General features: G+C 41.5%; 5 protein-coding genes across 7 annotated transcripts; 2 read left to right on the top strand and 3 right to left on the bottom strand.

Moving 5' to 3' along the window:
• Positions 1–2,487: 2,487 nt before the first annotated feature.
• Positions 2,488–9,368, bottom strand: LOC138629444 (protein RIC-3). 2 transcript variants are annotated; one of them, XM_069713134.1, is made up of 7 exons: positions 9,313–9,368; positions 9,017–9,229; positions 6,099–6,316; positions 5,919–5,988; positions 5,708–5,798; positions 4,818–4,927; positions 2,488–3,827 (listed from the first exon to the last, which is right to left on the bottom strand). In XM_069713134.1, exons 2-7 carry the CDS (start codon positions 9,156–9,158, stop codon positions 3,442–3,444), a joined length of 1,017 nt encoding a protein of 338 aa, XP_069569235.1. In that variant the 5' UTR covers positions 9,159–9,229; positions 9,313–9,368; the 3' UTR covers positions 2,488–3,441. The 2 variants fall into 2 exon arrangements, with proteins under 2 accessions (XP_069569235.1, XP_069569236.1); XM_069713135.1 differs by lacking the exon at positions 5,708–5,798 and having other exon boundaries at positions 5,867–5,988.
• A 13,046-nt stretch (positions 9,369–22,414) lies between these two features.
• Positions 22,415–41,606, top strand: cmah (cytidine monophospho-N-acetylneuraminic acid hydroxylase). Of its 2 annotated transcripts, none has more exons than XM_069713202.1 (15): positions 22,415–22,676; positions 26,823–27,033; positions 27,125–27,216; positions 31,809–31,918; positions 32,377–32,567; positions 33,034–33,114; positions 33,230–33,296; positions 33,397–33,478; positions 33,572–33,709; positions 34,831–34,966; positions 35,691–35,834; positions 38,142–38,316; positions 39,984–40,100; positions 41,190–41,305; positions 41,424–41,606. In XM_069713202.1, the coding sequence occupies exons 2-15, from the start codon at positions 26,828–26,830 to the stop codon at positions 41,557–41,559; spliced, it is 1,791 nt and encodes a 596-aa protein (XP_069569303.1). In that variant the 5' UTR covers positions 22,415–22,676; positions 26,823–26,827; the 3' UTR covers positions 41,560–41,606. The 2 variants fall into 2 exon arrangements, with proteins under 2 accessions (XP_069569303.1, XP_069569302.1); XM_069713201.1 differs by having other exon boundaries at positions 35,691–35,855.
• Positions 41,607–48,855: 7,249 nt separating this feature from the next.
• glipr1a (GLI pathogenesis-related 1a) lies at positions 48,856–52,655 on the top strand. Its single transcript, XM_069713186.1, has 6 exons — positions 48,856–49,026; positions 50,332–50,574; positions 50,678–50,790; positions 51,474–51,559; positions 51,789–51,815; positions 51,992–52,655. Exons 1-6 carry the CDS (start codon positions 48,856–48,858, stop codon positions 52,141–52,143), a joined length of 792 nt encoding a protein of 263 aa, XP_069569287.1. The 3' UTR covers positions 52,144–52,655.
• A 669-nt stretch (positions 52,656–53,324) lies between these two features.
• krr1 (KRR1 small subunit processome component homolog) lies at positions 53,325–60,581 on the bottom strand. The gene is made up of 10 exons (XM_069713185.1): positions 60,488–60,581; positions 59,571–59,746; positions 58,320–58,454; positions 58,022–58,147; positions 57,064–57,147; positions 56,309–56,365; positions 54,609–54,779; positions 54,368–54,445; positions 53,982–54,078; positions 53,325–53,880 (listed from the first exon to the last, which is right to left on the bottom strand). Exons 1-10 carry the CDS (start codon positions 60,561–60,563, stop codon positions 53,723–53,725), a joined length of 1,158 nt encoding a protein of 385 aa, XP_069569286.1. The 5' UTR covers positions 60,564–60,581; the 3' UTR covers positions 53,325–53,722.
• A 582-nt stretch (positions 60,582–61,163) lies between these two features.
• LOC138629479 (pancreatic secretory granule membrane major glycoprotein GP2-like) lies at positions 61,164–64,225 on the bottom strand. The gene is made up of 4 exons (XM_069713207.1): positions 63,994–64,225; positions 62,814–62,967; positions 61,562–61,691; positions 61,164–61,288 (listed from the first exon to the last, which is right to left on the bottom strand). The coding sequence occupies exons 1-4, from the start codon at positions 64,194–64,196 to the stop codon at positions 61,164–61,166; spliced, it is 612 nt and encodes a 203-aa protein (XP_069569308.1). The 5' UTR covers positions 64,197–64,225.
• Positions 64,226–70,818: the final 6,593 nt, after the last annotated feature.

Raw genomic sequence — 70,818 nt, 5'->3', positions numbered from 1 at the left:
TTCCTAATGTTGTAAAACCTCACATATAGTCATTTCATTTTGTTGGAAAAAAAACCACATGTCTGCTGAGATCAAAGTGTGCAGACGAATGTGTTATAAGCAAATCTCTATTGTTTACCCTAATAAACACTACAGATGCATCTGATTACGCGTTGATGTAGCTGTTTTGGGGGAAAGGGCCCATTCAGACGTCACCCTTCCCAACGTGTCCGGAGTGACTACAGAACAATAACAGTAACTCTCCCATTGTTTTTGAAGGTTGTTTTTTCTGTGCCTTATATTTCTACAAATGAGCTATAAAATTAAATGAATGTTGTTGAGCAGTCTGTAGTTTATGCTCACTAACAACCAGCCACCTGAAAGACTTAACCACCGAGCCTTCTGTATAGACAGCCAAGCTCACATTAGTATGGACAGCGATTAGTTTGTAATCACAACCAGACATCACATTCATTTGTTTTTTTTAACTCACTCCTGTGAAAAAAGACGTATACGAATGCAAGAAATTAAGCTTACCTGAAAGAAAAGGATGAGGTTGGCACAATATAAACACGTGGAAAACAAGAAGGGCTCATCAACTAAATAGTATCATCGACATAGAAAAGTTTAAAAAAAAAAAAACTCCCTCCAATCCTCAGGGACACAAGGCAACTTCACAACAGTGATGGATTGTGGGTAGTGAAGTTCCACGTTTTACCTTCAGGTCTTGAAAGAGGAGCGGGCGGTGCTCACCTGGGTGAAAGCCAAACCTCGGTCACTCACTCTGGTAGTCTGAGTTCATAACCACGTAGATAACCTTGAAATGACTCAAGGCTCGATCTGTCATGTTGTTCATTTTGACAGTTTTACCTCGTTATCTAATAATACAATTTAGGAGGAAATAACTGCCAAAAAAAGATCCAAACATATGTCAACCATATTAGCATGAGCCCTGTTGAGGTTGAAGGTGAAAAAAAAAACAGCATCAGTTCAAAAGCCATGCGAGAACGACGGCCTCTCTTTTTTTGTTTTTTTTATTTTTATTTTCTATGAAGGGAAGCTGAGTTTGTTCCCTCAGCAGCCACATGAAACACACAACATTCAACACAGACATGTAACTTTGTGTAAAGGTGGGAAAAATTATCCAAAACATTTACTAACTAAATTAAGGCAAAGATTTGTGGTTTCTTAGTTGTGACCAATTAAATGTGTAGTGAAGGAAAAACAATGAAAATATATATATACACAAAAAAAAAAGAAATATGAGGCTGAACAAAACATCTTATGTCCACACATCAAATCTTTCTTCCCACATAAGGCAATGATTGGTTTAACTACACAGTAATAACAGCTCGTGCTTTGGTTTTATATTACTGCACAATAAAAGCTATTTCATAAGGGCCTCTAAATTTATACGATTCTAATGTGATTTCATTCACATTTTACTACATCAACATTTGGGCTTTTTTCACAGGTTTCACAAGTTAAATGACAGATTTATTCACAACTGTGCCTCGCTGCGAAACAGACCGAAGTTGAGATGTCGAAATGATCATACAAACTGAGATGAATAATTACTGTTACTCTGGTAGACATAATCGCAGTCACACAGGTCCTGTTATCAACTGACATCAGCACAAAACATAAGATCTGTAATTCAGAGGAGCACCCTGATGTGATGTAGGAGGTTACTCAACAACACAACATGGAAGTAACCTGAAAGCCTCGTCAGTGACCCCACCCCCCCACCCCCGATCACAATTAAGACAAATTTAAATATAAGACGAGGAATCTAAAAAAACAGAAGCACAGACGAAAAAACGAAAAACAAAACAAACAATATATAAGACTAGAAATATTGAATGCGAGATCACGTGTTTCTGTCTCATCCTAATGATTGTCATTTTTCTCTTGAATAAATAAATAAGTTCAAACATCATGCGGTCACAGGGTGCACACAAAAACATCCTACGAAGTAAAAAAGGAAAACATGCACAGTAATGTTTGGATGTATAAACATGCCACAAGCACAACTTCAGTCTAACTATTATCCAGCTGCAACACTGGTGTCCGTCTCTTTATGATAAAAAGGATTTATATATATTCAAAATAGAAAAGGAGAGTCACACTCATAAAACTATCAGACGGAGAAGTGTGAACTGACTAGTCAGACCTGGCACTCGTTGGAGATCTTGCTATTCCAAAAGCAACCTGAGGGTGGCAGCACAGGGTGGCGCGGGGTGAAGATGCAAAAGACAAAAGGTCAGTGGTTTAAAAAAAAAGAAGAAAAAAAAGAAAACGTGGTATCCTGGAGTATCTACGATGGTGGAATAACCAGATCAACAGCAGACATTTCGACGTGGCGTAACAGGATGAGCAAAAGGTGGAAGCCAACGTACGAACGACGGTTTTAACGGCCTGAGTGGAAAGCAGCCGTCCTTAGTGGGATTAGATGCACCTGGGATTGACACGTTATTCACTGAGAGGGAAAAGACGTTAGAACGACGCTTTAAATGTTTGGCTTTAGTATTCAAAATAAAAATGGAATCTAATGATAAAATCAGTTTTAGAAAGATGTCGATTAGTGTTAAAAAAAAATGACTGACGACACAATAGTGACGGACATCGTTGGCTCCATGTTCATACCAGCAGAGACTAAAGTGAGTGGTGCTGCAGCATGTTGGGATTTCACCAACCCTGAATATCCGTTTACTTTGTCCACCCGAAAGCTAAAGATCTGTTGTTTTTTTCCTATGGCTTTCCGACTGGTGTGCAAACTATTTCCTACACTTAAACTGTTACTTATAAAACAGAAAAGGTTGTGAGAGTGAGAAGCACACTTCTTCACCACATACCCATGTTTTTGTATGAATAAAGATTTTACCTCAACACAGAAACAACACATGTTATTTAGGTTGTTACACTTAATATATGTTTTGTCCTGGTGGATTATTTGGTGATCGGGACCAGTGAGGGACTATTGACAGAAACGTGCATCCAACACAACAGGAGCAACGCCTCCGTAAGCTCGGTCATTTCAAAAAGAAATATATATATGAAATAGTTTGAGGGTTGTGCTCAGTATCTTATCTGTTCCAGTTCATGATGCACGACCCCAAATACTCCAACGACAACTACGAGCTCTTCCGGGAACTCGAGGTGGAACATCTGAGTTTAAACTTTATGTTGTCTTCTTCTTTTATCCGTCACCTCTCTGTGTATTAACCTCAAACATAACGAACGGCCGATTTGAATGAACATACGTGACGCACTGGACGCCCTCGCTGACCTCCAGGAGCAGTTTGTGACCGGAACATCAAAATAGAGCCCTCTGTGTTTGTCCTAATGAATGCATTATGTTTTTATAGAATATGGAGGCCACCTTTTGGAATGAAAGCCTTTAGATAATAAATATTCATAATATCTGTCACCCTTCTGCACAGAGCAGAGATCCTGCTGAGTTCATTCAGGCCTGTTGCGTCGCCTGAGGCCGGACGCCGGCTGCTCCCCTCCGACCTCCTCAATGTTTGTCTCGCACGAGTCTTCGAGAGAAGGCACGAGCTCAGAGCGCTCCGATCCTTCCTCCTCCTCCTCCTCCTCCTCCTCCTCCTCTGCCTCCACATCCTCTTCTTCTTCTGCTGCTTCTTCCCCGTCACATTCCTCCGGTCTGAGATCCTTCATCTCTTCCCCTTCTGTCGCCGCGTCATCTTTAACTTCCGAATGCTTTTCGTAACATTTTTCAGAAGACTCTGTTGCTCCTGCAGAAGGCTTCTCGTCCACCGTCGCCGAAGTGTCGTTGGCCCCGAGGGACTCGATGAGGTCGTCCAGATTACGCTCGCATGATGCCTCTGAAAATCAGGAAATGACACATTCTATTAATAAGCTATTCTGAATGCTCCTGTTCAGGATAAAGCGGGTATAGATAATGGATGGATAATTCCATCACCACAAAAAGTTCAACCATATCACACTCTGCTGCTTTCTCTCTTTTTTTTTTTTTTTTATCAGAAAATAGCTTAACAGGGAAACAAAAAAACATGGGATGAAGTATTTCTGTTAGAAGAGACTGGAAGGAGCCGAGCAGTGAGCATGACATCTGCACACCGTACAGATGGAACTGGTGCTGCGAAACATTCAGGGCAGAGTGGAGCTGACATTAAAATGAATCAATAATCAATTAATTAAAACAGACGGAGATGAGTCCCTCAGTAGCCTAACGGTCAAGACACACACCACATCTGTCTGGATCTTTTGTTGCATGTCATTGTTTTCTTTTGAGCAAATATGTTTTGGAAGTATCAAGAGTCATCCCTGTCTTTATTCGATTTGTATCAATATCACCCCAAACCGAACGTACGAAGTTAAAGGACAGTGAATGGGAATTTGAATGATGAACACGTTATGCAAATGTTTTATCGCTCTTTCAGAGATGTCAGGTTTTCTGTCTCATGTAGCGTCACGTTTCATCCCGCTGACGGACGTGACTTTTCAGAGTTTCTCTGCACCAACCAAACTGATTTAAATACAAAGCCGCCGGTCACCAAACCACAGGCTTCAATGGAAATCAGACGCTGCTCAAACCTTCTGATCTTTTGCATATCTGACCTGAACCTCATTCACAAACATCAAATCAGAAGCAGAGACGTGTCTCAGCGTGGCCGTTGTGGTTCATCACAACAAGACAAACAGGCGGTTTGCAGAGATTTGACTGCAGCGTGAAGCCTGACTGCATTATCGATATCTTCTCATGGACGCTGCAGTTTGAAATGCATCACTAGTTACCATACTGTTCAAATACTTTACTACAGTGTGAACACAAAGACCGTGTAGTGTCCCACCGTTGAGGTTCAGGGGTGGACAGTCCATTCCTCTCTTCTTCATCAGGAACCGGATGGTCTGGAGCTGAGACATGATCTCGTTCTTCTGTTCTTGGGCCACCGACTTCACACTGCAGAGATGTGACGACAAAACAATGACATGAGGGTGATGACGGGCTGATCTGAGAGGAGCGACTCTGTTTGGTAAGAACGTCGGCCTTTAACCGGAAGGAAAAGATATATCACATTATCAAAAACTGGGCCAATAGATGAAACTAAAACTTTCATACTGAAATCACTGAGTTTCATTGAGCTCTCACCACTCTCTAAAAAAATGTTTTTTTAAAGTTGCAGCAGTGATCATACACTAGCTGCAGCAGCTGAAGGTTGACGCCCATGATTAGTGCCACAAATTCAATATTGGATTAAATACCGTCATAACTGTATGACACACGTTGGCAGCTTATCCAGCAACAAACATGGCTGAACGCCGCTGTATTCGACAGGTTTTCAGCTCAGCTGACTTTAAGTGATGGGCCGGTAAGTGACGGACCGGGCCGGGCGGTGACGGACCGGGCCGGGCGGTGACGGACCGGGCCGGGCGGCGCCGCCTCCGGAGCTCCACGCATGGAGCGCCGCGCAGCAAGACTCTCAGGGGAACGAGTCGTTACTCGTTGCGACATAAAAGGGCAACAAAATGTGTGAACGTTGCCGCTGAGCGTCATAAAATCAGGCCTGAACATCGTTCAATCTGCCGAGGAAGTAATTAGAAGCTCTGCGGCTGACGGCGGTGGTCGGTTTTTACTGAATATTCGAAGGCACAATATCACATTTATGTTGACAAAAAAAAAAAAAACGAAGCGAGAATCACGTGAAGACGAAGCGTGGCGTACACCTGAAAACCGACTCACCAGTTGGTGAGTGGGTCCAGCTGGGTGAGGATGGAGTTGAGCATCCTTTCTGTCTGCGCCAGCCTTTGTTCCAACTCGTTCAACTGGTTCTCTGCGCAAACACAAACACGCCAGCAGGTAAAAAAAAAAAAAAAAAAAAAAATATTTGAATGTACTCACGGTAAACAAATATGTGTGATGGAAGACGTCCCGCCGCGCGTGACACACGCACCTGCCTCCACGGACTTTTTGGCCCCTTTTGCAAATTTGTCCTTTTGTGCCTTGTCGTCCGCCGACTTGATCTGCGAGACGGAAAATAACGCAAAGCAAGCACATTCCAAACTGAGTGACCGCCTTTCAGATGGGACGCTTTGATCAATGCAGTTTGGCTGTCGCGGGTGCATTTAGTCACCTTTAAAAACTTGTAGGCTGCGAACACTCCGACTCCGATGGCGTAGAGAGGCATCAGCGTGAACACGTAGCCCTTGTTGCTGTTGGATTTGTACTTGTCGCCCTTCAGCTCCTGCTCCATGCGTTTCTTCATCTGCTGCATGCTCTCGGCGGTCTGGTGCGAGCCGGGGGCGTTCATGTTGATGGGCTGACCTCGCACTGCGCCCGGCCCGGGACCTCCTGCCGCAAAATAACAACGTCATTAAAAGAAAGAACAGACACCGAGGGCGCTTCGACATCTGGTAGCCTGTACCGTGCTGAGTGCAATTATCTCCTGTCCTAGGTCGTATGTATACAGTAAAACGTCACGATGGACGAGGTCGGAGGGGGACGATGGGTCACTCCAATAATACCACAATATTTTATAATATATTTATATTGGAATATAACATTCATACCTTTGAACTGACTACGCTGTGGTAGCAGTGGGGATTTCTGTGCAGTTATTTGACTGCAAACCTTCCATTTTCACGTAACTTCTGACTCTTACTACAATATTTAAAATACAATATTTAAAGGCACCGTCTGCCATAAAAATAACAATCCCTAAACATTGGTAATACAACGCTCATAGTGAATCTATAGTGGCTTAGCTGCTGTGAAAAAAACTAAAACAGCTGCAACATGAAGCCTTTCGTGTCAGTGACCGCACATTCATATCAGCAAAGAGCGGTTACTGGAATCGAAACGCACACAAACAAGCTTCATGATATAAAGCTGACAGTCTGACGGGGCGTTGTAGGAGGCCGCGAGTTCAAATGTAGGAGAAAGAAAAACGTCCTCCTAATCTGCGATATTGCGGCGGCCATTAGACAGTTGAAATGGCCGTGGTGAGGTTGTTTTGGTCGCGTCGACAGCACTGGCATAAAGAACGCACTTCAGCAGCAAAGAGCCAGCATTGATCTGCATTTGGAGGTTTGCTGGGCAGTCAGCCCCGCTTCCTCCCACCGATGGTTAAGAAGACGTAAGCTGTGCAACACAAAGCAGCAGGTGAAACTCCCTCAGCATTCCTCCATCACAGTCATACCGATAAACAGCTAATTGCAATAGTTATTGAAATAAATACATGACGTACAGGGCAGCACGTTTCACTGCAGAATTCCTTGATAGTCTTGAGATTTAATTGTGCTCTACTCGGATTCAAGCCATCTTCTGCCAGACGCAGCAAAGCAGCCCAAAGACAGAACCAAGCCTCCTCCATGTTTGTTGTTCTGTTCTTGTAAAGTTTCTTTCTTTTTTTTTTTGTCTATGAGCTGATGTGACTTTCCAAAAAAAACCTCCAGTTTTGTCTCACCCGTTCAAAGGACCTTCTCCCAGAAGCATTGCGACTCATCATTATTTATCTTAGCAAATTACATTTTCTTTCTTTCCGTCTTTCAACAGCGGAGTCCTCCTTGGTCGTCTTTAATAGAGCTGTCGCTCAATCAGACACGGATGATCTTTGACTGTGGCGTGCAGCTTACATCTCTCCGTAAGCTTTCCTTGGATCTTTGTCTACCATCTGCGTCGTCCTTCTCTTCAATCTGGGGTCAGTTTTTCTCCAGCGACCGTGCTCAGGCAGGTTGGTTACAGTTCAATGGACCTGAAACTTCTTAATAATATATCCAACTGTAGTCACAGGAACATGAAGCTGCCTGGAGATGGTCTTATAGCCTTCACCTTTAACACGCAGGTCTCTAATTTTCTATCGGATCCAGCGTAGCTGTGTCCGGTCAGTGTTCAGTGTGGTGCACACAATGATATCAAACAGCACGGTGACAACTTTTCTCCATTAAAATAGGCTGCATGGCTGATTACAAGATTGAGTATGTGTGATATTAATGAAAGACAACTGTTTGTTTGTAATATATAGATGTTTTAGAACAATAAATCTGTCAAGGCCATTTCAAAATATGTTTGGAAAAGAGGCAAGAATATCTCTCTTTTAAAATGTTCTTTCCTCCCATGGCATACCAAAGGAATGCAGGTATGTCATCACTTTTCAGGGATTGTTTTCATTGTCAAAGCCTGTATATTTGTCACATAAAACATGGAAATACAATAAATCGAAATTGACTCTTTCTTTCCATCCATTTATATGACACTGTTACACATTAACGTTCTGCCTTCTGTCTCCCATAGTGTGCTTTAGTCCCGTCAGTGCCTCTTTCTGCATGTGTCTCTGTGGTCTCTCTGCAGGTCTCTATGGTCTCTCTGCAGGTCTCTATGGTCTCTCTGCAGGTCTCTATGGTCTCTGCAGGTCTCTATGGTCTCTGCAGGTCTCTATGGTCTCTCTGCAGGTCTCTATGGTCTCTCTGCAGGTCTCTATGGTCTCTCTGCAGGTCTCTCTCTCAGCAGGTCTCTATGGTCTCTCTGCAGGTCTCTATGGTCTCAGCAGGTCTCTATGGTCTCTGCAGGTCTCTATGGTCTCTCTGCAGGTCTCTATGGTCTCAGCAGGTCTCTATGGTCTCTGCAGTTCTCTATGGTCTCTCTGCAGGTCTCTATGGTCTCAGCAGGTCTCTCTGCAAGTCTCTATGGTCTCTCTGCAGGTCTCTATGGTCTCTCTGCAGGTCTCTATGGTCTCAGCAGGTCTCTATGGTCTCTCTGCAGTTCTCTATGGTCTCTCTGCAGGTCTCTATGGTCTCTCTGCAGTCTCTATGGTCTCTCTGCAGGTCTCTATGGTCTCTCTGCTCTCCGCTCACGCCAACCAGTCGACGCAGATGGTCGCACACCTCTGATCCCTCTTCTGTATATTCCACTCTCGTGACTTGTAATGTGGGAAACCCAAACTAATGCACGCGACAGCTAACTCACAGACGAGGCTAGTGAGCTCGAGGCAAGCGACACACACAAGCGCACATGCATGTAGCGACACAAGGACACAACAGTGACACGTCCTACCTTTTCTATTGTAACGAGAGTCGTATTTGTTTTCCTTCGCCGCAGTCCCGCCGCCAACACCGAACAACCTCGGCAGGACGACAAACGTGAAAAGCACGGCCGTGAAAGCCAGGGCGACTTGTTGTGATGCCGACAGAACCATCCTCTCTCGAACCTCCGGAAGGCACCAAACACCCGCCGCAAACCAGCAACACGAGCCGCTAAAAGACGTCGCTAAACGAGACGAGAGTAGAAACAGAAAAGGAGAAGCTATCGGGCCAATATGCAGTGAAAATAATGTGACATCTGAGACTTACATTCGGGCTGTTCGGCCCAAAACAGCTGCGCTCTGCTGTCTGCTCCGCTGTGACAACAGAACCACGACTTCCGGAATCGAGCGCTTTCGGAATAAAAGCATCAAGTTACAAGCTTACAAAAGTACGACAGGACCTTTTGTCGTAGCAGCTTTTGTTATCCACAAATAATAATTTTCAAAAACAAGTTACAAAATGCTTAACAAAAACATTAAACCAAAAAAAATTGTATAATACAGGCATAATAACAAATGAGACTGAAACACAATTAAAACATTTCAATATAATTAAATTCTTAAAACTCAATAAATATCAGTAAAGTTCAGTGAGAACCCGTAGGCTATTCGGAACACACGGTCACTCTCTATCACAATCCATGGCACCAGTAATCTCCTGGGAAACTACTTTATTTGCACAGACTTACTGTAACACAACAAGCAGTCGTCTATCCTAGTCATGTAGCACCAGATCCGTACTGGGAAAGAAATTAAGCCCTGCCTTATCTGGTGGCTACGTGTAGTATGATGGGTTGGATTGATAGGCACACAGAAAAGGACACAGACAGTGGTTGCTTTTGCAAATTTCCATATTAGAGAGGAGAGGTGTGTTGGCTTCAGCGGAGACCTGAGCTCTACAAGTGCCTTTCTTCTTTTGAAAATTGTACACTACATAATGATAAGAGATAAGAGTATTTATTGTCTTTCCATACACAGTACAGGGGAATCAAATCATGTTACTCATATTAACCTGTGCATTGTGAAATATAATTGAGCTAAATGATATAAAACAATATATAGAACTATTATAACTTAGATAAACAATATAAACAGTATACTTTTTTTAAGTTAAAACTGCAAAATAGCACTTAGCAGTTAGTAAAGTGATAGTACTGCTGGAAAAATTACTCAGAGGCTTGGTTCAAAATCAAATACATCGGACATTTATTCTTGCAAGAAGGAGCAACTACATGCACCCTCAAAGAGAGGTGTGCAGCAGCAGTGTTCCCCCCAGCAGTTCTCTACAGGGCTCTTCATCACTCCTCCATAGGGCAGCTTTTATACAGTTGACAAACAATTGACAGTCACCCCCATTCCCTTTGTATCTGCTTTCGTATGGTAATACTGAGTTGGTTGTTGGTCACAAGGGGAGTCGTCAATTAGATGCGGAAAGTAAATCAAAAGGAATCACTTGCAAATAAGATAGAGAAAATACAAGAGACTTTCCGGAGCAACAATGCAAATAAGAGAGAGAACAAAAGAAACGTTTCGGAGCCTGCTTGACAAAGAGACTTTCCGGAGCCACAATGCAAACAAGAGGAAGAGACAAATCTTTTTTTCCATCATGTACATTTTTGATTGCTATATACAAAGTGTTAGGGAGTGTTATCCGGAACTGACTAGCTTGACAGCTTGAAGGAAGGAACTCATACTTGTCACTCTTGTGCTCCTTGCCCTATTGCTTTGTGGTTTTGGTCCCAATAGGATGGGGAGGAGCTGGTTGATGATGGGAGGGGGATGCACTAGCTTTTCTTGCATCTGTCAGTGTAGATGTCTGTGATGAAGGGCAGACTGGTACTGGTGATCCACTGGGTGCTTTTATCACTGCAGTGAAATCTGTGTCACGATGGTGTTCTAAGTTCTAATTTATCATGCTGTAGAGATGCTGGAAGGCTTTTTTCAGAGGATGTGTTTAGGCTACATTAAACTATCCTAAATGTGTCACCCCAATAATTTAAATCTATTGAACCTCTCCACTTTCATGCCACCAATATGTGGGGAAGTGGAAGCAGGGTGCACCTTCTTCAAATCAATGGTGAAAAAGTGGTAAAGTCCCACTACTGTGTCCTGTGGTGTCATTATTCCATGTCATTTAGCTGATGCTTTTATCCAAAGTGACTTACAACACACTGATTGTACACAATTGGGAGGAATTTTAGGGTTCAGTGTCTTGCTCAAGGACATTCAGGCATGTGGACAGGAGGAGCTGGGATCACACCACCAACCTTCTGATTGGTGTGCAACCCACTCTACCAACTGAGCTACAGCCTCCCCCATCAATGAATCTTATGAGATGATTGCTTGGGCTCCTTGCTGAGTAGTCATGGGTCAGAAGTGTGTACAGTACGGTACTCAGTACACACCCAGTGTAGGTTTGATCCTTGATGGGTTCCATTAATGTCTTCTGATGCTGAAAGTTGTGGTTGAGTGGTTGTGTTCATGCTGGTGTAATATGAGATTAAAAGCTTTCAGTACTCTATGGCACATTAGTAGGCTGTAGGTCTTGGGGAGGCATGCTTACTTCTTCCCTCTCAGGGATTGAACTCTTTGCCACAATGTTGTGGAGAAGTCCATTAACACATCCAGTGAAATCCAAAGTAATGGAAACACTAAGAAGCGGAGGGAAAATACAAGAAAGAGACATATTTGCATGTCAGACTAAGCCTGAAAAAAAAAGAAAGAGAAAAAGCCACAATTTTACTGTTGCAAATAATGTCCTGTTGACTTATATACATTATGGATCAGTTAACACAAATTGTAATTCCAGCTCAAGCTCTTTTCTCTAAAAATGTCACTTGGATTCAATACGGTGGATCAAGAGGACATGCCATATATTATAATATATAATTATAAATGATATAAGCTAATACTATTATTATTAGCTTATATCGTATTTTCTTTCTTTTTTTTTTTTTTTGCAAATACGTGCCTGTACTGTAAATGTGAATGATGATGTACAGCCTTTACAGACATTAGGCCTAAACGTTAAAAATAAATATAACTGTGTAGATAAATGGTCAATTAATCTGAAATCTTGACTGAGATGGTTAAATACATCCAATTTTAACTATTCAATAATTTTTGAGATTTTATTTTGAAGGTTAGGTACATGGACATCCGGGACTGCTGTTTCGTGCTTCTCACAGTCCATGGTTGTAACACAGCAAGGAAAGAGCGACACTGCACCCTGCTGACTAAAAGACGTACTATAGCTACATACAGACAAAGAGAATAGTGATGCACATTGCCATGCTACCTGTTGCTCTCTTCAAGTCATTATGTCAGGAGTGACAGTGGTAGAGAAATGTTGTCTGCGCACGGTTTACAATTTCCAAAAACGGAATTACTAAGAATCATCCCAAATCTGCTGTCTGTCTGTCTGTCTTTTTTTTAAAAAAATTTTTTTTTAAAGTTTATATATGATTCTGTTGGACTCGGGCTCATGCTAGTACAAAGCCAATACGTGTAAGCCCCCAGTCCTGCATGTTCTTTTAATGAGGCAATAGGAGAAGATCTCAGGCTTCAATATATTTATTTAACAGCAGCAGAATAATCAGTTTACAGAGCTCTGGGTCCAGACTAAGTTTCCCTGACCACAACAGAGTATGTGTCAGTTCACGAAGTCTGACTGACTCTCTCCCTGACCCAGTCTTCTTATAGCACAGGAACCAAAAAGTCATGTATGGTGATGTGTCCTTTGTTGATTGGTGGAGGTGGGCCGTCTTGCCTTGTGGGGACGTGTTGCTCAGGTCAGTAACTTATTCCTGTTTTATGACTCGAAAGAAATAAGAAAGACAGGAGGTGAAACTAATGGTCGTGCCATCAACCGTTACAACCTGTGGCCTTGTTATTATGCACAGCAGCATGCTGACCCCAACAGGATCGCGACCTCAGCAGTATCGCTGACTTCAGCAGTATGCTGACCTCTACAGACACAACCTGTTGCATACGCCTGAGGATTAATAGCTGATTAATACGAGATTGTATATAAGGAATATAATATGGCATACATACAGTATATAGTATTATTGTAAGCAAAGACTAGCATAGGATAGCACAATTCCCCCTTTTGGTCTCTCACAGGAGACCAACAACCGTAAGAAAGAAACCCCAGAAGACCCACAGGGACAAAAAACCAAACCCTACACCACATTCTCCCCTTTGGTCTCCGTCACCTGTGTAGAGAAACCCGACACCAAAGCTGTTAGTTGATCATAGTATGGCTTATATTTCATCCAGGAACTTGTTTCGATCGTCACCGGGTTTCCTGCGCCTGGACCCGGAAACTGCTGTCCAGTCCACAGCTCAAAAGCGGTGAACCCTGTGGTAGAATTCACAGAGCTGTGCACTGCCATCAATGCTACTGGCAGAGCCTCCACCCAGGACAGCTTGGTTTGACCACATACTTTACTGATTTTACTTTTCAGTGTCTGATTCATTCTTTCTACCCTCCCCTGTGACTGAGGGTGGTAGACCGGGCCAAATGCGTGTTTTAGGCCCAAATGTTTTTCTCCTTCTTGTAAGTCTTTATTTTTGAAATGGGAGCCGTTATCTGAACGGATGCGACGAGGAAACCCATGCACGGGTATGTAGTGATTTATCAAGAATTGGGTCACTGTTTTTGCATCCTCTTTTTTAGCAGGTATTGCCTCTGGCCAGCCAGTGTATGCATCCACGGCTACCAGGAGGTACCTGTGTCCTCCCACTCTGTCAATCATGTCGGTGTAATCAACGATAATGTCCTGCCCGGGAGCTGTGGCAGGGGAAACTGTCCTTGGTGAGGCTTAATGGTCGCCTTTACCTTGTATACCATACACACACTACATTCTCTCACGTGGTTTTCTATCATAGCCGGTAGAAATAGATGCCACCAATGGGTCAGATGTCTCTGCATCTGTTTCTGTCCACAGTGAGTGAGACCATGTGCTTCCTGTAATGTCCTCTGTACCAGGCCTGGTGGCAGAACTAGTCTACCATCCGGGGCTCTCCACAATCCATCCTGTTCTGTGGCTCCTCTGTCCTGCCATACACTGGTGTCCCATGGAGAGGCCTTTGTCTGCTCCTTTCTTATCATGTCTACATCACACTGTGGCAGCATGTCCTGTACTGTCCTGTCGGTTTGCAACATAACTACTCAGCTCCATATCCTGCCGCTCTCTTGGCTGCCTGGTCAGCTTGATCATTGCTCATTGCAATCCAGGTGTCTGTTTTGTCGTGTCCTTTACACTTCATGATAGCCACAGCTTTTGGCTTCATCAGTGCCTCCACCAGTCTCTTCATGTCTGCTTCATGTCTGATGGGTGTCTTGTCTGCAGTCAGGAATCCAGCCCTGATCCATTGTCTCAGCTCCACTTGGATGGCACCCACTACATATGCTGAGTCTGTGTAGATGTTTACAACTTTCCCTTCTGCTATCTGAGCTGACTCTTTCCCAACTACTGGTTCTGCTACCACTTCCTCAAATCCTTCCTGTGTTCTCCTGACCACCGCTAGGGCTGCTTTCAGTCCGTCCGTTGGGTGTCTGTAACAACACCCATCTGTGAACAGGGTTTCATCAGCATCAGGGAAAGGGATGTTCTGCCAGCTCTCTCTCTCCCTGACATCTTTCTGCACTCTTTCCTCACATACATGTGGCTCCCCTTCTCCCATGTTGTCTGCCATGTTTATGTCTTCATGTGTGTATGTGATGTGTGGTGATGTCAGTGTTTTGTCCAGCCTGGTCTGTCTTAGTGATGACATGGTGTGGAGTTCACATATGCCACGACTGTGTGTGGTGAGTACTATCAGTTGATGTTGCATGACTATGTGTGCCGTTTTCTGCAAAATGTTCACCACTCCTGCTGCATGTCTCGTGCATGGTGGGTGTCTGTTCTCTGTAGCATCCAGTGTCACACTTACGTACATCAGCACCTTCCTGTCACCCCCCTTTTTCTGAAACAGCACACCATTTGCTGTCTGGGCTGTTTCAGAAACATCCAGATAGAATGGATCCGTGTCATCTGGTACCGACAGGTCAGTGGCATTGCTCAGGGCATTTTTGAGTGATATAAACACCATTTCAGCCTGTGTGGTCCAGAATAAGGAGGCAGTAAGGTTCCTCATAGTCTTTTGCTCATTACCTTTTCTTTTATTTATTTTATGTTGTGGTCCTAATGTTCTATTATTATTTATCTACTTATTCTAATCTGCCCTTCTACTTCTGGTGTGACTACCGCTCTCCTATACTTCACTGTCTTTGGGCCTCTTTAAACTTGAACTTTCACGTCTTAAATCTTAGTATTCTCTTATTTTCTTTGATCTATCTTATCCTTAACTTCGATCTCTTAACTTCGTTCTATCTTTTCTATTAACTCATCTCTAACTAATCTCATATTATTTTAAGTTGATTTATTTTACTTTATCTTATCCAATCAATCAACTATTCTTCTGAGACAGGTTCTGTTTCAGAAGTTGAATTGCTGGTTCATCAGACTTCCTATTTGATTGTTTAACTCATTTTTCCACATCACCGCCCCCTTTGATCCTCTGTAGTATTCTGTTGTTAGCGTCTCCTATCAGTGATCACCTGACAGGTATGAAAGGAGTTGGAGTCGGTGGAGTCTGTCGAGGTCAGCCAACTGTTTCTGACACCCAGATTGTCCGTGCCTCCCGTACTTGTAGGAGGACGTTTCCCCACCGGATCCGTCTCGGTGTTTTACTGCCTCTTGTCATGATTTCAGTGTGTCTTTTCTTTTTTGGTTTTTATTTTGATGCCTGTTGCTGGTGGTTGCTCCGAGGAGGACTGTTTGTCTCTGTCCTCACTCTCTCTGTCCACTTCTTGCGGTGCAGACATGGTGCTGGTCTGCTGTATTGCCTCCTTTGCTCTCAGGGTGTCTTGACTGTGTTGTTGCAGAGTTTCATCTTCCTCTGCTCTGGTAGAGTCCTCCTGCTTCCCTCTCTGGTTACCACCCAAACCCTCTCAATCTGTCTGTGATCTTTGCATCTTATAATATCTCTCGTTTTTACTGTGGGTTTGTTTGATTTTCCCACCTTCGGGCTCTCACGGGGCTGTGATGCAGATTTTGATGTCTCTTACCTAATTTTCTCCCTTAATCTCTCCATTGTTTGTGTCCTTTTTACTTATCAGTAGCTTTGCGTCTGGCGTCATCTAATTGGACTTTTAAAAGCTGAGCCTTTAACAGCTCCTCCTCCTGTTGCTTTTTCCTCTTTTATCTCTATGCTATCACTTATCTTAAGTTATTCTTGTTTATTCATGTAGTTTCTTCAATCTTTAACCCATATTTGTCTGTTTCTCTTTTTTTTATTATTATTAATTGGCTTCCTGAACCATATTGCTTCTCTCTATCTTTTTTTATTATTTTATTTTTTAACTATCACTATTATTAATTGTTCCCGTTCTTTTATTTATATATTATTACGTTCTGGATTATTCTAGTCATTTGTCTGTCTCCGTTGTTCTAAGTTTTTGTTTGTTGTAGCGCGATCTTTCAGCGTTAGCTTTACTCTGTTCTGATTTTATTTTTCGCTTACTTCAATTTATTTATTTCTGACTGAGATCCTGCCTCTGTTTATGTTATCCTTCTCTCTCAGTCATTTTCTTCATCTGGTCTTTTCTTCATCTGCTCTTTCCGTTGACTCTCCCACACTTGCTGTGTGGCTCCGCCTGCTAATGTCATATTATGCAATCTTCTTCTCCAATCCTGCATCTCTTCCATTTCCTTTTTCCACTTCCTTTTTTCTGTCCATCCATTAGGACCTTCTTCTTCACGTTTCTTTATGTCTTGTCTGGTCTTATTTTCTGCTCTACTCAGCCATGGCCATATTACCGTCGTGTCCTGGTCCGCGGGGAATCCTTCTGTTTCCTTCAGTTCGTCCCATAACTTATCATATTCTCTCATTTCTCTCTTTCTGACTCCCTTCTCACATCCACTACTCAACTGCATCCTAATGAGACCTCACTGTTCTCCTACATTCACTTCTGGGCCACAGCCCCCATACTCCACACACTCTCGATCAAATTCACCTTCCATCTTCCCTTTTTAAAAATATTTTTTTTTACTGTTTATTCAGTACTGCCACACAGTGATAATTCAACACACACGTGGAGATTGAGTGTGAATGACTCCTTTAGGTCAATTTGTGGATCCAGTGAGACAAGCTTCTAGGCTGAATAACTTCAGTCCGGTCTCACTCTAGGGGTCGCCCCAGATACCACAAATCTTTTAATTCACGCTCACTTCTCCACCAACACCACCCTTTGTCCCCACAGAACAAGAACCTGCCGAGACTGGCTGTCTCTATAAAACTTGCTTAGTTCTTGGAAGCCACCCACATTTCCCCGTATTTAAATGCTTTCAACAATCTTCAATTTCGCTTCAACATCGGACTGCAGTGGTCAGTTCTTCATAAGAAAAATTAATGACCTCACACACGTTGTATCACTGGTGAGATCTTCACTGGACCCACTGCAATTTGCGTACCAGCCTCATGTGGGAGTGGACGATGCCATCATCTACCTGCTGCAATGAGCTCAGTCTCACCTGGATGGAACCGGTGACTCTGTGAGAATCACTTTCTTTGATTTCTCCAGTGCATTCAACACCATCCAACCACTGCTGCTGAGTGAGAAGCTGCGGGTGGTGGGGGTGGATGCGCCCACCGTCTCCTGGATCAATGACTACCTGACAGGCAGACCACAGTTTGTCCGTCTGGGCAGTGTGCTGTCTGATACGGTGGTCAGTGGTACTGGAGCTCCTCAGGGAACTGTTCTGTCTCCCTTCCTGTTCACCTTCTACACCACTGACTTCCAGTACAACTCAGAGTCCTGCCATCTGCAGAAGTTCTCTGATGACTCTGCAGTGGTAGGATGTATAATGGATGGACGGGAGGATGAGTACAGGGCAGTAGTGGAGGACTTTGTGGAGTGGGCGGGAAGAAATCACCTGCTCCTGAACGTGGCCAAGACCAGAGAGATGGTGGTCGACTTCAGGAGGAAGACGACGGCTCCACAACTGCTGAGAGTTCTGGGAGAGGAGGTGGACATGGTTGAGGAGTACAAGTACCTGGTGTCTCCATGACACTGAACTGGAAGACCAACATCAACGCTGTCTACAAGAGTCGACTCTTTTTCTTGAGGAAACTCCGATCCTTCAATGTGTGCAGCAAGATTTTGGAGATGTTCGACCAGTCTGTTGTGGCCAGTGAACTGTACTTCGTTGTGGTCTGCTGGGGGAGCAGCATTGGAGCCGGCGACACCAACAGACTTAACAAACTGGTTAAGAAGGCTGGCTCCATCATTGGCTGCAAACTGGACAGTCTGGAAAAGGTGGTGGAGAGGAGGATGCTGAGGAAACTATTATCCATATTGGATAATCCTGACCACCCTCTCCACCTGCTGCAGGGACAGAGGAGGACGTTCTCCAAAAGACTCCTTCAGCTCCGCTGTCACAAGGACAGATACAGGAGATCATTCCTGATACAGGAGATCGTTCCTGATATAGGAGATCATTCCAGATACAGGAGATCATTCCAGATACAGGAGATCATTCCTGATACAGGAGATCATTCCGAATACAGGAGATCATTCCAGATACAGGAGATCATTCCAGATACAGGAGATCATTCCTGATACAGGAGATCATTCCAGATACAGGAGATCATTCCTGATACAGGAGATCATTCCAGATACAGGAGATCATTCCAGATACAGGAGATCATTCCTGATACAGGAGATCATTCCTGATACAGGAGATCATTCCAGATACAGGAGATCATTCCAGATACAGGAGATCATTCCTGATACAGGAGATCATTCCAGATACAGGAGATCATTCCGAATACAGGAGATCATTCCTGATACAGGAGATCATTCCAGATACAGGAGATCATTCCAGATACAGGAGATCATTCCTGATACAGGAGATCATTCCAGATACAGGAGATCATTCCTGATACAGGAGATCATTCCTGATACAGGAGATCATTCCGAATACAGAAGATCATTCCTGATACAGGAGATCATTCCTGATACAGGAGATCATTCCAGATACAGGAGATCATTCCTGATACAGGAGATCATTCCAGATACAGGAGATCATTCCTGATACAGGAGATCATTCCTGATACAGGAGATCATTCCTGCCCACTGCAATAAGACTGTACAATAACTCACCTCTGGCAAAATCCATCACACAACAATAACACCGTTGTCTGTTTTCTTGTTTGTTTAAATATTTAAAAAAAACTTTGCACTATTGTTTAGTCAGTTTTGATTTAATTTAATTAAATAATTCTATTTTATTCTATTTATTGTATATGCTGTGCATTTTTACATTTAATATTTTTTACTGTTATTTTATTTCTTTCCTATATCTATAGATGCTGCTGTAGTGAAAAAAATTCCCCTTGCGGATTAATAAAGTAACTATCTATCTATCTATCTATCTATCTATCTATCTATCTATCTATCTATCTATCTATCTATCTATCTATCTATCTATCTATCTATCTATCTATCTATCTATCTATCTATCTATCTATCTATCTATCTATCTATCTATCTATCTATCTATCTATCTATCTATCTATCTATCTATCTATCTATCTATCTATCTATCTATCTATCTATCTATCTATCTATCTATCTATCTATCTATCTATCTATCTATCTATCTATCTATCTATCTATCTATCTATCTATCTATCTATCTATCTATCTATCTATCTATCTATCTATCTATCTATCTATCTATCTATCTACACAGTATATTTCTCTATGTTGTGCAGATGTTAGATATGCACTCTCCTAAAACTAATTTTCCATGGGTGCTTACAAGTCTTTAAAATTTTTTAAAATGCTTCCTTTTGGCAAACGTGTCGTGTGTGTGTGTGTGTGTGTGTGTGTGTGTGTGTGTGTGTGTGTGTGTGTGTGTGTGTGTGTGTGTGTGTGTGTGTGTGTGTGTGTGTGTGTGTGTGTGTGTGTGTGTGTGTGTGTGTGTGTGTGTGTGTGTGTGTGTGTGTGTGTGTGTGCGATACATGCCCACACCTGCATTTTTGATATGCAGGTGCCGGAAAGTATTCACAGCGCTTCACTTTTTCCACATTTTGTTATATTATAGCCTTATTCCAAAATGGATTAAATTCATTTTTTTTCCCTCAAAGTTCTACACACAATACCCCATAATGACAATGTGAAATACATTTTTTTGAAATTTTTGCAAAACTATTAAAAATCAAAAACGAAAAAATCACATGTACATAAGTATTCACAGCCTTTGCCATTACACTCAAAATTGAGCTCAGGTGCATCCTGTTTCCACTGATCATCCTTGAGATGTTCCTACAACTTGATTGGAGTCCACCTGGTAAATTCAGTTGATTGGACATGATTTGTGAAGACACACACCGTCTATATAAGGTCCCACAGTTGACAGTGCATGTCAGAGCACAAACCAAGACATGAAGTCCAAAGAATTGTCTGTAGACCTCCGAGACAGGATTGTATCGAGGCACAGATCTGGGGAAGAGTACAGAAAAATGTCTGCAGCATTGAAGGTCCCAATGAGCACAGTGGCCTCCATCATCTGTAAATGGAAGAAGTTTGGAACCACCAGGACTCTTCCTAGAGTCGGCCGCCCGGCCAAACTGAGCGATCGGGGGAGAAGGGCCTTAGTCAGGGAGGTGACCAAGAACCTGATTGTCACTCTGACAGAGCTCCAGCGTTGCTCTGTGAAGAGAGGAGAACCTTCTAGAAGGACAACCATCTCTGCAGCACTCCACCAAGCAGACCTGTATGGTCGAGTGGCCAGACGGAAGACACTCCTCAGTAAAAGGCTCATTACAGCCCGCCTGGAGTTTACCAAAAGGCACCTGAAGGACTGTCAGACCAGGAGAAACTGAATTCTCTGGTCTGATGAAACAAAGATTGAACTCTTTGGCCTGAATGCCAAGCGTCATGTTTGGAGGAAACCAGGCACCGCTCATCACCTGGCCAACACCATCCCTTCAGTGAAGCATGGTGGTGGCAGCATCATGCTGTGGGGATGTTTTTCAGCGGCAGGAACTGGGAGACTAGTCAGGATGGAGGGAAAGATGAATGCAGCAATGTACAGAGACATCCTTGATGAAAACCTTCTCCAGAGCGCTCTGGACCTCAGACTGGGGCGAAGGTTCATCTTCCAACAGGACAACGACCCGAAGCGCACAGCCAAGATAACAAAGGAATGGCTTCGGGACAACTCTGTGAATGTCTTTGAGAGGCCCAGGCAGAGCCCAGACTTGAACCCGATTGAACATCTCTGGAGAGATCTGAAAATGGCTGTGCACCGACGCTCCCCATCCAACCTGATGGAGCTTGAGAGGTCCTGCAAAGAAGAACGGGAGAAACTGCCCAAGAATAGGAGCCAAGCTTATAGCATCGTACTCAAAAAGACTGGAGGCTGTAATTTCTGCCAAAGGTGCTTCAACAAAGTATTGAGCAAAGGCTGTGAATACTTATGTACGTGTTATACAGTATTTCCGTTCTTTATTTTTAATAGATTTGCAAAAATTTTAAACAAACTATTTTCACTTTGTCATTATGGGGTATTATGTGTAGAATTTTGAGAAAAAAAATGAATTTAATCCATTTTGGAATAAGGCTGTAATATAACAAAATGTGTAAAAAGTGAAGCACTGTGAATACTTTCCGGATGCACTGCATGCATGAATCTGTCTGATGTAATAAATAGCAATATGAATCACCACATGAAAAAAAATGTAGTTAGCAATGAGGGAATAACCCACCTTTCTGCAGTTTCTCAATCTGACACAAATTTCAGGAAACACTCAGTTTCAGTTTACAATCATTGTAAAAGTACAAAACCTCTCATGGCATGACCCAGGACAGAGTCAGATGAGCAAAGGAGAAGTTCAGAGGGAGACTTAAGTGTGACTGAAACATTTTGAGTCACTGTACCGGCAGCAGGAAAGCTTGTTTTTCTTGTTTTTTGTTTGTTTTTAGGCTTCCTGCAGGGTCTTCCTCTTGAGGCGCAGCCTCTCTTGATGCACGTTAAAGCAGAAAAATTATAAAACCTTCGGTTTTTTTTTATTTGTTCAAAGATGTTTTGAAAGGATAAAAACCAAAAACATTTGGTAGGCTACTCTACAATACAAGCTCAATTGTGTGACAATGGGAGTCAGTGTGAAAGTGAATACATACGTTCATCGGAGTTATGCCTTCATCTATAACCTCCCTCACAGAGTAAAGGTCGTTTTACTTGTTTCACCGGGGAGGAGCGTGCGGAATAAGCGCGTGCACGCTCTGGTCTTAATGATGAGCGGTGGATAGAGACAGCTCAACAGTTACTGGATTATGAGCGAGCACATAGTGCGGCACCGAAAACGACCATTTTTTCTTTCAGCAAGTTGAGGGACCGAACTGATATTTGTGTCCTTTGCTAAAGCAACACAAACACGCACACAGCGTCTTATCAGAGCAGAGATTTAGAAAACAAAGATAGTCGTGCAGGCGGTCAGAAGCTGACAGGTCAGCCTCGCACGGGACATCTCTGACGAATAACTTCTGAGCAAAAGCATCTTCTGTTTTTTCAGGTGAGTGAAGTAAAGGCTGCTATAGCCAACCGTTAAAATGCTCCATGAATGGGAAGTCTCCAGCCAGGCGGGAGAAGGGCATCATTAAATCATTTAACCTTTTTGGAATTGAGGTGCTGTTGCCATCATAATGTGTCTCTGTCATAGTCGGTGCTCTGAGTTGTGGGGGCAAAGACACGCGCTCAGTCTGTAAAATGTAATTATCTAAGTTGAATTCTCAGTAGGACTATATTATATACTTGAATGAATATGACCACAGTAGGTTTAACGTTTTCAGCGGTTAAAAGTAGCTTCTGAAGCTCTTCAATAATCTGAAGCAATTGTGTAAGAAGTCTGTTGTAGCTACACAGAAAACGAAATACCTTGACTTATTGATGATAAAGACATAATAATAATCATTATTATTGTTATTATAAATAAAAATTAATTTATTACACTCAGAACGAATGCAGCTACGAGTGAGTCACGCTGCACCTTACTTTTATTTATTACTTCTATTTATTACCTTACTTTTATTTATTTATTTTATTACTTTTATTGAGCGTACAGAATTTGTGTAAATGGTCTGATCCACTTGAACTTTACTGTAATGCAAGACAAATACTTTGTTTTAAGTTACATCGAATATATATAAACCCTTGAACCCTGTTTAACCTGTTGTCTTTTCTGTTTTCCCACACATAATTCGAGCCATCTACAACTAATGATTACTGAATTTTTGACGATTTTATTGTGCCAGTGTTACACAAAAACGTGGAATACAGATGTTGATTTTGATCAAGCAACGCCACATGGAATACTCGCTCACGAGGGTTTTAGCCCCGTGCGTGCTCTGTGCACATCACTGTGCGGCACTCTGTTTGCGTGCATGAGAAGAAGTCTCGTGAACGTTTGATCTTTTTGAGCTTTATGATCTCATATTTTAATGTATATTAAAATCATTTAATGTATATCCAAACTATGAACTGCAATAACTTGGTGATTATAAATGTTATTATTTTTGGGGGGCATTATTAGGCCTCCTGCCTATACTCCCTGCAGGATGAGCACCAGAAGAGCCAGATAGAGAGCTATCATCGTGGCATTTTAGTAGGCAGGGTGTCTCTATAAAATTGAAGTCATGAGACTCAAGAGCTCTAAACCAACTAACTCACGACTACATGTGCGATGCCTGTTAAAAAGTATTTCACAGGAGTGTATAATAAAGATAATTGTGTGAGAAAGAGCGCTCAGTCTTCCTACTCAGACTGACAATAGTGAATCAGATGGATTCTCCTGTGTTCTTGTTTTCAATATGGAAATAATTTTGAGGAGACAAAGTTGTCTCAGTCCAGCTGAAGTGGCCTGAATTGTAGAAGCCCTACTGGGGTTTCTTTAGAAATGTCTCAACTGCCACTCTGTAAACATATTACTATCATTTTGAATGTTACAGTTGCTTATGTACTTAATTATTGCAAATAACAGACACAACTCGTGACAAATATAAAATAGAGGTGGTTGTTTTGTTTTGAGTTTTTTCTTTTCCTACTGAAATAAAAATGTCTTAAAAGTAAGTTTCCCTCAGCTATAGTTGATAGATAAATCACAGACCTTTAGGCTGTTTGATTTATTAAACTTACTTTATTATCTTTGTTAATAAGAGATGAACATGTATTCATACAGTTATGATAGTTCTTTTAAGGAGGCAAAAACATGCCGATTTAATTTATTAATGTCAATCTAAATTAAATTAGTTTTCTGGTGAATGAACATGGTTAACTGTAACTGTAGCTAACCCCACATGATATAATATGGGGGTAATATCATGTTTACACTGAATATTGGATAATATAGGCCCAGTGTCACTCAGACAAGTACTCACTGTGTTTTAAACATCTACATTCATTCTATTTCTTTATTGAGGAAAGATAAAAAGCTGAGGAGTTCCCCCTGAGTAGCAGAGGGTGAGTGGTAACATAAGGGAAGTAACTATACTGTAGCAGCCAAATTAATCTATATAATAACCTTTGTGCTATTATGTAACTGAGGTTGGCCCACTGATCCCACTGATAAAACATTAAGTTTATAGAGATAAACGGTGGTATGCGTCAAGGACATTCTATTGTTTAGTCCTGACATAAGGAACACCTCCAACCCCAGGAAGTAGCTGTTCCTGCTACATGTTGATCATATCTGACTCTCCGTGGGGGAGGCCAAGGACACATTGTGTTACTATAATTGAGCTCATGTGAGAGTACAGATAGAGGGGTGGAGCAACCTGGCATCTACATGTTGTGGCTTCTCTCCTCGGCCGAGCTGCTGCCAATAAACATAATGGCGTTGACACCTAAAATGGCCTCCTCTGCCCTCTCCACCTCTGCTCCACGATTTCCATCACAGTATGTATCATAAAAGCGCAGTGAAGTATATTACATTCATCGTTAAGTTGCATTGAATGGATAGTGTTGTGTTGGTTTGGTTAATTCTGTAAGGTTAGAGAGACTTCACGTGTTCAGATTTGCATATACCCGACAGAGCAGGCTATCTCTGAGTGGTGCTGTTCAAGTTAAGAGAAAGAAAGAGCGATTAATTTATTAATGCCAATTTAAATTAAATTAGTTTTATATACAGTATATACTGTACATTGCATTAGAAAAAGTAGATGTAGTCTTTTAGTTTACTTTTTAATTATTTTGTATTCCTTGTGTTACAGATTGAAACTTTTCTGTTAACAATAACAGTAAGTTATACTATGTATAATAGTACACTGGTGGAAGTAATACCGGTAACTTAAAAATAATGAGTAATGGCAACAACAACGATAAAAATAGATTTTATCGCTCTGAAAGTTGTGAGCCAGATACACAGGCTCAGATTAATTCAATAAACAAATCATGACATTTCCAGATCTTTATCAAGCAAATAGCAAAATTAACAAACAACCAGGTTTTTAAGGTTTAAGTTCTCAAGAACTGACGTTTTCAAATTGCAAATGAGTCTTACAAGAATACACCAGTTCCCTAAAGTTCTGACCAAAAGCCAGCGCAAAGAAAAAAGAAAAAAATAATAATTTATACCTGAATTTATTTTTAAACATTAGTTTTGTGCTTATTTACTTATTTTGCTACTACCATGCTACTGTGATTGAAAACATTGTATATACTAGGTCGATAATGTATTTAGCATTTGCTATATTTTCAAATGTATAACTATCATTTTGATCAGATTTTTGTTATATTTTTTGGGGTGATGTGTTGAACTCGTTGATGTGTCTAGTTTTTCTAATTGCTGTATTGTGCTCCACATTGTCACATGAAAAGTATATTGATTATGTCGGTTAGTATTACTTGATTGCAAAATTTCAATAGTTTTTAATTGAATGCTGGGAAGGTTATATTTATTATATGTGAAGATACAGCGTGTCAAAAGTCTGCAGAGATGGACATGAAGCTTGTTTGCAGTCAATAAAGCTCATTTGACTCCGTCCCACAATCGTCATGACTAACAAGGAAAATTCAGCCTTTTAATTCAATTCAATTCAACTTTATTTATATAGCGCCAAATCACAACATAGGTTATTTCATGGCACTTAACACATTAAAGTCCTTACAGCAAGACTTTACAATATTATACAGAGAAACCCAACAATTCAACAATTCCCACGTAAGCTAGGAGGTAAAAAACTCCTCTTTAAGGGAGAAAAACCTCCAACAGAGGGAAGGAAAAACTCCCTTTAACAGGAAGAAACCTCCGACAGAACCAGGATCAGAGGTGGGCGGCCATCTGCCTCGACTGGTTGGGGTGAGAGGAGAGCAGAGAGAGAAAAGGACAGCATAGATACAAGACATGAACTGTTGGTGGAGACGACGAGCGAAAATGTAAACCGCACAACACAAGAACAGAAAAATTAATTTTACTCTTCACAGTCATGCTTCATGTGACAAGTCACAACCAAGTCAAAACGACATGAATTGTTTTGTTTCATTTCATAAAGGTACAAAAATACATGTATGGTTTCATAGATTTACATCAACAATATGTCACTTTTAATTCATATATAAAAATACAAACCTAATTTACAGTTACAGTACAAATGTATTTTTTGATTGTATCATTTTGCCGCTTAATTCATCTGAACTTCTCTTTGATCTGGTGTTTGATATTCAGGTAAAATGACCTCTCAAAGAGCGACGGTGGTGCTTTCACTGGATGCTGAAGCCGTGGGCTCGCTCAAAGAAGGAGTCAATTTCAAGAAAAACCCAGAGGACGCTAAATGTTACATCATATACAAGAGCAACGATGGCCTTAAAGCATGCAGAAACCAATGCAAACACCAGGGGGGGTTGTTCATTAAAGACATTGAAGATCTGGATGGCAGGTGAGAGCAGTCTGGCAGAAACAGACAACATAGATTATTGTTTGTCTGTCAAACTTTTCAATAGAGTTGTCTTGCTGCTGTGTTCCCACAGGACTGTTAAATGCACTAAACACAACTGGAAGTTAAACGTGTCAAACATGAAATATATGAATCCACCAGACAGCTTCTTGCAGGATGAGCTCGGTAAGTTGCGTCTTCACCCTGATCTATATTTAGTTTACCACAGCAATGTTTTAAATGGGCCCTCCTCCGAATTCACATGTTGCTAGAATAGTTTATAGTGAAGGAAATCATTATTTGATCCCTTGCCGATTTTGTAAGTTTGCCCACTGACAAAGAAATGAACGGCCTATAATTGTAATGGTAGGTTTATTTTAAAAGAGAGACAAAATATCAAAAACATTTTTTTTTTCCAGAAAATCACATCATATAAAAGTTATAAATTGATTTGCATTTGATTATGGGAAATAAGTAGTTGATCCCCTGGCAAAACATGACCCTACTCGGTGGAGAAAGCGTTGTTGGCGAGCACAGAGGTCAGACGTTTCTTGTAGTTGGTCACCAGGTTTGAACATCTCAGGAGGGATTTTGGTCCACTCCTCTTTGCTCACTCCTCTTTGCAGAACTAAACTGGTGGAGAACCCCTATAAATGAATAGTCTGACAACTTGGGCCAGAAACTCTTGGCAAGAAAGCAAATATGCGTATTTCTCACAATGTCAAGCTGTTCCTTGAAACTGATATGTTATGTATAACATCGATGGATCACACACTGCAACTTGCTGCATAGGTGCTGCTCCTGGATAATACAACTTAATAACTCCGAGTTCAGCTATCTGCTCTGTCCTGAGGGGTGTACGATGAAGCAAAGTTCAACATACCCAGGGTTTCTCTGTCTGAGCTGCTCAGTAACTCTCAGTCAGAGATAAGCTGTTCCACGACGGTGGTTATCAACCCATCTGTTAACTCAGACTTTCTTCTTTTGGCTCTGAGCGCATTCACGAAAAAAGAAGAGGTGTTTGTAGTATCTGACCAATCACAAACATGGACAAGAGTACAGACAGCACAGCCACATAATTTACAAATGAGGAGAAAATTAAAATTTTAGTAAAATATGAAGTCTTATAATATCGCCTGCACTAGCGCACAGGAAGACTTTAATTACATGTGTATTTCTTTAAATAAATGACTTTACTCTTAACATACTCTAATCCACTTGTCTCGATTCATAGCATACCCATCTGGTTCACCTACATACAATACGCACGACAGAGAATGAAAAGTACATTTCAATGTGATCGAGAGACACACAAAAGAAAACTTCCTGCAGAACAAACAAGCAGACACACTTTTGTATTTGCCCAACAAGAGACTGATACGCATGTTCCCACTTAACTGTAACTATCAAATAGATTAGTTTCAATGCATTTGTCAACAAAAGGCATAACAGTAATAAAATCAATAAACTCTAAAAATCAATTATGAATAAAACATATAAGGTTATTTATTTGTATATCACAAGATATACAAATGAATACTTATTTATTTAGGTTATGTATTTGTATATCCCAGGGTATACAAATAAATAATTATTTATTTAGCTTATTTATTTGTATACCCCGAGGTATACAAATAAATAATTATTTATTTAGGGTATACAAATAAATAACCTGCATACTAAACGTAAAGAGGCATGCTTCTACAGTATGAAATGCATTTATTCAAAAGCGATATGACATGGCAGTGTTATCTTTATGTGTAGAGCATGAACACATCTAGTTCTCGGGGGCTCAGTGGGCTCGGGCTGCACCATTGGCCAGCAATCGTTTAGATTATATACTGTGGCTCTTGCTGTGTGTGTTGTTGATGGGCAGATTATAACAACAGACCAAACTCAATATAAACCACTCGTGTGGGATGACTGCAGAAATGAGCCAGAGAGTTCTCATCGGCATATCCAGCTCGCATGATGAAGGCTAAAACGAGGCCAATTTACACAAATTGAACAAGACTGGCCTGACATGATAGTCTAATGTAATCAGAAATATCCAGTCTCCTCTGCCTTTCTCATCTATCCTTCTTTCACTGTTATTTGGGTTCTCCTTTCATTTTCTACATTAACAGATGCATTTTAGCTACACAGAATCAATAGTAATCAGCTTCCTAGCGGAAATGGGACATTGCCTATTAGCTTGACTTGTTTTTCATATGTATCATCATAAACTTAAGGCAGTACTTGTAATCAAATGCCATGATGACTTAAAGCCCCCAAAATCTTTCGACCTCTATAACATTTTAGAATTAAATATGAATGACTTCATAAGCAACAACCAAAGGTAATGTTGAGAAAAAAACAAACCACCTTAAATATTTTACATCAAGAGTGTTACTCTTTAAAACAAGGCTTATCTGCTACACCAGAGTACCACGAAGTGAGATTAGTGGGTTAGCGAGGTATGTTGAGACTAAAGGCAGGGCTGTCAATGTCACAAAGCTGGCTCTCTTTTAAGATGGCTAGGTCACCATGGTAACTTATACTGCAATCCTAACCTGGCCAGATCACCATGGTAGGTTATGTTGAAGATACCGGATGAAAATGTACAAAACAACCAATCAATTCTCTGAAAAATGTCATCACCAATTGAAGAAGATCCGTGGAGCTCAGTGCACGGAGGGAGACAGTCCTCTGTGGAGTGAGACAGACAGTCCTCTGGGGAGTGAGACAGACAGTCCACTGTGGAGTGAGACAGACAGTCCTCTGCGGAGTGAAGCACTCCTCTTTAGAGCGAGACAGACAGTCCTCTGTAGAGTGAGACAGACAGTCCACTGTGGAGGTCAGCGTGTTCACAGGCTGACAAACCTCTCTGGCTTTCTCCGGTGGTTTTTATGAGGTGCAGATTTATTTTGTTGTGTTTTTTTTACTGATATCATTCTACAACAGAGACTGACTGAAGCACAAAGGCATTGCACTTGTACTTATAAGATATACAGTATGACAGTAAACCTACCTACTGCTTTGAAATATATTTTTATATTTATTTCTTATTTGCGCCGCAGTCTGTTTGACACCTCTGAGGCTGCAGCTGAAAGGATAAGACTAAAATGTTCACGTCATGAGAATGCATCAAATAATACATTCATTTGATTAAAAGGTTTAATTAAATCTTCAAGTCCCCTTTATGGTAAGGTGATATTATACGTTTTTCAACTGCGGCTACACATTCACACAGTCAGCAATTTTTTTTGTAGGCTACATCCGTCCATCATTCAGCTGCTGCAGCTGTGCTGCTTTTAGTTGGAATATGTTCAACTTTATATTTTTCCAAAATTATAATCTGCTCCTCGTTTGTGGCTCTGCTGTCAGTTCACTTGTCCATGTTTGTGATTGGTCAGGTGCTACAAACACCTCCCCTTTTACTTAAACTCACTCATTGCCTGAAGTAGAAAGCCTGAGTTAACAAAAAAAGTTGATAACCACCATTGTGATACCGATTAAAGTTTCCGCCTGTTGAGAAGCTCAGACAGAGAAAGTCTGGGTATGTTGAACTTTCTTCGTACTACACTCCTCAGGGCTATGTATGAAGTTTCATGTTTTCTTTTTGAGCTGTTATTGTCATTATCATGTTAAAAACAGTTGAAGAGATTGTGGGTGTGTAATCTCAGTCATGTCATGGCATGTCATTTTAATCAGTGTCTTCTCCCAGCAGCAGAAGGCAGCGGTTTTCACAGCTAATTTCCAAGCAGACAATAAACTATGCAGATTTGATATTTCCTGACTGGAAATACATGAGATCACCTTTTTCCAACTGAAGCTCACCCACTAATGGGAAGAAGACACAAGAAATATGGTACTTCTTGATGAGTTGGAGTAACATTTGTGTTCATGAAGGTGACAATTCATTGGTCTATAAGAGGCTTACAGAAAAAAAAACTGGTTTTGAGAGGCTTTAAATATGGAGGTTACAACTGCTGGAGAACAATATTTTAGGGTATTAAGGAAAAATTATACAGCAGTACAGTATTGTGTACTTATTTACATTTGTTATGTAGACTGTAAGTGTGTAAAACAGAGTCTCTTCAATGGGGCAATAAGAAACAGTTTGTAAAAAAACCTCAAAGCAAACAAAACTATACTTCATGGTTCTTATCACCACTTGCTCCGAAGGTTCATTCATAAAACCCTCTCGAAAGATCCAGGACAGTAAAGATTTCTGCAAACACTAATGTTGATGCAGAATGATCACACAGAGAACACCTGTTGTCACTCACCAGTATTAAAGAGAAGAAAAGAAATAAAGCAAACAAACCAGATGAGTAAATCGGATATAATTCGAGCTTTACCCCGAACAAGGTCATATTACTTTTGTATACACCGTGGACCGGGGGCCAGTCAGTCACAGGGCCAACAGAAAGACATTAACGCTCGCAGTCAGACTGAATTCCAGTTCAGAATAAACACTTAACCTGACGCGCATATCTTTGGACTGTGTTCATTAAAACTTCACACATAAAGGCCACAGATGAAGTCCAAACCCAGAACCTTTTTTTTCCTTTAATGAAACAGTGCTAATCACTGCACCACTGTGCCGCCCTAAATCAGTAAACAGATATAAAAATATATTGATTAAAAGGGAAATCCTGCAGTAAATGTAGATATGATATGTTAATAGTTTTGGTTCAGTATGTAAAGCACTACAAAAGTGGAGCTGTGACCGATTTCTCTGCATCTCTTAAGGATATAACCAACTAAACCTGAGTGTTTTGTCACACACACAGAGGTCGAGATCTCGGATGATGGGGGGCTTCAGTTGTTGGAGCTGAAACCCGTTGATCCCTGGCTCGCGGACCCTCGGGAGCCTCTGGAGCTCCAGGAAGGAGAAGTGAAAGTTTGTATTTTGCTATTACAATTTGAGCAAGAACAGGTCATAAGAATGCTCATTCTTTTTCTGACACTTTTAATTTATGGACGTTTTCAAAGACTGTGATGGAAATCGTGGCGATGAGGTGAAGAAGGCAGAGGAGACCGTTTTGGGTGTGTAAGACAACCCTGACAGTAGCACAAGCTGGTTAAATTTGACCTATTTAATTTAATCAATCATCAAGCATTTTCTTAGGCATAATGTAGGTGTCACTTTATAGACATTTTATATCGGCAGAAATATTTATTTTGAGCCGATGTCAATAGTTATTATTCAAGTCATGTGTTCCTGGATGATATATATATATCCACATTGGGACCACAGCTGCCTCTGTTCACAGTTTAATAGCGTTGTCAGATCTGTTTTTGCACACAGAATCATGACGGTAATAATGTGACGCCTGTAAAGCTGAACTTTTCTCCCAGGTGGCCTACATCACCCACGCCTGCATGGAGCTGCAGCTCGGACAGAGGCGCTTCATGTTCGACCCCTGGTTGAAGGGTCCTGCGTTTGCCAGGGGCTGGTGGCTTCTCCACGAGCCTCCGCCAGACTCCCTGGACAGACTGTGTGCTGCAGATCTCATCTACATTAGCCATATGCACTCAGACCACCTCAGGTAAACTCTGCCACTGTTGTTAAATCAAAGAAAAACATGCCATGTATTCTACCTTACAAAGGATGAGGGCAGGGACACTGAAGATGAGGAAAAAAAGGGGTTTCAGCTTGGAAGTCCTTAACCAAATTGTACAGTAACCTTCATATTTTGCCCTATTATGAATAATTGTCACAGACCTCACATCACATAAAAAAAAAAACATTTCATATACTGCACTCAATATTTGAAGCGTCTTAATGACTCAGAGACAACACGGTATCAATAAACAAAATGTTTTCTCATCTCTTCTTCAGCTTCTCTATTTGTAGCCTATCACACAACTAGTTTGATAAATGAATTATTTCCATTAAAATGTGCGATTTAAAGTTTGAGTTTAACTTAAAATAAACTTAAAAGGGTGTCAACATGCAGACAGTTTGCAAAATAATTTAAACTGAGGATTTGACCTGTACTGTATCTTTTGTAGTTTCCCAACACTGAAAGTCTTGTCAGAGAGGAGGCCAGATGTCCCCATATATGTTGGTGACACATCGAGACCAGTCTTTTGGTCGGTGAAGTGATGAAACTCTATTTAACCCATCACAACAATTCATTTCAAACCCAATTTTTTGTGTGCATTACTCCATTATTTGCATTCCCTTCTCTCTGCTGGCATGCAACAGGTATTTGCAGCAAAGTCAAGTCAAGCTGACCAATATCAACGTCATTCCTTTTGGTGTCTGGCAAAATGTAAGTCACTGCTTCAAACATCTGGTCAAAAGGAGCAGTTCCATTGTCAAGTAAAATTTTGTATTTATGATATGATTTTTGAAATAATGGTCTCACTCAGATTGACGATCACCTGAGATTCATGATCCTCATGGACGGTGTACATCCTGAAATGGACACCTGCATCATTGTTGACTATAAAGGTGCACATTTTTCAGTCATTTTCATATTGTAAATACAATCACTAAATTTGAGAAAAAGGTAAATGTGATTAGATTGTTAAAATCTGTTTTCAGGTCACATGATCCTCAACACCGTGGACTGCACCAGGCCAAATGGGGGCAGGCTTCCACAAAACGTGGATTTGATGTTGAGCGACTTTGCTGGGGGGGCATCGGGATTCCCCATGACCTTCTACGGGGGGAAATACAATGGTGGGGCTCACTGCACTGATCTGAACTTTCACATCTGAACGCACAGCACAGAATAATGAAATAATAAATAATAACCTCACAACATAGGCACAGTAGTGAGTGCAACAGCTGTCTGCAGTAATAAATAGAATGACACCATGTAGGCAGCATGCAGTGGTTTAAGGTTAGTTGCTGCAGTATGAGCACACAATCTCTATAATCCAATGTAGACAGTGCAGTAGAGTGTATAATGGTTGTTTTTATGTTTTCAAAAGATAAAACAGGCTCTCTTTTCATGTAAGAAATCAATTTGAGATTTTTTTTTTTTAGGTTTTACATGTGTGCTGAACATTACGCTTTTTTTATTGGCTGTCTAGCTAAAATTCCAGATGCTGCACTTAATTAATTTAATCTCTTTTTAAAACATGGATTAAATTGAACATCCATGGCATGTGCTGTTGTAAAATGCACACATTCTTTCTTTTTGGAGTTTATAACAAGTTTTGAATTAAACAGGGAGACCGGAAAGTAAAATGGGCATTACCATGCTGATATGGAAAGTGAATTATTCATCCCATCCATCCATTATCTATACCTCACATTGGGCGAAGGCAGGGTACACCCTGGACAGGTTGCCAGTCCATCACAGGGCCACATAGAGACAGACAGAAACAAAGACCATTCATGCTCTCATTCACACCTAAGGGCAATTTGAAGAACCACCAATTAACCTGAGGTGCATGTTTTTGGATGGTGAGAGGAAGCCGGAGTACCCGGAGAGAACCCACGCAGGCACAGGGAGAACATGCAAACTCCACACAGAAAGGCCCAGGCCCAGATTTGAACCCAGAACCTTTTTACTGTGAGGTGACAATGCTAATCACAGCACCATCGTGCTGCCCCTTTATTCATGTACAGAGTAAACAACAGTTGGCCAAATATTGATTGATTGAGTGTGGCACACCTTAATAAACCATGTGGGGACTTAATTTGAAACCATCAACCTGAACTGCTTGAACTCTGTTAGATAGATAAGACTTGAACCAGTTGTAAAAACAAATTAACAAATGACTCAATGGTTTTACACGGTCAATGGTGCAAACACTGCTGACATAAAGCAAATGGTGTTTATCTGTTCAAAGATTCCTGGAAGGCTCAGTTTATCAAGAATGAAAGGAAGAAGCTGCTGAATTACAAAGCTCTGCTGGTGAAATCCCTGCAGCCGAAGATCTACTGTCCATTCGCTGGCTACTTTGTGGAGGCTCATCCATCAGACAGGTAGAGTTTGAACAGACTTGTAAATTACAGAAAAGGATAAAAGGGTTTGAATAGCCTTTATAGCTCCCTGACAGCAGATGCAGCTGATGTGTTTAACTCAGTTTCAGAACTGGTTTGTGTGGTGGAGAATTCAATGTCTTTACTCTGGTTTAAAGAAACAGCAAAGACTTAAAGTCTTTAAGATGGTTTAACAAAGGTTCGAAGGCAATACAAAGTCACACTTGCAAGTATGGATCAGTGCAATGTTCAAACTGACTGACAAAGAGGAATAGAAAACAGAATTTAATTTATACCTCTGTGTGAATAGTCCACATGACTAGACAGAGGAAAATAAACTTTCATTTCAACAGAAACAGGATGTATCTGCACTTCTGGCCTGAGTGAAAGGTGTCTCAAGGCCATAAACTTAGTCATATCTGTGTTATGGTTAGGTATGTGTGGTTGCAACTGTGTACTGTATTGTGCAAAATGAGGTCAAGCGTGCGGAGGCAGCTGTACGTGTGGAAGATGAGCATGAACAGTATATCAGTGGTTAGCCACGGTTATAGGTCATTTACACTTACAGTTTGGAGCTGATATTTTATACCTGGAGATTAATCAACAATATAGTTAAGAATAACTGTTACATTTAAACAGTAACTACATGTAAAAATCTGTCCTATCCTTTTTGAGTCCTTCTAAACGTTTCCGTTTGTCCCTGTCTCTTCTGTGTATGTGTGTAAAGGTACATGAAGGATACAAATGTCAAAAACACTGCAGAGGACCTCAGTGCGCTCATCAATGAGCTTGCGCCAAACATCTTGACATGGACACCCAAGCCCGGTGCTGTGCTGGACCTCGGCCTCGCCCTGAGAGACCCCACTAACAGGTTGACAACAGTTCAAGCACTGTGTGTGTTTTATCCCTTGTCTAAATATGACAAAGTGAAAAGACTGTTGATTCAGATATTACAAATTAGACAAATCACAAAACTTACAAGCTGAGGATTTCTCCACTGGCTTCAAAAGCAAAACCACAACAGCTAAAGTGTTAGAAGTATTGTTGTCCAGAGAGAAGGTGTCGGTCTTCTTCCAGTCAGAATAGAACATAGAACATCTGGGTGTTTATAACATAGATTTGGGTAAATGAAAGCACAGTGGTGTGAAAAAGTGTTTGCCCACTTCCTGATTTATTTTTTTGCATGTTTGCAAAAAATCCAAACCCACATGGCCCTGTGTGAAAAAGTGTTTGCCCCATAAACCTAATAACTGGTTGGGCCACTCTTAGCAACAACAACTGCAATCAAGCGTTTGCGATAACTTGCAATGAGTCTTTTCCAGCTGTGGAGGAATGTTGGCCCACTCATCTTTACAGAGTTGTTGTAATTCAGCCACATTGGAGGGTTTTCCAGCACCAACCACCTTTTTAAGGTCATGCCACAGCATCTCAATAGGATTCAGATCAGGACTTTGACGAGGCCACTCCAAAGTTTTCATTTGGTTTTTCTTCATCCATTCAGAGGTGGACTTGCTGGTTTGTTTTGGATCATTGTCCTGCTGCAAGTTGGCTTCAGCTTGAGGTCACGGACAGACGGCCGGACGTTCTCCTTCAGGATGTTTTGGTAGACGGTAGAATTCATGGTTCCATTTATCACAGCAAGTCTTCCAGGTCCTGAAGCAGCAAAACAGCCCCAGACCATCACACTACCACCACCATATTTTACTGTTGGTATGAGGTTCTTCTTCTGAAATGCGGTGTTACTTTTACGCCAGATGTAATGGGACACACACCTTCCAAAAAGTTCAACTTTTGTCTCGTCAGTCTACAGAGTATTTTCTCAAAAGTCTTGGGGATCATCAAGATGTTTTCTGGCAAAAATGAGACGAGCCTTAATGTTCTTTTTGCTCAGCGGTGGTTTTGGTCTTGGAACTCTGCCATGCAGCCATTTTTGCCCAGTCTCTTTCTTCTGGTGGAGTCATGAACACTGACCTGAACTGAGGCAAGTGAGGCCTGCAGTTCTTTGGATGTTGTCGTGGGGTCTTTTGTGACCTCTCGGATGAGTCGTCGCTGCGCTCTTGGGGTAATTTTGGTCGGCCGGCCACTCCTGGGAAGGTTCACCGCTGTTCCATGTTTTCTCCATTTGTGAATAATGGCTCTCACTGTGGTTCGCTGGAGTCCCAAAGCTTTACAAATGGCTTTTATATATAAAACACCGGTTTCATAGTGATACAGCAACACTCGGTGATGACTAGAACTCACTTGTCGAAATGAATGCTGTCACCGGCAGGTTTTGAGCCCATCCCAATTTGTTTTCTTAGAGCCCATCTGCTAAAAAACCCATTTCATTGGCATTATGCTGCTCTCCAAGGGGTGGTTACAGATGTACCTATGACAGCAAAATGTCCCATAGCTCTGATTCACTTCATTTCAAATCCTGCTTTCAGTGGAGGTGATGACATACGTTTATAATATTTCTTCAAAGGTACATGCAGACCTAAATTTCAAAATGAAAATGCACTTTCTGGAGCCCTGTTAACATACAGAGCCAAAGGTTTACAGGTACCCACACTTTCCTCTTAATATAATTTTGATTGAGGTTGATTTTGGTTTTTATGGAACTTTTTCTTCATTAAGTCTTCTTTTGACTGTTGAAAGGAAACATTTTCATCTACATCCTGAGAAGCATTCATGACTTGCTGTACAGTCATAAAGGTTTTTTTTACGATGCAAATTTCTGTCTGCTCAGCCACAAGGCTTGTAGTCTTCGGCCTACCAATTCTTTTACCGCGTAAATGAACCCTAATTTATTTTGTTGTATTTGGGTAAACCCACTACCTTTTGTTATCGCTAGATTTTTCTTCCTTACTTGCACGGTCACCTCGTTACTCCTCAAACTGACAGACAACCGTCTAAATAGGAACTCTCAACTCTCAGTCAATGCTGAGCAAAGTGAGATCTTTTTTGTGTGTGAACTAATACTGAAACACGCAGCTGCCCAAGAAACAGTAGTAGCCATCCAATTCCTTTTTAACCCTTGAAATCGTGCTACTATCTGGAATAGGAATAATGGCCAAATTATGAAAGAAAGAACCAAATTGTAATAAACAGAAATGATCATTTAAACTGCAAAGGATGACCTCCAAGTTCTAAGTTTAATATTTATTTTTTCTACTTCCTTTTCTACAATCAACCATAGTGAGGCCATTACTAACCCCCCAGCCAATACAAAAATCTACAAGGACAGCTGGGAGTTCGACTTGTACGTGGATGAACTAAACAGCGCCATCAGCAGTGAGATATTTAAACATCAAAGCTGGATCCAGTTTTATTACACCTGGGCAGGCTTTCAAAACTACAACCTGGTTGTGCGGGTAAATATAGACCGTCTCTGTTCTGCTGCAACAGCTACCGCAGAAACTGTTGGCTCTTCCTTGGCATAAACTTTCCTGAATGCTGCAGCCTAATGTCTGACATTTGGTGGCATGCATTTTGTTCTTGTGCTTTCTTTTCTATTTTAGAGTTACAGTGTGAAAACGTCTTGGTATACTCTAGGTCTGTGGTACTGTGCCTCACTCCCACCCTCTCCCTGTCACTTCTACTTTCTAAAAATGGAAAAGGGTCAAACTGCAAAATAGGAATCCAAAAGATATGCAGTGTTTCAAATCATTTCTTCCCTTAATACTCTTACATATAGTTCACTGTTAGTACATTTGCGGTGCTTGAATTTCGACAGGGTCGTGCTGTCTCAAATCACACACTGCTGTTCTGCACTTAACAAAAAATAACCATAACATTTGAATGCATCACCCAGCAACATGTCTGCCGGCTACATTACTTAGGGATATCATATTACTGATGGCTTCTATCCAACAGTGGTATAGTGATACTTCATGAAAAATAAACACTTTTGTGTGGATTTGTATAACTTGCATTTGTACTGTGTAGTACAGTGTTCCTCAACAGTTGCAGCTTTCTCAGGTGTTGCAGTTTTGCAAACTTTAAGATGGTGGTTCCTTCCTTGTAGCCACAAAGGTGACCGCTAAGGGTGAAACATGTCCAGCGTTTCATACTCAATTTGTGGACCGTTTTAGCTATGACAAATCTTTAGTCTTGATATTTTTTTAGCCTTTGCAATTTTAGATTTGAATATAATAGAGGAGAAGCTGTGAACAACACAAGAATGACTATGAAGAAGTCGTCCCTGTATTCATGGTATTTTTATTGGGATGACAATATAGGTGCAGACATTCAAACAATATAAATAAATTTAGACGTGAAATGACACATTTTCCTCTGTTGCACTGCAAGCCAATCATTGTCAAGTATAAGGAGGTGATGATGACAGGACGCAGGTCTGTCATACAAGGTTTGGTAGTGCGCTCTCAAAATTGTATTGTGAAACCGAAACTAACCGTAACAGATGGACACAATGAAACTGGTGACGGACATGGTCCAGACACTCAGGTGTGAGAACATCCCAAGATTTAACAGCCATGCTGGCTGATGTCTGTAGCCGCACTGAAAGACTCAAGTACTTTGAGTTAAACACTAATAAAAGCATGCTAAATGGCAATGCTAACATGAGAATGTTTACCTTTCTCTCCTTCTTAGCTTAGCATGCTAACATTTAGTAATACTAAACATAATGTAGGTTGACAGTAATTCATTATATAGGTAATTGGTGATTAAAGTATGGGACAAATGGATTGAATTTAAAAGTAAATGAACCATGCAAATCTGGTCTTATTACAGGCTGCATGTGTAAAAAGCAGCAGCGTCATTCAGCTCAACAGATACCACGACTGCCAGGACAGGCAGCCTACAGGTCATTTCATGAAACGTTGAGATTTAAAAAGATGGTACTCTGCTCTGTTTCCTCATCGCCTCTTTCCCTTTCTTTTAGTTTTGAGTGATTCCCACTGGTTGCTTTCTCTCAAAAGCTGTTCCTTCTGGTGTTAAACGATTCTCTCTTCCCTCTTGTAGCTGCTTCGTGTAAGTGGATGTATATTTGATCAAATGCAAATGTCTTGACATTTAGGTCATTGAAACAGATGACAACTTTGAACCCCTCACTGGCGGCTATGACTATCTGGTGGACTTTTTGGATCTGTCATTTCCCACCACGAGGCCTGACAGAGAGCACTCCTATGTGGAGGTAAGTCCTCGTGACTAAAGAGGAGAGGGACCATCCAGCTTATTATCAGTGCACAGTTTAAAAGAAAGCATCCGTGATGGTATGAGGGTGCATTAGTGCACATGGCATGGGTAGCTCACACATCTGGGAAGAAACCATCAATGCTGAATGATAAATACGGGTTTCGGAGCAACATATGCTGCCATCCAGACAACGTCTCCTTCAGGGAAAGCCTTGCTTATTTCAGCCAGACAATACCAACCTGTTTTCTGCATGTATTACAACAGCATGGCTCTATAGTAGAAGAGTCCAGATGATAAACTTCTTGAAATGAAAAATACAACAAGAGAACCTGAACTGTTAAGAACCTGAAATCGTTTATCAAGCAAGAATGGGACAACATTTCATTTTCAAAACCCCAGCAACTGGTCTCCTCAGTTCCCAAACATTTACAGTGTTGTTAAACAAGGTGATGCAACACATAAACATGCTCCTGTCACAACTTTTTTGAAACGTGTTGCTGCCATCAAATTCAAAATGAGCAGATTATTTTCAAAAAAACAATATCTCAGTTTCAACAATTTTTAGGTTTACATGATTTTCAAATCAACGCATTCTGTTTTTGTTTTCATTTTATTCCGCGTCAACTTTTTTTGAAAATGGCGTGGTACTACTGTGGATAACACTTTCCGAGCTGATTGAATATGCGCCTTCAGTATTAAGAAATGTAGGTGCTATACTCCTAAGTATATGTACAGAACTGCAACTGCAGTGCACAGCAAACATACAATAATTTAAAGTAATTGTTTTGGCAACAAATTTCAAATAGCCAGTTAGCCATAAGCCTGCACACTGCAGACAAATTAGAGATGCCGAGATCACCAAGTGGTTGTTGGTAGGCCACTTAAGGTGCAGCGGTATACCAGTCTCTTTCAGTGGTATATTAGTCTCTTTCAGTGGTATAGCAGTCCACACACACACACACACACACACACACACACACACACACACACACACACACACACACACACACACACACACACACACATATGTAGCTTTTTGCGTTGACAGGGTAATAAACCCTAAAGTTTCTTGGTCTCCTTCTTCAAGATTAAAAACAGGATTGGGGTGATGAGGTACGTGGTGCTGCACGGCCGTCTCTGGGATGACCTGTACATCGGCTTTCAGAACCGCATCAGCCGAGACCCGGACATCTACCACCACAAGTAACCACACAATCTTGGCAGCACAATGCACTCAGGCTTTACTTTTGCTCTGATTCATTGTGGTACACAACGTGTGTTGGTCATGGTTTGACCTTTCATCTGTTCTGTTGGTCTTCAGGTTCTGGAACCACTTCCAGACAGAGCTACCAGTTTGCAGGCCAGACTGGGACCGGTTCCTGCAGCGGGTGACCCCCGTCCAGGAGGACACACCACAGGACAACTCTTGGATAGGGAACTACTGCGTAGTGTTATGAATTAGGATTGTGGATTTATGAAGAACAATTTCCTCAATTTCCTCATTTTTCATTTCCTCATTTTTCATTGTTTTAAGTAACTCCAATTGGGTATGACACTACTGTATTTTAATAACACTGTGAAGTGATAAAGCAGCTGAAGGGTCAGAAAAAGACACATAAGATAAGAAACTAGTTCCTCTGTTGGTCTTCAGGTTCTGGAACCACTTCCAGCCATCAAAAATAAAGTCAGAGCGATTAGTCAGCATTTTTTGCGCAAATAAACTCAGACCCATTTTTGGTTTGATTGAAGTCAATGTTGTGGTTCACTTAACCTGTGATTTGAGAAAAAAAAAAGTGCCCCTGTGTCTTAAGCAAGACACTGAACCCTAAGTTGCTACTGAAGGCAGATGAGCACATTGCACAGCAGATACTGTATGTCGCCATTGTTGTTTGAGTATGTGTGGGCTATCTTCTTCTTTTTCTTCTTCTTCTCTGATTTGATTTCATAACTGTTTTAAATGATGATAATAATAATAATAATAATGAAAAATAAATAAATAAATCCTCCTGCCTAGTCCTGTTTCTTTAAGAAAACAGAATAGTGCCCTGCAGCACTCACGCCATTCTTCATTCATTGCAAGAATTCCCTCCAAACTCCATCTCCGTCCCAACTGACAAATTTTCTCCTTCAAAATGTTCCTGTCTGTATTGTGTCTACTACACTTTAGAACAACATGCTCCACATCTTCAGCAACATTACAAATAATGCACTTATCTGAGGCGATTTTTGCCATTAAATACAGAGTTGAGTTTAGTCCTGTATGCCCGAATCTTAGCCTTGAAGATATGACGTCCTCTCTTCTATACTTCCCTATAGAAATGTCTTCCTTTGTTGTCCCACTTCTTCTGCCATAAATCCCGTACTGCCTCTCTTATCAATGATTTAGCCTCCCCCTTTCCAAAAGGAATATTCAATATCTATCTCATCTTTTAGTTGTAGTGCTCTCTTTGCGGTCATATCCGCCTTCTCATTGCCCTTCACACCTACATGAGCAGGAACCCAGCAAAAATTTACATTTATTCCAAGTCTTTGAAGTCTCAACATTATCAGAGATACAGTATTTCCATCAATAAATCCTCTCTTATTGTTTGTTTTGACTTCAAGCTGTTTAAAGCTGCAGCAGAATCTGAACAGATGACCCCTCTCTCAGGCCTGACCTCTTCTACCTATTGTAGTCCAAAGATTATTGCAACGATTTCAGCTGTAAAAACAGACAATCTGTCATTAATTTGTTTGCTTATGATCACATAAAATGCTGGTATGAGTACCCTTGATCCTACGTGTCAACTCCCTGTGTCTTTAGTTCCATCAGTATAAATAGACATATACAGTATTTATAATAATTATTGTTGATATATTTTTGAGTCTGATATCCAATAACATTCAAATTTCTTTCCATCCATTTTTTCTTCTTTTCCATGAGTGTTAAATCCACATTGTTTACTGGTAATATCCCAGGGGAAAATTTCCCCACATTACACTCCAACCTGTTTACACCGTATTCTTTGGCTATTGTACTAATAGTCCAACCAAATCCTTTACCTTTAAATTGGGTGTATTCCCAACAATCACACAGCACATTTGATGCAGGAAGTTCCTCTCCAGATCCCTTTAGCTTCACCCAATATGCCAGAGCTAGTTTTGAGAGTCTTAAGCTTAATGGTAATTTGTCAACTTCCACCAGCAATGCATTGTTTGGGATGGATTTAATTGCCCCCAAGTCTTAGAGCGCTGGACTGAATTGTGTCTAATGTTTCTAATGTACTCCTGGCTGCTGCTCCACACACCATACACCCATAATCTATACACAATCGTATAATGGCCCTATAGATATCCAGTAGTGACCGTTTATCTGCTCCCCATTCATAACCAGAAACTGATCTCATAATATTGAGCATCTTTTTACATTTAGTTTCAATATGCTAATATGAGTTCTCCACAAAAAAAACTTCATCAAACCCATTTTATACATTTTAATCAATAGACTCTCCACATAGAGTCATATGCTTTCTCGATATCAAAATAAACTATAGCCATAATCTCCTTCAGACTAATTGCTTTCTCTGCCTCGTTGCTAACTTTTATTAAAGCGTCAAGTGTCGATCTACCTTTATGAAAACGTATATGATGGAAATCGTGGAGATGAGGTGAAGAAGGCAGAGGAGACCATTCTGGGTGACAACCCAGTGATGTTTATTGGCAGCAGCTCGATCGAGGAGAGAGACCGCAACGTGTCCTGTCTGTCTGCACTCTCACAAGATAAGATAAGATGAGATAAGATAAGATAAGATAAGATAAGATAAGATAAGATAAGATAAGATAAGATAAGATAAGATAAGATAAGATAAGATAAGATAAGATAAGATAAGATAAGATAAGATAAGATAAGATAAGATAAGATAAGATAAGATAAGATAAGATAGGATAAGATAGGATAAGATAATAAGAAAAGATTGACTTTAATAATCCCACAGTGGGGAAATTCGGTCGTCACAAGCAAGAAAACCCCAAAAAGTGCACACAATATGAAAATATTTAACGATATAAGAAATAAGATTGATAAAAAAATTTAAAAAAATTAATAAATACACACACAGAGACTATATACACAAAGAAATAAAGTAAAATAAAATGAATTAACAATACATAGATAGTATAAAATGTCCAGTGCGATGAAATGAAATGAGATGAACAGTGCAATGATATTATAGGGTGGAGTTGGACAGTCTGACAGCCGTCGGAACAAACGATCTGTGGTAGCGCTCCTTCCTGCACTGAGAGTGCAGCAGTCTGCTATTGAAGGAGCTGCTTAAAGCTCCTACAGTCTCATGGAGGGGGTGAGGTGTTGTCCATGATTGATGTCAGCTTGGCTAACATCCTCCTCTCACCCACCTCCAATCCAGAGGACAGTCCAGGACAGAGCTGGCCCTTTTGACCAGCTTCTTCATTGTCCTCCTGTCCCTCTATGGGCCTGTACAGCCCCAGCAGACCACTGCATAAAAGATGGCCGACGCCACCACAGTGTCGTAGAATGTGCTCAGCGGACTCCTGCACACTCTGAAGGACCTCAGTCTTCTCAGGAGATGGAGTCGAATCTGGCCCTTCTTGAAGAGGACAGCCGTGTTGTCCGACCAGTCCAGTTTATTGTTGAGGTGAATGCCCAAGAATTTATAAATGTTCACAATGTCAATGTCCAATGTCCCTACTGAGAGAAAAGGAAGCTCTACTCCAACAGGTGGAGGAGGTGAAGGCTGAGCTGCAAAGGGCCGAGGAGAAGAACCTCACAGAGCTCTCCAACAACCTGAAGTCAGAAGGGCAACACAACAAAGAACTCAGGAACCAGATTGAATATTTGACCGTCCAGCTCCACAAAGCAAAGACTTGGGCAGAGGAGCAGAGCGATCTGGTTGGCAAAGAGAGAGCCAAATGTTTCAACAAGCAGAAATTGAGGATCAACCTCAGCAAACAACTCGAAGAAACCAAGAAGCAGCTGATTCATGAGAGGAGACATGTGGAGGAGCTGAAGGCTGAGCTGCAAAGGGCCGAGGAACACCATGTCTCTCAGGAGAAGAGCCTCACAGAGCTCTCCAACAACCTGATGTCAGAAACGAAAGAAAACAAAGAACTCTGGGACCAGATTGAATACTTGACCGTCGAGCTCCACAAAGAAAAGACCTCGGCAAAGGAGCAACGCGATCTGTATCGCAACGAGAGAGCCAAGTATTTGGAGCAGCAGAGACTGAGGATCACATTTAGCAGAGAACTAGAAGAAACCCAGAGCCAGCTGGCTGATGAGAGGAAACGGGTGAAGCTGCGGGTGAAGCTGCTCATGAAATGAGGAAGGAGGTTGAAAACATGAGAGTTTTATATGAAGCTGAAAGAACAAAGAGTCACACCCCTCAACAGCAATTTGACACAGAAATGAGGTCTCACTCTGAAACTGTATCAGCGCACCAGCAGGAGATCCAGAGGCTGAAGGCTGAACGAGAAGGATTGAAGTACAGAACGGAGCAGCGCAGCCAACGGTTACGCAAAGAGAAAACCAAGAGTTTCAATGAGTGGACAGAGAAGATGAAACTGGGAAAACAGCTAGAAGAAACCAAAAGACAGAGTGACACCTTTCAGCACCTTCTTGAGACAGAAAGGAGGTCTCACTCTGAAACGTTATCAGAGCACCAGCAGGAGATCCAGAGGCTGAAGGCTGAACAAGATGCATTCAAGCAAGAAACGAAGCAGCAGATTCCACTCCTGCAAAGAAGACGCCGTAATCCTAACCGTTATCCCTAATCCCTAACCCAAGCAAATAAATAATAAAAACTATTATACTATATTATTTTGCCATTTTGCCTCATCACTTGTGACTGTACATTTCAAGCAGGTTCAATTTGGAATAACTTGGTTAAAAAGCAAGAAAAACTCCAAAGCTCTCTTCTTGCAAAATTTAAAAAGCCTTTATTCAGATGACAATTTCATGGTGAACATTGAAAAACAAGGACAATGCTTGTACATACTGCTTGTCCCTTTCTGTTTGCTGTGGCTCAAGTGGCCTCTCCCTGCTTGAGTTTGCAGTCAAGCAGGGTCGTTAAGGTAATGTGGCGGCATCTGTATGGGCCTCTACCAGAGCTACAAATACCAGCCTTGTTTCATCGTCCTTCTGTCTCTTCACATCTTCTGGTTTGATGCAGTTTACTTCATCTTTCACCTTCAACACTTGCATACACATTTCTCACCCATCCATGTGTTACATTCACCACTGATGCTACTCATCTTCACACCTCATGTTTCTTCTATAGTTTAACTTTGTTCATTTGAAATAAAACTCTCCATTGGCATTTCAACCCGTCCGGTCTCCCCTCCTCTTTTGTCACAAGCGTTGAGCCGGTTTGTGACAAGTGGGGGCTCGTCCGCTCGTCCAGTAGCCATTTGTTAAGAGTAAATGAATTTGAGTTTAATGTAGGCTTTTCTGGTGCCTTGGCCTGGATTAAATTGGTGTGCCTCTTTGACAGACAGTGGCTACCGTCTTCGTTTGTCTTCGTGAAATGTTTTGGATGAAGATGTCAGTAGAAAGCATGGTTTCTTGTTTGTTCACCATCTTTTTGGGGAGTGGGAAATGTCAGGTTATGTTCCTCTTTTGGGTAGTTTGTAGGAGAGTTTGGTAATTGGTCCCCTCTGTGTTGTTAGCTGTGTGTTTGTCTGGGTTTTTTTTGTGTTGTATTACTAAATATTTACCGTGTTAAATTTGTCTCTTTTTAAAAAAAAATTATTTTGGATTATGATTGAAGTCCACACTATTTTAGGCTTTTTATTAGTTATCCAATGTTTAGGATTATTAAAAATAGGAAAATCCTTATATAAGGCCCCACCTCTGTTTATTTAGTTATTCCTAGATTCTAAATGTTGTTAGACTAGCGTAAACATGCTCATCTTTGCTGTGAGTCTCTTGTGTAAACTAAAGAAGCAAAAGCAATCAATATAAATAATCTAGGTAATAATTTAATTTAGTCTTTGAACATTATGTAAATGCCGTGTGGGGACATCTTGTTTACCAATTAGTCTGTTATTTATGATGCATACGATTTATTTCTGCGACATTTATTTCCTGTATCATTATGTTTAATGCAATTTGTTGTAATTTGCCCTATTATCTGACACGTGCCATGCCATGCAGACCTACTCAATGTAATTGTGGTGAGATATGGGACAGCAGAAAGTATTTTGGGAACAACCTTGCTAACGGCTTTCAAATCTTTAAGATGAAACGAGTTTATTTCTTTGAATCTCAGTTTAACATGAGCAGTATTGGAGGGTTTCATGGAGAAGAGGAGGTTTCAGTGGTGCTACAGATACTGTTTGTACTGCTATCAGAAGGCTCAGCACCTTCTATAGCTGAATCCCACAGCTTGTCTGATTTTATAGGCAAAGTTGAATTGATATGCGAGGAGAATGGCACCGAATTGGTTTGCGAGGTGCTTTTTTTTAATTTTTTTTATTAAAAACTTGCAACCTGCTAATGGCTTATATTTTTCAAGACATCTTTTTAAAACTGCAGCACTGGAGTCTGAATTCTGAATTGACTTTTAGCTTAGGACCTTTAATAATCGAAAACTACGAAAATAAATAGCGCAAATACAAAAATAAAATCAATAAAACGCAAAAATAATAGAAAAGTACCAAAATAAATTGTGAAAATACAAAAATATCCAAATAAAACACGACAATAATGCGGATCAAAAACACGCAATAAAAAAATACGATTAAAAAGCAAAAAGTACGCAAATAAAATGTGAAAATACAAACAAAAAATATATATATATATATCCAAATAAAACGCAAAAATAATAGAAAAGTACCAAAATAAATTGTGAAAATACAAAAATATCCAAATAAAACACGACAATAATGCGGATCAAAAACACGCGATAAAATGTTAAAAAGCAAAAAGTACAAATAAAATGTGAAAATACAAAAAAATATATATATATATATATATATATATCCAAATAAAACGCAAAAATAATAGAAAAGTACCAAAATAAATTGTGAAAATACAAAAATATCCAAATAAAACACGACAATAATGCGGATCAAAAACACGCGATAAAAAAATACGATTAAAAAGCAAAAAGTACGCAAATAAAATGTGAAAATACAAAAATATATATATATATATATATATCCAAATAAAACGCAAAAATAATAGAAAAGTACCAAAATAAATTGTGATGTGAAAAACTCAGCCGTAAGACACACCCTAACTGTAGGGATCGGATATCTGTCTGATCAGTTATATAAACAGAACCTGAACTATGCGTACCTGCAATTTAATGATATTTAATGTTAATTATGTGTACTTTTAGATCTGTGGTTTTTAATGTTGTTGGTGAGCTGTTAATTCAGACCTTCATCATGATAAAGGACTGAATAGGACAAAACAAAAGTGATCATCAAATGCATACTAAATAAAAGTCACAAAAACGTTAAAAAAAATAATATGAGAATTGTACTTTTGTCACTCCACTCACTTCAGCAACTTCCTAGTGCACACTGAAAATATGTCAACTGTTCTTAGGTCTTTTTGATATAAATATTGAGTGTGACATGACACATTTTATACTCTTTGAATTGTAACATGAGCCTCTGAAAACAGTATAACGCCCTGTTCCCCTTCAGAGTGTAACTTCCTCTAGCAACGTGACAGATTCTCAAACCAAATCTTTGTGTGCTTTCGCTCGTGACGTTTCACCCACTGAAGCATGGGGAGCGTGGCGGAGAGGATTCTGTGGGTCTGGATTATCGTGGACTCGGCTGTGTGCTCCGTATCGCTGCCAGACATCAGCGATCGAAAGTTCGTTGATGAATGCGTGCAGGAACACAACAGAGCGCGGTCAGCTGTCAGCCCGACAGCGAGCAACATGCTGTCCATGGTATGCAGAAATGGCTCTCTGATTTATCATTCTTACGACTATAAGCAAGTGATATGAATGCAAACCACAAAATAATGTGAACCTCTAATGAAAATGGGCTTTTATCATTATCAAATACAACTAGATGTACCCAGACTTGGATTTACTTCAGGTTTTGAGAGATTTCTGCTTCTAACTTCACGTTATACACATCAAGTATAATGCAAAACTGTTCTGTGAAATAGGTTCATTTAAATGGAATTTCAGTGAACAGTAAGTTTGCATGTCGGGGTAGAGGAAATCCCACATTTTTGGGAAGTTTGGGACATAGATATGCCTCATTGAGCAGGGGTAAACGTCTTAAAAATGTAGATCTTGGAGGGACTGAGAAGCTGGATCCTTTAAAATGAAGAAAGCACCCTTTTGAGGGTGGATCAAAAAGAGTGTCTTCCTGTTACACATAACGAGAGTGCAGCACAGTGATGTGCACAGAGCAGGAGGAAGCAGTAGTCTTCATGTTTAAGTATTGCACGTCATATCGCTTGATCAACATCAGATTTGGTATGTGCACATATGGGATGACACCGTGGAGCTGAACGGAGCTCGCACATCACGTTTTGAGCCAAACTGAAGATGTCAGCAATGGAGACCCTTGCTCAGCGTCTGCTCAAGTTTCAGGTCCATGGTGAAAGCATGAACGCGCTCACACCAGCGGTCACACAGGTGCTGATGTTGATCAAGCGACGTACTTTGGGATACTCACTGATGAAAGTTACAGCTTCCTCCTGCTTCATGCACGTCGCAGTGCTGTGCTCTGTTCACCCACACCAGCAAGAGTCTGGGAACTGTTTGATGGCCCCTCGTAGGTCAGTAGGACGGCAGCAGCAAGTTCAATTCAACCTTTTCCCGTTCCATCAAAGAGCTAACACTCAGTGTTTGCTCCGGAAGCTTTTTTTTTTTTTTTTTTTTTTTTTTAATCTCCTCTTCAATAACTTTATTCAATCAAATAATGAATGTTTGCTATTAATTGTACAGTACAGATAGAAATTCTGTACAAAAATCTCTGAGCCAGTTGCCCTGACTGTGAAGACACACTGAATTTGACTGCGCCCCTCTGGTGTGACCAGTGCCACAGAAAACTCCCACCAACTTCTTCACAGAGCAGGCTGTGGATTATCCAGAGGAACCAGGGCACAACTCCAAACACCTTCATTTCAATGGTTTTATGCGAAACCAATTGTTTCCAATTTTTGCGTTGTTTTTAATCTGGGAAACCAACATGAGGGAGTCTGTGGCTTCATATTTTTCTGTATCTGCTTCATCCAGACTTGGGATGAGGGCTTGGCCATTACTGCGAGAGCGTGGGCACGGAAGTGTGTGTTTGAACACAACATCCACCTGAAGGATGTCCGCCGCGTGCACCCGACCTTCCCGTCTGTAGGGGAAAACATATGGGCAGGATCCCAAGCCTTCAGTGCAACGGCGGCCATAGAGCTCTGGGTGAACGAGGAACAGAACTACAACTACAGAAAGAACGCTTGCACACATGCCTGTGGCCACTACACGCAGGTATTACTGCTACTGATGGTTCTGTCTTTAAAAAAAAACACTGATGAAAAGAGGAACCTTGATACATGTTTTCTATTTGTTTCCTGTTGCACACTTTTTCCAGGTTGTGTGGGCGAGTAGCTACAAGGTTGGATGTGCTGTCCAGCTGTGCAAAGATGGTGTCAGTGGCCTCGGTACCAGTGAGATGGCTATTTTTGTGTGCAACTATGCCACCGCGTAAGAACACATAAATAAATAACTCCTACAACTCTGTTCACACTCGACATAAGGTGTCTCTGGGACACTTCCAGTCACACTCACTGCACATTTGATTTTAAACCTTGAAAATGTGTTTCTTGTTTTAAGGCCCCATTTTAAAGTTGATGACTGGTTGGGTTAAAGTCAAGGCACGGTTTCAGTCAGGGTTTAATTTAAGAAAGGGGAGGATGAGAAAATACAGGAAGTTGCCAAATTCATTACAGTGAATTCTGTTGAGAAGCTGAAATGGAAAAAAAAACAAAAAACAACAACGAATTGATTTGATCAAGTACAGATGATTGTGTCTTTATCCAAAGTTTGATAGATATCACAGAGATTGACTCAGTCCCACACACACTGTCCTGCTGCAATAAATACTCACCAGAGCATTATATGTACTGTTTTAACATGTTTGAGTGGGGGCTCAGTGCAACAGAAAGAGGAAGGAAATCAGAAAATATTCAGACATTGTTTTGCCTGTTTTTAAATTAAATAATGCCAGTGTTATCCTTTAAACTTAACCTTTTTGTCCCAAAGTGACCAATATGACAGATACAATTGGCAGTTAGGAGATAAGATGGTGGAGGCTTAAGGGCCTCAGAATAAACAAAACAAAAATGCTTCCTACCATAATGAAACATTGCTGATACTTCCTGTTGCAGTGGTAATATGAACGGTGCTCAGCCGTATGAATCTGCCGGGGCAGCCTGCTCTGGATGTAAAGGCACTTGTGTGGACAAGCTCTGCTGTAAGTATTCAGTCCATTACTAAACCCTTTGCCTACTTATTTATTTTTTTTAACCTGTTTTAATTTCAAGACCAGCTGATCACCACTAGCTTAAGGAAGCTGTGCATGGTGAAAAAGCTGCAGCTAAGTATCAGCATTGTTACTGCTCAAGAGGACCAAATACGAACATCACAGCCTAAAAAGGCCGACAATTCAATCCATTTTTTCATGTCTATTCGTTCCTTTGCAGGGAACCAAGAACGGGATTCAGAGAAAAGTAAGTGTGACGGCAATAAAGCCAGAAATTAATCAGTTTGGAGACTCGGGTGCAGTTTAGATCACTTTGTCCATGTCATCCTGGTTGATAGTGAGGTGAACAATTCCTTCCACTGCATAATAACATGACAGTTTTGTCATGTAAAACAGCAATAGAAACTACTTTTGTGTTTTCAGGCTATGACTGGACCCCTGACTGGGACACTGCTCCCTCCGGTGGCTCAAACTGTGCGCCGATTCTGGTCATCCGGCCCGTCGCCCTCCTCTTGACCTTCCTTGCAGCGTACGCAGTCCGCTACTTTTACCCTGATGTCTTCTGCTACGAGTAGAGCCGCTGTTTTCACCTGAACAACATGGACCTAAACAGATGAATGTGTTTTTGTGTTTAGAGACAGATTTTTAGTGCCAATTGTAAAATCTACATGCATATTTTAAAAACAGGCAAAATATGTCATTTCTTACGCTGCTTTCATCAATCACAAACTAACCGGTGTGTCACACGTGTGGTGTTACATTACATTTTCTTTCTTTACGAGTCATTTTTTGTTAACAGCTTTACACATTAAGATAGATTTAGCTATCACACAGAAAACTCTGACGGCAATGTCCACTGTGACCTTTATTTATCTGTACATTATGTTGAAGGAATATTATGCTCAATTTTAACCGACTGCATTTTCCAAAAATGTGACCATTGTGCCTCTGTGGGTTATTGTAACTTTACACAATGTGGCCGGCTGGGGAGTTTCCCAGGATGTAGCTCTGCGTGCAGTTAGTCAACGTGGATGTTTCAAGAGTGCAACTTTCAGGAACAGTTTTTGAAGGAATTAACAGAAATGTCATGTTCGGACCCCCCAGAGTTCCAGTAGCATAAAGGTATACATGCCAGGCTGAAAAATACCAGAATATTCCTTTAAAGCTGCATTAATTAGTATTTATATACAAACCAAAAGGTCATGTCTTCTGAAAGTTGTCGCTCACGGTACAAACTCAGGATTGTCACGACTCTGCGGTTACCATCAACTCTAGTTGAGCTCATTGTTTTGGCAACTGAACTGTTGTGGTTTCACTCTCACGCCTGTTTACAGACACAGCAGGTAACTGTTTTTAGTTAGAAAGCTTTGCATGCACAACAAGCCCGGTTCCAAGCAGCGGACCCAGTTAGCGGCGAGCCCGTCAACACGGCAGCCGGTGGAGACCGAACCAGAGCGACGATTGGTGCGATGACAGCTGTTCCCCAGGTGGACGGAAACGTTATGACTGCTAACGCTGCTTTGTGGAAGCAGGCAGCTTCACCGTATCAACCCTGAGAGATAATATGTCACGTGTTGCATTTACAGCTTGTTCTGCCTAAGTAAAATAATCATGCTATTTCAAGGTTGAAGAAAATGGACTTTTCTCTTACTGACTCAGCAAATTATATGAACCATTATCTCCCATGAATGTGAACTTTGTCCCTCTACAGTGATGCTGGCAAAACAGAAAAGGAATGAAAATATGCCTACAAATATATGATCCGAGCTGTTAAAAAAAAAACCCTCCTTTAATCTCACATTAATGTCAGAATTAGTGAGAAAACACAGAAGGAAAACATTCTGACACTTATAAATACTGTCCATACAAAATCTGGACACTAGACAGCAAATGTGGCCGACAGAAGGAAAAATCATTTCTGTTCATTTTCTGTAACGTACTTATTCTGCAGCCTTTTCAAACAGGAGAATACAAACAGGAATTCTTCATGACAGAAGCAAGTTCCTAAAAACATCAGAGTTTGTGATGGAATCTTTCGTTTTCACACGCACGCACAGTATGTCCTGTCCTCTGTGCGCCTACAGTCTTTAATCTGTCCAACAAATACCATGTGACATGGTCCACACTGCAGCACCACAGCGGGGCAGGTGTGTCTTAGCTTTTGCTTTTATTTTTGCTCTTCTTCTTCTTATTGTCGGTGGTGCTGCTGCTGCGAGGGGCTGCGATCACTGGTGGAGCCCCCAGCTTCTTGGTTTTGGCTTTTTTCACTTTGTCCTTGAGGGCTTCGATGTCCAGCTTCCCTTCTGTGGGGGCTGTGACACAAATGGAAACATGAGGCAGAGGTTGGTTATTCCATTTCACTGCACAGTTTCAGACATATGTGCTCTCGGATTAATGATCGTTTTATTTCTACCTTTAGTCGCCTTCTTCATGAAAGGCTTCTCTTTAGGAGGTATGAAAGCTTTGTTGCGCTCTTCCTGCTTCTTGGTCAGCGCTTCTGCTTGTTTGACCTGGAAAAAAAAAACAGGAACGAGAACCACATGAGCTGTTTATCATTATCATGAAACCCCTTACTGAATACTTCAGCGTTAGTTACTGCACAAGTTTGCAAAGCTGTTTAAGGAAGTTATTGGAATTATATTATAATCAACGACCTGCTTTTCAATTTCAACTGTAACTAAGCAACAGAAGGAAAGATAATAAAACGTGTGCTCGGCTGCGCCGGCGACGGTCGAACCTTGTGATGTCACTCATGAGAACAGGCACTGCAGCCTGGCGGGAGGAGATGAATCCACTCACCTTGATTTCCTCCATCTTCTTCCTCCGTTTCACACTGTCACGCAGGAAGAACTCTCCTGTGGCCAGCTCCTGATCAACCTGCAAACAAAGCACACGCAGTTCAAATCAGCCTGAAGATACATTTGTTTTAATAATCTAAAACATGCAGTTTAGTCTCAATGACCGGGTTAAAGAAATATGCGGAGCTTTCTTTTAGGTTCTTCTGCTGACAGTTTGTGGTTATGCTGAAACAACTCCTGACCTTGCTCTCCGGCGGTGCGGGAGGGAACGGCGTGTACGCCTTCTTCACGCTCTTCTTCCTGGGCTCCTTGCGCTTGGCCAGGTTCTTGTGGCGGAACTTGGGCAGGAAGCGCTCCCAGCTCTGCAGCCGCAGGTCGGGGTCTTTGGACAGCTCCTGCTTGATCATCAGTGTCTGAGGGGGAGTGGAGACAGGTGGAGGAGGGACAGTTTACTCAGACAGCGGGATTCAACGCGAGTTACAGAGACAAGAGAAGTCAAACTTTAGCTGCAAATTTAATTCACTGACAGGCCTCGAAAACAAGAATGTCCGGTCCGATGAGGCGGCTCCACCTTTGTTCGTCTGGATTGTGAGGAAGATGGAGTAAACCGGTCCCAGGTGACCTGAGGGGTCTGGATGCTTCGTAACGCAAGTAAATCAGGGATGTATTTAGGTCCAACGTCTTCTAGTGCTTGTTAGTGATTTACAGACGAGTAAAATAATCTTCAAATCTATCCTTCGATAAGAGGCCTGTGCGGTGATTTAAGATGTGACGTCTCGGTGTCAACTGGATGAACTGCAGCTGTCTGCTTGATGTTTATTATTAAGGTCTGTGAAGACGTCATAATAATAATAATCAATAACAATCTATCCTGCTGAAAATAAATACACACTAGTTTTTCTGCAGCTTGTTTTAACAAATCCATCGGTTCTGCTTTTAAGGAGGCTGTAGGATGATTTTGTTATTGTCTTTAAGTGGCTGTTCAAATATCGGTCCGAGTCTGTAACTACACCAAGTTATTGATTTGTAGAGTTTAGTGACAGAGACTCCAGTTGGATGGTAAATGGTCTTCACTTGTATCGAGCTTTATCACCTCGGCGGTTTCTTAACTTTAAATCTTTCATCTTTGTGACCGAAACTGAAATGTTCAGTTTCTTCGGTGTTCAGTTGTTGTGGCGCATCCACTCACGGACTTGTTCCGTTTGCACTTCCTATTCAAATGTAAGGGACTGCAGTCACATCATGAACAATCAGTATCATTCTTTGAGCTGAAACTATTTGCGAGATCTTTGACAGGAAGTGAAAGTGGTGCTGGTGTGGGTGTAAAAGCCCGGGGGAATACAGCTGTTGTCTGTGCAGCTGTTTCCATACCTCATCATCATTTTAAGAAGACACAGTGATGATGTTAGCTCACGAAGACTCGGCTCTTCACTGGATAAAGTTGATCTTTGTCGACGGTTGCACGAATGCAGTAGATTCGAATCACATTTCCGACCGGACGGAGAACAGCTGGCGTTGAAACAGCGAGGACTGACGAGGGTGGGCGTCTGTCATAAATACAACAACCGGCTGATGTTACGCAGAGGAGCAGTTTGTTTGTCCTGATTGTCTGAGTGGAAGAAGAGGTGCCGCGTGGGTGAACCTCAAGCTCGTTGCGTAAAGTAGTCGAGAGGAGCAGCGTGTTGCTGCGGCAACGATCCAAACCGTGAAACAGGTGGCGAGAGTGTAAACGGCTCTGCGGAGTTTCTGTTCCCGTTTCATGCCCTCAGCTCCAGGTTGAGCCAACCGTGGCGTTCAAACCCAGAGAGATTGTTTTCAGTCAGGAGATCGAGAACAAGGATGGAAAAGATCTTCATCGGGCATGAACGCGGGCTGCCTGAACGCCTCGGTCTGGTCCGAGCTGTTGTTTTGGTTCAGGTGTCGATCGGCAGCTGGAACGTACCTTGATGTTGTAGATGGGGTGGATGTTCTTCATCGTGTCCATCACCACTTTACGCACCTGAACAACAGAGACAAGGAACTCAATTTAAATGCTGCAATATCTGCTTTTATTTGTGTAAAATGTTCTGATTTCAGTATTGAAGTTCAAGATGTGATCAATAATATATATATTTTTTTTTTAAATGGGAATGACCCTGTTAATAGAACCCCAAAGAATTCAGTATTAAAAATATGAAAAAATCATCATGAAATAATTCATGGAATTGTGTAGAATAAATAAATGAATAAAAAAAAACTGAAATACCCCCAATCAAAACCTATTTGTAGTTCATTTTATAGATCATTTGAATGTCCCTTTTATCACAATGATGTCATCAACAAGACCGGTGCTAAATTTGGCCTGCTAGTTCCTGTTAGCCAGAACAACAATAATGTAGAAGTAATTCTGAATCAACCAACAAGTGACTGCAGCTGTAAAAAAAAAAAAAAAAAAAAAAACAGTACACAAACGCAGGAAGTAAACTTCAGGAGCTTTTAGAAGTTCAAATAAAGTTGTTCCTGCTTCCTACCTATCCAGCTAACAAGCTCAGAGTATGACTCAGCATTAAAGCTAAGAGACGGTGTCAGCAGCTCGCCACTGGCGAGTGGACAACACCACCTGGCATTAACGCGCGTCTTCACGGGTGTGAACGTGAAGACGCGTTCTATTCACCGCCAGACTCCCGTGAGCAGGAGGAGGCCCCGCGACGCTCTCACCTCCTTCAGGCCGTTGTGGGGCCCCAGAGCCGACACCGTGTTGCCCTGCACCATCACGTAGCAGTTCGTCAGCAACTCTAACGCCTGCAGAGGAGAGACAGGAGGGGACACCAAAATCAAGAAACACCCCGTTTACAGAGACGTAAAGAGACTCTCACACTCTGATACTGTGGCTCATTAGACATAATGCTGCCACCTAGTGACATTCATCCCAAAATCAATGAGCGTACCGACTAAGCACAACACTGAGGCTGTGATAGCACGGCAGCTAACTCGGCTAAAAAGATTCACAGTTTGGAAAGAATTCTAAAAGTATTTTGACTTGTTAGGAACCGTTTTCTACACTCAGAAACAAACACGCGCTTCTGGTATCTGGTTAATATCCGGAGAGATCAGCAGGCATCTTTAATGGGTCACTATCGGGGGTTTTCAGCATCGAACAGAACTTAGAATTAGTCCTCGCTGCCGTCTGCAGGTTCAACGATGTTTCAGCCTGATTTTCTGAAGTTTCGGGTCGACGTCTGCTCTTTAATAATGTCAATCTGGTCGTTTGTTGCAATTATATTTTGTAACGAGCCGAGTCATTCACCTGAACGTCTGCTGCGCTCCGTGTGTGTGTGTGTGTGTGTGTGTGTGTGTGTGTGTGTGTGTGTGTGTGTGTGTGTGTGTGTGTGTGTGTGTGTGTGTGTGTGTGAAGCGGGGAGGAGCCGCCCGGTGTGAAACACACAGAGAGGACAGAGGAGGAACGGAGGAAATGCTGACATGGTTAGAATCTGCAGACTTCAGGTTTGGCTTCGTGTCCTCTAAGCAAACCGGTGTAAACGAGCAGAACACTCCAGACTGCACAGACGCTTCTCAGACAACTAAATCCCAAAGATGCGTGACAGCATGGAGGACGTGCTGTTGTCTGGGAGACGACCGCAGGTATGAAAATGTATTGGATGAAAGCTGGACTCACTTTTAGGGTGGAGCCTTTTGGGCCAATCAGCCGCTGCCTTCGCTTCACGAACCGCTCTCTGTTCCTCACCAGAGTCCCGACTTTGATGATGTCGCAGGCGATGTCATCCTGTAATATCCGCACCGCCTGGAAGCAGCACCATGAACGGGGGAGGGGGAAGGGGGCACACGACATCATCAAAAATCTGCATCATTCTTGATATTTGGTGACACGAGTATCAACCGAGAGTTCTTTAAAAACTAAAATCTGCTGCTGTTTGTGGTGCAAAATCTGTGCGTTAAAGACAGGAGCTCATCACCTGTTCAAACGGGACGCTCCTCGCCAGCAGCTTAATCAGATCTCTGGCTCTCACAACGGCGTACGGGTCGAACGTCTTCTTGGTGGTGCAGACCGTCATGCTGCCCTCGATCAGGTCCAGAGAGACTTTGATGTGCTGCCGGAAACAAGAATCCACACGAGACTGGAATTACTACCTGAAACACAGCGGACGGGTCTGCGCTTCTGCCCGACGTGGACCGAGTGTCGGCATAATGTGGTCCAGCTGAAGAGGTCTGGATTAAAACATATTTATAACAGTACTATTATCACAAGATTAAACGGTACGAGTCTTATTTAACTTTAGGTGTTGAAACTGTAACGACAAATAGGTCAACACTGGCACACGTGAGGTTGTTGGAGAAATACAAGTCAGTTAACGGTTACTTTTGATGGCTAACCCATGTTCGTATTTAGTCTGTGTGGTTGCAGGTTTATACCGGAGTACCGACACAAGGACTTCGAGCTCGTCGGAAACTTTCCATCTCTGCATGTTTCTGGATGTCACGACAGATTGCTCACGTTTCAGACCGCGCATGCAAACAATTGTCTGCTTCGACAGCAGCGAAGAGTTACGGCACTCTTGTACATAATATTGTCTCCGCCTCGGTCACTCTGAGTAGCCGGGTCTCCGTCTGTCCGTCCGGCTGCACTGTGCTGCAGCGGCGACAGACAGACACGGATCTCACGTCGTCCTCTAACACAGATTTAAAAAATAAATTCAAAACACGAAATGGGTCGCCAAATATACAAGTACATGTAGGGGAAACACTGAGCCGTGCTGGTGAGTGGGCGACACGACGCTGCCGTCTTTAAAACGCCTGTTCATGGATTCATTTGTTTTTCCCTCAAATATCTTGGTTACAACCAGATTGAGCCAGCTGAGCAGCGTTGTGTTCCCACGTGTGGTATTTATTCAGCTGGAGAAATCCGAGCATCTCCAGAAAGCATTAAAAGGGACTTGAAGTCGTTGCTCAGGGTCGGCCTACTTCCTGGAGAAGTAAACGTTGCATATCGCTGAACAACTGACTGCAGAGCACCAAAACTCAAACACCTGCCAGGTCATCTTTAACAAGATGGTCACAATCACAACTCCAGCACGCTTCCGTTGCTTTCATATATATATGGATGTTAAAGTCGCAATATTTTACCAACCTTTTGTATGCAAATCTATTCTGTGCAACACAACTGATTTCCATTCCCAGAGCTCAGCTCCTTGGTCATCCTGACTTACCGCCTCCCCTAAAGCCTTCTCCACCAGCGGCCAGCACTCCCGCAGGTACGCCTCCCGGTACTTGGGGAAGAGGGTGGCGAAGCTGCTGACCTCCAGCAGACCGCGGGGGTTGTCGTCGTTGGTGAAGGAGGGCTCCTTCCATCCATCGGGGACAGTCAGGAGTTCAGATTCATCCTCTGGAGGTCACAAAGTCCTCAGAATCACGTGGACACGGAAACCAAAGCGCGCTTCGAGCAGCTCAGGTGTTCACGGAGGAAACCGGAGGAACACAGCTGGATGCATTTAAATCTTTCAAGGGAACCTGAGGAGTAACACGCTGCAGATCCGTACAGACCTGAGGAGCAGCACGCTGCAGATCCGTACAGACCTGAGGAGTAACACGCTGCAGATCCGTACAGACCTGAGGAGCAGCACGCTGCAGATCCGTACAGACCTGAGGAGCAGCACGCTGCAGATCCGTACAGACCTGAGGAGCAGCACGCTGCAGATCCGTACAGACCTGAGGAGTAACACGCTGCAGATCCGTACAGACCTGAGGAGCAGCACGCTGCAGATCCGTACAGACCTGAGGAGCAACACGCTGCAGATCCGTACAGACCTGACGGCCTTTGGACAAACGAGCAGCGCGTCTACAAAGTCTGAACACAGCGAAACAAACGGGCAGGTTTCTCGAAAGCAATTTCGTGATAAGTTTTCAGGAAAATGTATATAAATGTCCACGTTTTTTTTCTTAACGTAAACTCAAAAAAAAAATAAAGTTTATTTAGCAAAACGATCACGTGTTTACGACACGAGCGCTCTCACGCGCGGCTCGCTGCTGAAAAGCCAACAGGCCGAAGACGAGATTCAAATCCGCTCGTCTTCTTACTGACTGGGGAACTGGGTGTCCCGTTAACTGTTTTCGGCTCGAAACTTACCTTGGTTTTTAGTTTTCGTCATTTTTCCCCCCGTTTCGTCTGCTCTCACGCCGTCTCCAGTCGTGGAAGACGCCATTGTTGACCAGGAGCGGAAGTGACGTACAGATTTTCTTCTTTGGCGTTAATGGCGGTTTGCAAACCGACTTCAAAGCTGCACACTGCCACCAAGTGTATCAGAGTTTTAACTTTTAAGGAGAAACGTAAATGAAAAACGTTTGGATGTTAATTTATATAGTTTAGAGTCACCCCAAAGTTCGATAAGAAAATGGTTGTAAATTGAATTCTTTCCTTTACATCGTTTTGATGTGCTACATGAGCCTATAATTCATAACTTTACAGTCCTGATATTGTGCCTGAGAAATGGTCCAGCAGTGTTTATTCATTTCACCTCATTATCATTGATAATTATTACAAATAAATCACAATTATCTCCATTTAATTATTACCTGTAGTGGAATCTGCACAATCTTGTTTTGTAAGTTTCAAATTGTTCTGAGCTTGTTCCCGTGTCAAGTTTTCTTGTTCACCTTTTATGTTTAATACGAGTGCTTCTGCATTAAACTTCTGAAAGTCATCGCATGAAAGAATTCTGTCATTTCTGCCTTGCTCTGTCGTGAATAGGTGTCTTCACCACTGACACAGGCTTCATACTCTCACAGACGGTGGTCCAAACGCTTTATTGCAGCCGTAGCTGTTCATAGTACGTCATGACGGCTTTGGTTGCGCTCACTGAGAGCACAGTTAGTAGCAAAAAGCCGATTGATCCGGCTACAATGGAGATCATTGTCACGTGCTCAGCCCCTGCAAAGAGATGGGCACAAGTCATTTTTACCATCACTGTAATCACAGTGCACACAGTAAACACCTGGAACTGAACTGTACCGTCGGTTACAACTGTATAAGAGATCAGTGTACCAAGAAATGCTATCCTTACTATTTGAAACATACTGATCAGAACATTCAATAATCAAAATATGATGTGCAGCGTTAGCTGAGAGAAATTCAACACTAATGATGCAGTTCCTCTTTTAAAGTCCATTTTAGACTAATTCCATTCTGTTGACATGAACTCACAGTACGACGGTCGCAATGACTTCGCGCTCATGTTGACCAGCAGAGGTCCAGCAGACACAACAGCAGCTCGTTTCTGCTTTCTGTCCATCTGGCTTTCTGACCTCTTGTTGCGCTGCTGGCTGTTGCAATTCTGTAGCAAAAATAAGGGTCAAACAAGAAATAAGGAATTTGGAATATTTTTCATAAAGCGTGGACAGGTTGGGCAAGTATGAACTTAATCACAAGGCAGCCTGTCAGTTTAACCAGGATCCTTTAAAAACTCCTCTAGTTGCATGGCAAGATCTGAGTCAGCATAACAGCTTAGGCTGATAAAACAAGCAATAATAGAGAAATAAAACAAATCAACTTTGACACCAGCCATGTGTCTTTGCTGAGCAAAAGACTGCAACTTTGGTGCAAAAAGTCTCGTGCAAAACCAAAGAAAATGAAACGTATGGATGAAAATGAATCTTTACAACAGGTCAACTTCACAAGATGTCAGTGTGAGATCTTGAAATAATCAGATAGAGAATTTGAGGTTTAACATGCAGTCTGTATGTGCATAATGACATCTGATCTATGAGCCATCGCACAGTGAAAAAAAAAACGTTTTCTTGGTGTAATGACTTGGTCTTCAGGATCCGATCTCAGTGTGCCAATAAGTTCAGTCATCCTGGATGACTGGCTTGTCAATAATCATGGTTTATCCCATGTAAACGGAAGCAGTGCTGCTCTCTGGGCTCTTTTTTTTTTTACCCCCTTGGTGAGCTAACTTTACTACCTGTAGATTTTGTTGCGCTTGTTGAGTTAGCAGGAGGACGTTGAGTTAACTGAGCTTTCAGACCGTTTTCTTCAGAATGCGGTCATGTTGTACAGACGGCATTTACACCTGCTGAGATCAGATCCCAGTCCAAATGTAGTCAGACTCGTATGATCACATTCAGAATTTATTTACACCTTGCATGAACATGCGTTTTCTCTTGTCCATATAAGTTACGTGGACCCAGATCACATGTTAACACCAGGTAAATGCATCCAGAATGCATTGTGATGCAACATGTAGGCGGTGGTGATATACTGAGGCAGAATCAAGCTAACGAGAACACTGATTAAAACCAGGTAAAAATGTAAAGCCTCCTGGATTCATGTAATTATCTGGACAAAATAAAGTCAGTTAAAGATCACGTATTAATACCAGTTAAAAATGTGGCCAATATGACAACTGCAAAACATTACAGAATGCATCTCAACCATGAAACGACTCCTCTGTCACCTTTGTGCAGTCCTCATCCTGTCCACATATGTTGGCCAGACAGTGAAAGTAGAGCTGTAACTCTTTGGGCATGTGGAACATTTGAATGGAAAATCTGGTTGTCTGTGCCAGACCGTTGGCAGAGAGCCAATGGAAGGTGTTGTCAACAGGACAGCTGGAGAAAAGAGGACAAACCAGAATTATCATCTTCAGCTGAGGCAGTTAAAATATCTTTTACACCTCAAAGCTACATTTGAGCTTCAGGTTTCCACCTTACAGAACACTCTTTCAGGGATCAGAGCTAAACCACACACGTCTTAAACCCCGTTTCCAAAAAAGCTGGGATGCTGTGTAAAATGGAAATAAAAAGAAAATGCAATGATTTGCATTCAGACTTGTGTACAGAGATTTCTCAAAATTCTCTGAATCTTTTCGTGATATTATGTAGAAATCCACAAATTCTTTACAATTTTACCTTAACAAATATTACATTTTTGTACTTTTAGCACAAGCATTATCTCAGTGATTAACATCTCACCATCTTCACTGCTAAGAGACTGCCTCTCTGAAATGATCGTTTTATACTCAATAATGTTACAGATCTGTTGCTAATTAACCTAATTAGTTGAGATATTCTATGAGGTGTTTTTTTTTTTTAACTTTATAAAAATGTTCCAGTCTTTTGTTGACCCTGTCCAAACTTTCTTAAAATGTGTTGCTGGCATCAAATTCAAAATGAGCATCTATTTTTTAATTAAACAATAAAAATGTTTAGTTTCAACACTTGATACGTTTTCTTTGGTCTATTTTCAATTTTATATGCGTGCATTCAAATCATTGCATTCTGTTTTTATTTACATTTTACACGGCGTACCAACTTATTTGGGAAATTCTATTTCCTTCTGTGACAGTAGAGATTATAAAACACACACTTATTTAAATGCAACATTCTTCCCCGCGGACTATGTGGAGCCCGTCAGAGCTTCTGGGCACAGAAGAAACAGGCTAAAGAGATTCAACTAAAGATGAAGTGCACAACTTGTGTTCCATCCATAGAATGTATAAGCATGTAGTCAGAACTGAGATAAAAAGATTCAGAGGGTCAGCTGCATTGACAGATACGTGAAACTGTTATCGGGCGATTCAACTGACGGGCTGTGCACACAGTGCTCAGTTCTCCGGCGTAACATTTTGAAACTACCTCTCCTGTAGCAGAACGCCCTGGACGGCGTCCTGTGGGTCGACGCTCTCAGTGGCCCAGCACGACTCCACCTGCAGGAGCACGTCGGAGGCAAAAGAGCGGTCGGTCTGCAGGGCCACCTGGAAGAACAGGGTGTCCTCGATCCCCAGGGTGACGGGGTCCCTGTATCTGTGGGTGAAGGATTCGTCTCTGTACAGGGTCATGGTCAAGCCCAGCTGCAGCGATGAGTTGAACTCCACCAAAGAAACGGAGGAGAGCCTACAGACGAAGAAACGGGGAACTGAAAACACAAATCTTACATGCTGCTCTGATGTACTTTGAGTTCGGCTAAATGTAGTAATAGAGATGTGTCTCACCACTCAATATCCACACTGACTTGAGCGTTGCGGATGTAATGTCGCGGGTAGACGCACTTCCAGACTACTTTTAAGTCCCTCCGGCTGATGGTTTGCTCTTTGGTCAACGTGACGGTCAGAATGTTTTGGAATCTGATGTGGGTTTTGTTGACCTAGACAATACATATAGACATATACACATACACACACGGCTATTTTTCTGAGGACATTAATTGACATAATGCATTCCCTAGTTCTTACCCTAACCATTACATCTGCCCAAACCAAACCCCATCCTGAGCTAAACCTAATCTGAACCTTAACTACGAGACCGAGTCTTAACCCTCAAACAACCCTTTGAAGGAGTGTGTAAACACGCATGTCAAAATGTCCTCACTCCGACAGTCGAAAACTGAAACTGGTCTTCACAAAGACAGTTGCACGAGCACACAGACAAAAGCCATCATGTTCAACTCAAACATGACCGCTCAAACCAGAGAAAAAGAAAAGTAAGAGCAGACTCAACAGTTTGAATTTTTCATTATCCAGATGTTTGGCTGGAATCCTTTCAGCAAGCTGCACTGTTCTCTTACTTTAATGGAGAAGGAATAGTCTGTTCTTGTTATTAAAAAAAAAAAAAAAAAGGGTCCCCAGGCACTCTTTAAGCTTTGTGCAGAAAAAAAACAACCTTTATTACTATGAGTTATAGCCACACTGGCAGTGTGGTCCTTTAATGCCACTGTCAATTTGTTCTCCATTTTGGTTCAGTATGAAATATCTCTAAACATTTTTAGATATCTGCAATATCTGGCACAGATATAAAAAGGTTCCCCTTTTATTTATCCAGTGAATCAACTGGAACATCTCGTACCGGGATCTACAAATATAGCTCGCAAGCTACTGGTGTGTTGAGAATCAATCAAAGAAACGTATTCAACTGGTTTGGTGGAGCTCACCTACGTGAGTAAATGTTACAGTGTCTGACACTTTCATTTTATGAGGAAAAAAGGTTGGACACCCCTGATCTAGTAAATGGATTGACACACAACTTACAGCTCCCAGCTGATGTATCTCTGTGATTCGTCTCCTGAAAACGTTTCTAATTGTCAAGTTAGCGAAGCGCAATCACTCACTTGTCTCTCAGTTCCACATGCAGAGGATTTCCGTGCGGTGCGGAAGTAGTACAGCGTCTCGCTCTCGTTCACTACGCACCGACCATCGTTCAGCTTTACCTCTACCTCTCCCCCGATGTGAGACGTCAGGTAGGCTTTAGATATCCCACCAGTCATCAGTTTGTCCAGACACTGGCTGAAAAGACCTTTCTCTGTTTAAAAAAAAAAAGATAAAAGGACAGAATTGTCTTTCAGTGTTTTTGTGCTTGCGTCATTCACACTTCTTTAATTCATGATGCTGTTTTGGTTCTTATAATAATACTAATTTCAAAGTATGTTATTAAAACAGTATTTTATTAAAAACATAACACGCAAGTATATTCTGTCCACTTTCTCTATGCTTATACCTCAGTGCACAGGACTTTATTGGAAGTAATGTAATTTACAGCTTGTCACCTGCTACTTTCAGGAGATTGTAAGAAACAGGAAATTATCTGGAAAATACAAGACTGTAAAATAAAGCATTACCAAATCTTAGTTTCAACAACTGTACTTAATTTGACATTTCTGGTGTTTATCAATGATACTTTCTGCATAAAGCATTTGAAAAACGGCATCTTCAGTTTTATCAATAAATATGCAGCTCTAAAGGAGTTGACTGGAGTGTCGTCACTGTACCTTTGCAGACCGGATGTAGCAGCACAGGAGGCTCGAGGACAGAGCTCACTTCATTGAAACCGTGCTGGCACACGCAAGAAAAAGAGCCCAGAGTGTTGATACACACAGAATTATGAGGACACCAAGTTCGCTTGGAAGCACACAGGTCTGGACCTTATTTAAAAAAAAAAAAAAAAGAGAGAAGATAATGAAATGACTAAATGCATTTTTGGAAAAAGTTTGACTGACAAAGACAGTTTCGAATGTTTAGTTCATCCCTTACCGTGCCAGTAAATGACCCCGTTCTTAACAGAGATGTTGGTAACATTCAGGAAGTCAATGTAATCCAGCTGATCTTGAATGTCCAGAAGGACGTCTTTTTCTGTTTTGGAGGCACCAAAAGACAGAAAGAGGATCTCTGTTTGATCCGGCTCGTCTGCAGGTTCAATGCTGGTCAGCTCGATGCGGACGGGCTGAATGAAATCTTTCAACAGCTCCTGCAGCTGAAGGACACACGCAAAGAAATGAACACTGAACTAAGAAAAAAATACTTAATTGAAATGTATTTACCTTGTTAAAGAAAAACAAAACATTTATTTCAGAAAAATAATCATGTAGAAAAGTTCTTGGAAAAACCAAAGTGTACAAAGTTTAAAGAACAAAACAAAGCATGGTTTTGCAATTTCACTTCAATAAAAGTAACCTCATATGTATTTTGGAATAAAAGCTTTGCCACGGCTGAAATCAACCCTTGTTTACTCCGTCACCCTTCAATATATAGACAATAGTGAGCAGAAAATCAGACACACGGGAACTATTGTAGGATTGTTAGCAGAAAGCTGAAACATTTTTATTTAATTTATGAGTGCCCTGAATGATGGACACATTTCCACTCATAACTCAGATTCTCATAAAACAGTGGACAGTAAATATTTAAACAACACTGTACAGAATCAGGTCGAGAACTGTTGTCACTGATTGCTGATGTAATCTATGAACTTCTTCCCACCTTATCTTTGAAGATGTCCCTCATTTTAGCTCCAGCTTCTGACTCTGCGTCCTGCACGTCGTCAGGCAGCGACCAGGACACCACCATCGTGAGACTCATGTGGACGAAATCTACCTGGAGCTCTACACAAGCCGCAACACGGAACGACAGTGGGTTAAGTTTCTCATGACAGAGGACAACCTTCATGGACTTATACCAGACCGACCTGCGCCCCAACCGGGTTCAGCTGACCTCAAGTGGACCTCTGAGGAAAAATTGGCTCCTTTGAAAGACAAATGAGAAACTTCAGACTCCCACTCGCCGTCGCATACCTCCCACACGTCCAGGATGTAGGTCTGCCTCTCCTCGAGCCCCGCGAGGTGCAGCGCTGCGGCGGTCACTCGGCTGCTCTGGATGAGGGGGCCGCCCTCCAGGGACAGCTCGTATAGAAAGGCCACAGCTGGCATGCTGGGTATCCAGAGGGCGGTGGAGTCATTAGAACAGTACCGGAGCTCCGACACACCATGAGGTCCTGGAGACACATGCAGCCCACATACAGAGTAAACAAAGAAATGTATTTATGTGCAGATTTATTAGATAAATATATGTGGACAAAAATAGAAAACTACACAAAAAGTCTATTAATTTGAAGTTGGACTAAAAACCAACATAATACAGCAGTTGTAGTTGATATCAGTGACACTACTACACTATCAAGCCCAGGATGTTACACGTCATCAATGAAGTGATACATGTTTAATCTTGATTTTCACTACATACGCAGTCAGTGGTATAGTGGTGGGTACACTGTGACTTCAAAATAATAATCTCCCACTAACTAATTGCTGGAAATGGCAATCTGGCATGTCGGGCATTTCTTTAGTAGGCCAATGTACCTCGGGCCGATATAATATAATTTAGGATTTTAAATTGAAAAAAAAAATGTAATACAAAATTGAAGGGTCAATACTGGCCCATATAGCAGGGAAAGTTACCCATTGGTCTATTTTAAAATCCTTAAATCAGACTTGAAATCACAGATGACTTTATTGTAGTTTGAAAACCCTGGGATGGAGTTGTGTTTTGTGTTTTTGATTTGTGACAATTCTCTCATCCAGTGGCCTGAATGGTGAACTCTGTTAGTTTGGACAGAGATTATTTATCATAACAATACGATTTTTGTTTTAAAATGAAAATGTATTAGTGATGCAGATATGTAACTGCCCCATACATTTCAGATGTGCAACATTTTGGCTGTTTTAAGTCTATTACAATAAAGCCCCAGAACAGAAGAGGCTTTACATTGTACACACCTCCATATATACCCCACTACACTTCTGCACACAATGTATTTACAGAGCAGCATTTACATTTTATAACTCGCTGTGCTCACATCCAGGACGTCCATTTATAGATAACGTGCTCATTTTTTTAAGAATAAACCCTCAGTGCTGCAGCAGAAGACAGATATTCTTCACGTTTGAGGGCAGACTTAGATTCTTGTTTAGATTGATGTGCAGGGATTTCTTAAATAACCTGATATGCGTTTGGGTTATTTTGAGACACACAGGGTGAAAAACATTAATTTGACAGTATAAATAAAATCATATCTGTATCTTTCCCACACTGCCCTCTCACAGCGGATTGTTCAGTATAGTTTGATCAAAAGGAACAACTAATTGCTCAATTAACACATCAACAGTTGTATAGCATGAGCCGATGTTTTTTGGTCTGATCTGTCTGAGAAGCGCCCAGAAAGAAGTGAGTTTTCCAGACCTCTGTAACCTCAACAAATATTCAATCACATGTTGATTTATTCCATTTTTAGTCCAGCTTACTCTCACTAAAACTCTTGTGATATTAATTGGTGCACATGAACATTAGCATTGGATGGACCACAATTCCTCCCACCTGCTCAGGCGACGTGTTACCTGTGTGTGCTGTGATCGTCCGGGCGCTCATGAGCACACTGTCTCCACACAGCGCCTCCACCCTGGCCCTGTACTTGTGGCACGGCAGCAGTCCCATCACAGTGTAGTTGGTGAGGAGCGTCGTGCCCTGCAGCGCTCCCTCGTGGTAAACTCTGAATATGGAGATGGACGAGACGTTCCTCACCTCCCAGCTCAGGGTGTAGTTGTCGGGGCCGGACGATGTCTGACGCAGGACCTCGATGCTGGAGTGGACTGTGGAGCAGAGAGGCGTCCATTAAAGGTTTCCCTGGAGTTTTTCACCTCGAGCGGCACGACAGAGTGGCTCTAGTATTCAGTTACATTAAATGAAAAAGGGCCATTATAAAACTGTTCATGGGACTATCCTGTTATCAAAAGATTTTCTGAGGAAAGTGGCACTTTGTCTTCCACATTGTTAATGATGATCACCCTTTATGCCCCGAGCTGTGGACATGATACATTCCCCACTTTATGTTACTTAAATTAAATAAATAAAAAGATGGTACATTTTGTTGCCGACTACCAAATATACAATGGCTGTATTCTGAGAAAAATCCACAAAAGCTGCCTCAACCACTGGCTGAAGGGTCTTTCAAGCTCACTCTTGATGGAAAATTCAAAGACTTTGAAAGGAAGTTAGGACTGTTTATAAGCTTGCTAAAAAAAATACAGGAATTTGATTCTTGTTAAAGATTAAATTTTAAGTTTGGACAAATGGTTCACAATCATGAAAATGAATCATGAAATGAAAATTTCATGAAAAAAAATACACAAGTGTGCATATATATTTATCCTGTTTTGTATGCGTACCTTTTTTTTAATAAACTATTCTATGTTTGACATAGTGCATTAAAGTCATAATAATTCATTGTAAAACGTGTTATGAATAAATATGACTTTTGCTAAATTAACTGGTAAATTTACACATTTGTGAGTAAAAAAAAAAAGAAAATCGACTACATTCAATAGATATTAACTTTAAGAAGCTGAAATTTGACATTTTGTGAAGTCAGTGAACATTTTTGAAGAACCTTAATTTTTCAAGGGCAGAAAAAATATTTGAAGTTCTTTACTCTTTCAACTTTTGCTGAACAGCAACCACTGTGGACAGAAGTGACAATCCTAAATTGAGGGAAAATGCAAGACAGTATCACACACTAAGCAATATAAACCTAAACTAGCCAGCATGTTACCTACTGGTTATACCAGACTAAAAACAGTACCGGCCGTAAAGGAACAGAAATATAAAATATCTAAAGGAAATAGAAGTACTTTGACTTTCACAGATTTTACAGAAACCTGAATCCCAAACATATTAGAATTGTAAATGACTGCAAAATATTCAGATTCAGTATCAAGTCAATCTATAATGGGTTCTAATAGACAAACACAGATGGTTGGTTTAGTTCATCAATAACTGCAGGACTTACCAGAGTTCCCATCATTCAGGACCATCGTGCTGTAGCGGGACTCCATCCCTGCCTGGCACACGGTCTGCAGGCCAAACAGCACCTTGATGCAGGGCTGCAGCTCAGACAATCGGAACTCAAAGTCGTCCTTCATCTGCCAGAAGGCCACCTCCTCTGTGACGTGGTCTGTACCGTTGAGGTAGAAGGCGGTGAGAAGGAAGAGGGAGTACTTGCGGTTCAGTGGGCAGTCCCAGGCCAATGATATGCTGCTGCTGTTCCACGACGTGACCTCAAAGTCTTTAGGGATGTCTGGATCTGGTGGGAGAAAAATGAAGAACTAAAGCAGCATTTCATGTGTTGAAAATGATTATCAGT

This window comes from Brachyistius frenatus, unplaced genomic scaffold (genome assembly GCF_029030835.1).
Source record: "Brachyistius frenatus isolate BFR_SWC_R1_liver_20210118 unplaced genomic scaffold, ASM2903083v1 Contig_116, whole genome shotgun sequence".
NCBI lineage: Eukaryota > Metazoa > Chordata > Actinopteri > Embiotocidae > Brachyistius > Brachyistius frenatus.
Note: the sequence above shows the minus strand (reverse complement) of the source record. Positions and strands in the feature narration are given on the sequence as shown.

Excerpts from the sequence above, each read along its gene's own strand:
- cmah (XM_069713201.1), top strand. The coding sequence starts at position 26,828 with ATGACCTCTCAAAGAGCGACGGTGGTGCTTTCACTGGATGCTGAAGCC. Across the intron at positions 32,568-33,033 it reads ATGCACTCAGACCACCTCAG|TTTCCCAACACTGAAAGTCT; the intron begins GTAAACTCTGCC and ends TATCTTTTGTAG. Across the intron at positions 38,317-39,983 it reads ACTACAACCTGGTTGTGCGG|GTCATTGAAACAGATGACAA; the intron begins GTAAATATAGAC and ends CTTGACATTTAG.
- glipr1a (XM_069713186.1), top strand. The coding sequence starts at position 48,856 with ATGGGGAGCGTGGCGGAGAGGATTCTGTGGGTCTGGATTATCGTGGAC. Across the intron at positions 50,791-51,473 it reads GTGTGCAACTATGCCACCGC|TGGTAATATGAACGGTGCTC; the intron begins GTAAGAACACAT and ends TTCCTGTTGCAG. Across the intron at positions 51,560-51,788 it reads TTGTGTGGACAAGCTCTGCT|GGAACCAAGAACGGGATTCA; the intron begins GTAAGTATTCAG and ends GTTCCTTTGCAG.
- LOC138629444 (XM_069713134.1), bottom strand. The coding sequence starts at position 9,158 with ATGGTTCTGTCGGCATCACAACAAGTCGCCCTGGCTTTCACGGCCGTG. Across the intron at positions 5,799-5,918 it reads CAAAAAGTCCGTGGAGGCAG|AGAACCAGTTGAACGAGTTG; the intron begins GTGCGTGTGTCA and ends GTGTTTGCGCAG. Across the intron at positions 3,828-4,817 it reads TCCACCCCTGAACCTCAACG|AGGCATCATGCGAGCGTAAT; the intron begins GTGGGACACTAC and ends CCTGATTTTCAG.
- LOC138629479 (XM_069713207.1), bottom strand. The coding sequence starts at position 64,196 with ATGACCCTGTACAGAGACGAATCCTTCACCCACAGATACAGGGACCCC. Across the intron at positions 62,968-63,993 it reads GGCGTTCTGCTACAGGAGAG|CTGTCCTGTTGACAACACCT; the intron begins GTAGTTTCAAAA and ends TCTTTTCTCCAG. Across the intron at positions 61,289-61,561 it reads GTCATTGCGACCGTCGTACT|GGGCTGAGCACGTGACAATG; the intron begins GTGAGTTCATGT and ends ATCTCTTTGCAG.
- krr1 (XM_069713185.1), bottom strand. The coding sequence starts at position 60,563 with ATGGCGTCTTCCACGACTGGAGACGGCGTGAGAGCAGACGAAACGGGG. Across the intron at positions 58,148-58,319 it reads GGAGCGTCCCGTTTGAACAG|GCGGTGCGGATATTACAGGA; the intron begins GTGATGAGCTCC and ends TGCTGCTTCCAG. Across the intron at positions 54,780-56,308 it reads ACCCCATCTACAACATCAAG|ACACTGATGATCAAGCAGGA; the intron begins GTACGTTCCAGC and ends ACTCCCCCTCAG.